Below are 67,207 nucleotides of genomic sequence, written 5' to 3'. Positions count from 1 at the left end.
ACGTCGGGTCCCAAACATCTGAACGAATATAGTCAAGAATATCTTTTTGTGGTATGTTCTGACGTGCGAAAGTGCACCTGACACTGCATACTATAAGCACAGTGCTCACAAAAGTCCAACTTTCACTTCTTTATACCATTGATCAATTTGTGTTTGCTAGGTTCCGCCAAACCGTTCTCACCCATGTGGCCTAATCGCTTATGCCACAACTGAGTCAAGTCAAAATCACCATTATCAGATAAACAAATTGTTGCTCTATCTGTGATAGTATTCCCAAGCAGCCATATAAATTCGATCTGATCTTCTTGCCTTTCATCACAACCAGAGCACCCATAAGAGTCTTCAGAACTCCACCTTCTCCAACAAATTTGCAGCCATTGGAGTCTAAGGTACCCAGAGAAATAAGATTTTTTTTGGTTGTTAGAAGTAAAGAGAATGAATAGAGAGCTGTTTAAAATGATTGTTCTCGATTTGGATATTTTGTCGAGGTTTGTTCCAAAATATTTGATGTAACTTTCATTGGTATAGTGGATTTCAGTTTGCTGTGTTCGTGGATGTAGCCCTTTTGGGGTGTGAACCATATAAGTCTTTACGTTCTTGTTGTATGTGTTTCATGTTTTATTTCTCATACTTTATTTGCCAAAAATATTAACTCATAGGGTTTAGAGCTCCCGCACACAAGTGGTATCGAGCACAACAAGAAGTTACGAGAGCTTCACCGTGATTACGAATATGTCCATCATCATCCAAGCAATGTTTCACTCTGGGGTTACATTTTGGCTAGGGCTTACAATGAGCCCGGACTGTCCCAAGCAGTCCCCACTTCATGCCGAGATTCTGGGCTGAGGCCCAGCCCACTGCCAGGATCAGGCCAAGCTGGTTCGTCGTTTTCCATTATATGTAGCTGAGCTAGAGACAGCAGGATTAGGCCTGGCCCAAATGGATTCTGGGTCGTAAAGCTCTGTCGCTTCCCAGTACAGTGGCGTGGGCCTGTTTAAACCAGGAAGAGCTAGAGCACCTGGACTGTTGCCAACCTTAATTTTGGCTTGTCACAAGTGAACACATTTAATTGGATCTAAAGTACACCTACGTGTTTTTTTGGTTTTGCCTCTTGGCTTATTGATAGAGGCTTTGGAGCAGGACATAAAATATTCGCTGACATCTTAAAGCCAAAAAGAGCAAGTGCATGTCTTCTGCCAAATGTAAAACTGAGTGTCCCTTATCTTTGTCCTGAAACTTGGCTAGAATATTTTTTTTAACTATGAGATGCAGTGGTGCCTTTATTAGTTACGGATTCTTGTACATAATTGTGCTCTTTTTTTAATTTTCATAATTATGTTTCCAGTTTCATGTAATATCCTGTACAATACATACCCTGTACTATCTAAACAAATAAATTATGACTGGGTTCTTGTAATGACTGTGAATAAGTTAGACCTCAGGATGTGCATGTCTTCTGTCGTCTTATGGTAAGTGCAGTGGTTCCACGCATATTTCCTAAAACTTTCGGGGGTTGGTCATTTTATTTTATCATGAATATTTTTAAATTTTTTGTAGATGTGAACTTAAGAGAATATTGGACACCCGAATCTTGGTCTCAATACTATTTTTAGAAAAAAACAAAGAAAAAGAAAAGAAGTATTTAGATGTGACATTGCGATTAAGCTATCTCAACCATCCATTCAGATTAGATGGCTTGGAGATGAGGGATGTAGGTAAAATATATAGAGGTGGGTCCATATAGTAAGCTTTTCCAAATCATTCGGGAACCGCCCCAAGTCTACGTCCAAGTTAAAAGAAAGGATAAAGTTTATATGAGATTGTAACCTTGTAGTGTAGAAAAAAAGGCACGGCTCAAATATCCATCGGAAATGGATTGTTTTGATCAGTGTTCGAAAAATTGAACCAGCTTTAGAAACCGGCCAAGGGCATTATAAACAAATCCCTTATTTTTATGGGATTTTATATAAATTTATTTGAATTTTCTTTAAAAAAATACTTGGCCAGATCACTAAAACCGGCCGAATCCGAAACTAGTCATTGACCGGTTTCGATCTAACCAGGCGGTTCCAGTTTGAACCGCCCAATTTTGCAAACACTAGTTATGATGCTTAAAAACCCTATAATTGATCATCTCGAGGTCGAGATGTATAGATATTGGAAAAAAAGATGATATTGAAATCCAAAAATAGTACATCTTGTAGTTCATTATCTAAACTGTCCATTCAAGGTTTTCATATGTTTGTAGATTTGCTCGATCTATACCATTTTTTGAATTTCAAATTTCATAATTATTCTTCAAGCTATCGGATTTTGGACATCAAAATTACATATTTGGATGAACTTTGAAGATGAACTTTACTTGGATTGTGTAAGGTTGATATTTTATACAAACCAGAAAAGGGTCAGGTTTGCATAAGGTTGCAACCTTAAAGAATCAAAGTAAGGTGCAACTCGCAACTTTGTCAGAAGATGAATTTGATGTTGAAAATTGTTAGGATTACCCAAAAATTAATTTTATATCTCATCATAGAATGTTAACTCCAAAAATAGTTCAAATCAAAATAATTTATAAACTAATGATGATCTAAATAATGTATCGTAGAATTCTCAAAAAGTTGATAGCTTGTGTCATTTATGTGCTGGGAGAGAGTAAGAGATAGAGATAGACCTAGAAGCCAAAAGAGTTTCTACTCCTGCTGGAGTACACTATCCATTTATTCCCTCAGCCAAAACACATGTTAGGGATACTTTTTAGATATTAAATTTTAGGGATGTAATCTCTACAACACATACATTACGTAAACAAAAATTTCTCAAATCTCTCCATGTACTAAACGAACTAATGCCTTAAGATTGAAAAAAGATCATCCAATTTTGAAGGGCTAGATCTAAGTGTAAAAAAAACTCAAAATTCGAGTTTTTTTTGTTGAAAAAAAATCATATAGTAATTATCTTATGATGCCCAAAATTTTAGACTAAAAGATTCCCATCTAATTAGTGTTTTAAGCTAGGGAGTAGATGCACATAACACTCCTATGGGAACATAGTATACATGCTTCACCTAGAATGGGACTTTCGTTTTAAGGGAAAGCACAACGTTAAAGAGTGGAGGAAGGATAATGGTGAGGTTTGGTCTTTCGCAGATCCAGAAGGAGGATAATGGAGGACACAGAGTCATGGTTGGAGGCATTGCAGAGGACATAGGGCTCATGAAAAGTATTGTTGTGGGCCAGCGGGTGATTGAATCATAAAAGAAAATTGTTAAGACCTCCCTATGCTCCTTTAGTCCTCTAAGACGATTTCAGAGGCTTTGGAGAGTGATGCACAAAGTGAGATGAGTTCTAGACTGGTTCAAGCCAATAGAGCCATTTTGATATTCAATTACGATCTTCAAGCGAAACAAGTGATTAAAGAAATATTTTGGAGATTTAAAGGCTCTCTTATGTCCTTAGATCGGTGGACTCAAAATCCTATTTATCTTACTCGGAGAATGTATTTCTTAATATTGAATGGAAGGTCAAGCTTCCAGACAAATCGATACCTCAATTCCTTATCCTGAATGTCGATGAAAGCTACAGATTATGGTTGAGGACGACTCGATAGCCGGCTCTATACATAACTCTTCCAAGCCTTTGAATCACAAAGTCGACCCTGGTCCTTCTAATAAAGAGGAAGAAGAAGGTTGGGGAAACAGTTACTACAAAAGAGAAAAACAAATTAAACAATCTAAGTATCTAACAATAAACTCTTAGAAGAGGAGATTGACGTTTAAAAAACCACTAATGATTTGAGAAACGGGTAGGGGTTCGTCATCCCCACTAAATTACCTAAAAAAAATAAAATAACACAACTGACGTGTAAGAAGGACTGATATTTTGTTATTATGTTGTTTCCAAAACCATCTCACCAACTCTATGAGGAACTTTGATTTACAGATTGCCCCTTTTCAGATTTCGGCTACCATACTACACAAATGATACGTCTTACTCTTTTACCAAACCCGATCCATCCCAACATTATATTGTGACGATGCTCATGATTCTATATTTTCGACAATTACATGGATTAAAGCATTCTTTTCCCTTTGGTGAGTGTGTATTGCATGCAAAAATGACAGTATATATTCACTCTTGCGGCCAAAAGAACTAGTTTGGAAGATTTTTTAGATATAAAATTTTGAAAGCCAGCAAAAATCACAATATAATTATTTCCAAAAATAAACTTTTGATTTTGATTTTATAGGATACTTAGATTTGCTGGTAAAAAAGGCAGTTGGTATTTATTCAATCTCAAAACATTATTTTTCCATACACATACAAATTACATTGTTTTTTTCTTTTCGAGTTTATATTCTCAATAAATAAATAAATAAATAAATAAATAAATATATATATATATAAATAAACATAACATTTGTTTTTAATTTTAGGAGGCCATAGTCACTTTTGTCCATTGGAATGCAAATTAAATGGTTGGGAGTTATTGACTACGATTAAAGTTCAATTTTTTTTTTTTTTTTAAAGTTAGCAAGATACCCCTAATTATCCAACTTGAAGTCGGATAGGTGTTTGTGACCTAAGAAAGGACAATGGTCTCAGCAACGGTATGATTCGAACTTTAAATCTGACCACTCAAGCAATATATAAAATTTTCCAGTGGGGCACGAAATCCTGTCGCAAATAGTCCATTTCTTGATACTCGTTACAACAAATTAGGTACACGGTTATGCCAAAAGATTTTATACTCCAATAGGAGTATACTGTATATTTATTCCCTTAGGTAAATTCCATTGAGGATTAATATTAGGACCTCATAGTCTCCTTATTTAGAATCTGTATGCATTTGAAAAGAATAGTGGGTCACCGTCCAATTTCAAGATGCCAAGATTTAAGTTTTAGAAAACTCAAAATTTAAAATTTTCTTTTTGGACAATTATCGACTAGTATTTTTTAAGTAGCTCCCAAGATTTTAAATTAAAAAGTTACTCCCAAGGAGGCCTTTTAACCAAGGAAGTAGATGTACACTATATGCCCTTGCAGGTGCAAAGTAATGTTTTGTGCTTGCAGAAGCAAGCTGACCATTTACTCCCTTACAAAACCAAGCTAATGGCGTTTTTAGGATCCCAATGTTTGGGAATCTATCATCTATTGCGTTTAGACTAACTATAGAAAAAACAAATTAAAAATTACATAAATTTTAGAATTAGAGTTGGGTAGATGAAGTGAAAATGTACATCTAAAATGTATGTGCCCGTTGCAAATCAATGAAATTGAAATGAAAGTTCTATAGGACCAACAATGCTCTTTAGGATGAAATTTTGGACGGTCAAAAAACAATGTATATCGAGAATGAGTGTAGCTGAGATGAAAGTGTTGAGATGGATGAATGACAATACAAGAAAGGATGGAATTCAAAATAAATACATACGAGAGGATTTAGGGGAAGCTTCAACATGTAATAAGATGTTAAAAAATAGACTTAGTTGGACTGGCTATATGCAATGTAGACCTAATATAGCATCGGTTAGGATGGATGATTTGGCTCACGTGGAACGTTGTAAAAGGATGAAGGGAACAACCAAAAAGATATGGATGGAAATAATGAGAAGAGATATAGTGACCTATGATTTGACTGAGATTACATACATCTATGTAGCCGATCCCAAATAGTTAAAATAAAGATCAAATAATGATAATGATGATTACATTGATGATTCTAGCAATATCCTATAATTAAATAAATACCATCCAATTTTTTGTTAGCAAGATCTAAGTGTTAAAGATATTTACTTCTTTTGGAAATAATCATTTCATGATATTTATCTTAAAATCTATTTTCATATCTAATTAGAAAATTTGTAATTTTAAAAATGGTCAAAATCAAGTAGATCTATAAATATATGAAAATCTTGAAAATGGACGGTTTAGATAATGTGTTGCAAGATGCACTCTTTTCGAGACTCAAAAACCTTTAGTTTTGATATTCATACATCTCAATGTCGAGATGATCGATTAGAGGGTTTTTTCAACATTAAAACAACATTTTCGATAGATTTTTGAGGTGCATATGTGATTCTACATTTGAAGATTGCAACCTTATATAAACTTTTCCCATATATAAATCCAAATTTTCGATCTTCAAAATTTTTTCTTGGTACATTTTTATAAAAAATATGGGAGAGCAAACAAACAATTTACTTGTGCAAGAGCGCAACATACGGTTAGTGACAATATATACATCAGGGCAAACCGGAGGACACGGTTTCTATAGTCCACGAGCTCACATGTAGAAATGCGGCCCCTTAGTAATTTATTTTTGAAATAGAATGTTTAGGGAATATATAATGTTTTAACATGGAGATTATTTATCTGCATAAATAAATGAATATTAAAAATTAGAAATGACATTTTTTGAAGAAAAATATTTGAATTGTTGATATTACTTCTCGACCCGATTTTGATGGACGGTGTAGATCTCCAGAAGTGGGGGGTTTGAACAATTTTCCTTAAAACGGGAATGGACCTTGATAAGAATTTTGGTAGGTTATAGATTCCATAGCTGAAAGTTGGAGGGAGAGATGCAGAGAGATATGGAGGTGCTGAGTACTCTGGGGGACTTCACGAGCAAGGAGAACTGGGACAAGTTCTTCACTCTTCGTGGCATTAACGACCCATTCGAGTGGTACGCCGAATGGTCCATTCTCCAAACCCCTCTCCTCAATCAACTCCAATCAAACTCCGCCAAACAAGAAGAGCCCATTCAAATTCTGGTTCCTGGATGTGGAAACTCCCGCCTTTCCGAGCAACTATATGATTCAGGTTTCCACTCCATCACCAACATTGATTTCTCAAAAGTTGTGGTCTCCGACATGCTTCGCAACCACATCCGCTCCCGCCCCAACATGCGATGGCGCGTCATGGACATGACCCAAATGCAGGTTCATCTCTCTCAATTTATAACTCGTCTTTCAGCTGGTAGTTTTTTTTTTTTTATATTCCAGTTAATGTATGATTGTGAATTTCACTCGGGCAGGTTTACAGGGTGTGTCTAATTATTAATAATCCTTTTGAATTTGGTACTAGATTGATGATAAACAGTCGCTTGGCTGTTGGTTTAAGCTTTCATATGAATTTGAGTTTGGCTGGGGCAGTTTCAGTTTGTTAGTACTGTATTCTACGGCATATGCTATGCTTGTGTAAACATTAGTTTTCCTTTTAAACTATTGAATGATAGTTCTCTTACTCACTTCAATTTGTCAGTTTGCGGATGGGTCCTTCGACGTGGTTCTTGATAAAGGTGGATTGGATGCTCTGATGGAGCCACAACTTGGCCCAAAACTAGGGAGCCAGTACCTTTCAGAGGTTCAATCAAATATGTAACCTTTGGATGTTTCAGTTTGATCTATTATTCGATTTCTTACACTCTCTAAACAAAAGAAATTGGTCATGCAGTACTTGATTCTAGTTATGTATTGTGCGAGTCTTATTGGATGAATTTCTCGCTAAACAGGTAAAGAGAGTCTTGAAAGTAGGTGGAAAATATATCTGTCTCACCCTGGCAGAGTCTCATGTTATAGGTAAGCTTAATTTGCTTTAGATGTTGGAAAGGATATTTCTTTTTTTTCCTTTCCTGAATTGTTTTACATGGATATAGTTCACACTGTGGCAACAATTGGTGCTTGCGTTTCGGTTCTGAATATGAAATTGGATTTTATCCTCACTTTATGCATTATTTTTCGATGTGAAATTGTTCTTTCTCCTTGCACTCTAATTCCTCCAGATTTTGTATTTTTCTGTATAACTCTAAAACCAAACATATCACTTGTTTCCCTAAGATATTTTTCTATCTTATAATTGCTTTGTTGGTGTGAATATGTGTGTGTAACCCAAAATGCTCGTGTTGTTGAATGCTTATTTTTGTTGTTATAGAGTTGCTTTTATCGAAGTTCAGGTTTGGATGGCACATCAGTCTTGAGGCCATATTGAACAAACCATCTAACAAATCCAACTTCCAAACATTTCTTGTGGTTGTTGCAAGAGAGAATTCGAGCATAGTTTCTCCCATTGTTCCATCTTTTGACAGTGATTCTCTTGATTGCGACGGAAATCAGGTGATAATTTCCTTCTAAGCTTTAAATCAGACTTCTCATCCACTAGCAAGAATAAGACCTTTTTTTTTTCATGAATAATATATGTGCTTACTTTGGACATCAACTTTGTCTTGGGAAACATTTTCTTTCATTACTTTGAATAATCTATATGAAGCTTGATAGAACCATTCCCTGGTTTTTCAATGCAGATTCATGGTTTATTGAAAACAATTAATAGTGAGAACAAAATTCGTGCCGAATTCTCCTCAGATATTGATGTATTATATTCTCTAGAAGATTTGCAACTAGGAGCTAAAGGGGATTTAAATCGACTTATCCCTGGCCGTAGATTTTCTCTTACTTTGGGGGATTTTGCGACATCTCATTTCAGCTACAAAGCCATACTAATGGACTCCAAGCAACCCTCTGAGGCTGAGCCATTCCTATATCAATGTGGGGTTTTCATTGTTCCCAAGGTGAGAGATATGTGCTCTTCAAGTTGTTTGTTCCTTGCCAGTGGTGACAGCACCATATAACTTAAAACTGAATTTGTTTCTGTTTCTGAGAACAAAATAACCAAATATCAGTAAATCCAGCCTGATTACGAATAAAATGACGACCAGTTGTGGAGCTGATGCGGAAACAAAATGAGGCTGCATGAAGATTTTTATTTTTATTTTTTTTTAAAATGATGTGGGCAATAATTCTCATATGTGCTGTCTTTCAAACAAGTAAGAAAAAGAATATGCATGATATCAAGTCCAATACACATCAAATATGATGACCCTCCACTAAACATCAATATATTGTGAGACCAGATTATATCTTGCCATTGGTCTACATATTATGCCATTAAGACCTATATTATCAACATATACAAGGGAAACAGCAAACATATCTATTACTCAAATACACATTACTGGACGAACAATTGTTTCATGCGGACTGGACCGCATTTCTACAATATGCGGTCCAGAGGTATAAAGCATTTATCTTAAAGATGGATGCAAATAGGTGGTCCATGTACAAACAATTGTAATTAACGAACCAAATGTTTTCTTAATATAATTATTATTTCTAGTTTTCAAATTTTTTTTTTCTTTTCATATTCATGATCTCCATGTTAAAGATTATATATTCTCTAAAAATTAGGATCAAATTATATATAAAAAATATATCTATTTCCAAGCCTGCATTTCTACAATATGCGCGCTGGCCGCATGCTAATCGCATCCTTGCTGGACCCCCTAGGTGGGAATTGTCCAAAATCCTCTAAATGCAGCTCTAGGCATTTTTTTTAAGCTCTAAGATGCCTTCTTTGCAAGTAACAACATGTCTACCTAAGTCCAAGGGGAGGCTGCATTAAGACCTCATGTAGATTTAAGTGATGGAATGCATCTTTGTTGTTCCTGTATAATAGGAGAACCGTGAGCATAAGTTTTTCCCTTTTGTATTCGTAAATTATATCGGAAGGAAGAAGAGCTGCTGAGAAACATTTTTTGTTGTCGAGAGAATTAACTCTTCTTGCTTTTTTCCATCTATCATTTCTGGCTTCTTTTTATGCGGAACGCTATTAGGTGATTCAACGAAATTACTAGTGAAGCAAGAAAATAGATTGACAAGTGAATGACATATCCGGAATGCGATGAGGTGACCCAATGAAATTACTAGTGAATCAAGAAAATAGACTGATAAGTGAATGACATATCATAAAAACAGTAGGGATGAAAGGATGGGATGGGAGTTGAAGTTAAATGATACAGGAGAACACAAAAAGGCATTGTGCTAATTAGACTCTCAGCTAAAGTTCCTGATGAAGAAGAAGCCATTTAAGCCGTTGACTCTTTAATGTTTCAAGTGTTGGATGATGTTCAATATCAGGACCCCTTTTAAGTGAATGGTATCACATGGAAAGACAGTGTTGAGCTGCATAAGAAAAGAGAGAGAGGCATAAGCTCTGAGAAAGGGAAAAGTGGAGCTTAGGGTTCAACGCATCTTTAATTATTATCTATTGTCTTATGAACATATTTACTTTCCTGGAGTAACGTGCTATAACCTTTAAGGATAAAAAATACATGATGCGTACACCTTCCATCCCTTCTCGATCTTCCAAGTTCCATACTTCCTTCAGATATTTTGGGGCTGGAAAAGGGATCTTGTAACTTGTCCTGTTGTTCCTATGGTAGAGTCACCTGCTTTTCCTCGTATATTCCCAACATCGTGCTCCTCTATTGCAGCCATGTTGTCTAGATGGCCAATGCAACCAGTTCAAATGAAACATGGACTGTGGATGTCAGGATAGAAACATTTGTATGTACAAATAGAACAAAGTTGTGTTGATTTCACCTGAAATTACTCACCCAAAAGACACACTATGTGACTATCTTTCATTCGTAAAAGACAATTATGTTCTGTAATATACAAATCTACATGGAGGGGCAACTATTCATGGTCTTCTTGTGTATGTGTGAGCTCTCCCTTGGAAAGGGATTGACTCCAACGAGTTGGTCACCAATCTTTGACCCTGCTGAACGAAATCGTAACTTCTTGGTTCCAACCAGTGGGGGTCAACCATGCATGCAAGCAAAGGAAGTGCGTTGTTACTGGTAGTGATACACTATGCTATTATTGGTAATGGCCTTTGCTTTACCTCGGTGGGGACCACTGGCCGCAATAATTTCAGGCCAGCTGTAACATTTTGGTTACCATATGCACGTGCTGGGCGAAGACCTGCATCACCATGTTGAACACAAGAGAGCCTCATGTGGGCATGTGACACTAGGTGAAACCCGTGCTATAGATTTAATCTCCCTTCAATTATTTGGCATCAATTATTTGGCTTGTGACTAGTTATAGATGATACTTGTTTGTTGAAATGCCCTTGTGATGGCATTGGACATGGTTTTTCCTTGTGAAGGCTACACGGTGTTGTGACTTCCTTTCTTGGGCATGGTTGGTTCAAACCTTCTATTTAGAGATATGTATATTCTTTTCTTTTGACTGTTGATATGATATGACATTGATACTGATACACTGTACTCCTAGAATATTTTAAGCGTAAATTATAAAATTTATAATATGGACAGAATATGATCATCCATAAAGACATGCAATAAAATATGTATCAATGTGCCGGATATAATGCCAGCACCTGTATCTGTATGCTAGTTTTCAGGAAATGCCAAGTCTTATCCCTGCTTTCACTATCCACGTCCATATCTATAACAGCACTTGGCCATCTTGGGCTCGAAATGGCCTGGAGTGGGAATAGTGAGATTTAAGCATCCTTGAGAGGGAGAAAAGAATGTAAGTGCCTATTTTGGAGGAATTGTGGGCATTCATGGATCTTTAAGTGTGTGTACTAAAAGCGGCCAAGCTTTGCAGTCCTTTGGGGATGTAAATAAAGCCCCTACTCAGCAATATCATGTCTATGGGTCGAATCCCGCCAGGCATAGTCACATTGTTTCATTGTCAAAAAAAATAAATAAGGCCCCTAGCCTGAGCATGGAGGATAGGAATGGACTCCATGGAGAAATTGTAAAGGACTTTGACTTGTGCTTCGCATGGTGTTTTGTCTAAGGTGCTCTAGCCTGTTAAAGAGACTTGTATGTGTTGTATGTCATGTTTTTGTTTTTCTACTTCCTTTGTAAGGCTAAAACTCTTTTTGGCTAGTGGGACCTAGTACATTGGCGTGTAACTCTATTTTTGGTTGTTGCAATGCAACCGATGACAAAAATCATTTGCATTTTCATTCTCCCATTTGTTGCTATTTCATGTCCAACCATTCTGATATTGGATTTTATAAGAGGTGGAGACACCCACTGTCCCATGTACTACGACAATGTAAGCCAGTAGGCAAACCAAATACAGAGCCAGGTTGTCCAAAATCTTGGGCCTATGAATCTTCAACACAGTTCATTCCATATTAGTCTTCCTCTTTTTCTATGTTATATAGTTGTAATGAACTCCTCTTTGGGACAAATTTCTTACTGGAAAATAAAATAAGCTTGTAAACTGTTCTCAAATTACTTTGATGAGACTTTTTATTTGCTTTTGATGAATATTTTTTCTTAATTGGTGTGGCGTTTCATTATTTAAAGGTCCTTCCAACCATATTGAATCTCTTCTTTTTTTCTCATGAGTGGCAATCTCAATCAATTAGGTTATTGCTTTTTCTTAGCTTGTTTAAGCTATACAGGAGTAGTACTGGTACATATGTTATTGAATATCCTTCTGCTATTTTAGATTCACTACTAGTAGTGAGGTTTGGCTTTCTCATCTGTTTGAGGTGTGTAACTCACTGCTTAGATTTCAGACACGAGCTCATGAGTGGCTCTTCTGTTCAGAAGAAGGACAATGGATGGTTGTTGAAAGTGCAAAAGTGGCTCGTCTAATCATGGTAATTCCTGTAATAACCAGGCTGCTTCTATAACTTTTTAGGATATGCTGTTATCTTCTAATTCACATATCGTAACATCTTAATTGTCTTGTTTTCGATTTATTATGCTAATCCAGGTATTCTTAGGCTCTGAGCACAACAATGTTGGCATGGACACTATCCAGGTAGTGACATCAGTTGTGTACATTACATTCCCTTTTTGAAGGTATTGTTTGGATGAAATTATATCCATAAGGTCCAAATGTGAAATCTTTTCTGACATCTTTTTGTTGGTTGCTTTTTCAGAAGGACCTCTCTCCACTAGTAAAAACGTTGGCACCTGAGCATCCTGATAATGGAGATCAAATCCCGTACGCTTTACATTTTAATGTTCAATTTTTGTTTCCTGCATTTTTCTCTTCTATTCCATTCAATCTATGTTTTTCTCTCTACTTTTAGATTCTGCTCTCGAGTTATTCGGAAAATGTGCATATCCCTGTTGATTTTACATGCTCTTGGAACACAACTCTTCTTTTGTACAAGCTGAACCTAATCTAATAAAAGATGTCCCTATCACACAGTGTTCACAAAATCAAACTGGAACGGTTAAATGGACATGGGCCTAGAAGCGGTTTAACCGGCCTAACCAGGAAACTGGTCGATTCAACCGCTCTAACTGGGCAAGTCCCGAGTGGTCAAAAAAGTGTTGAAAAAAATAAAAAAAATACAAAAAAAAATCTGCTAAAATATGAAAAGCATAGAAAGAATGATTAAAATAAAACACATTCACATGAAGTTGAAAAATACTGAAAAAAATGGATTTTAACCCATTTTATATTTTTCAAGGGCTATTTTTAAAATTTCTAAAAACGATGGGAAAATATAAAGTGAGTATTAATGACCAAAACAATTTTTAATCTTTACGATAATGTAAAGAATATTTAAAAATGCATTACAAATCAAATTCCTTCTTTTTGAGAATTTATATACATTTTTTTGAATTTCTTTTTTAAAATACAGGTTGATCACCCTAACTGCCCAAAACCGGAACAGGCCACTGGCCGGTTCTGATCTAACCGGGCGGTTAGCGGTTATATCAGGCGATTTTGCGAACAATGCTATCACATATATCCAAACATTGACATTCAAGCCTAGGAATCCATTTCTTGTGTGTCCCCATCCCTGCCCTGCCCCCCAAAACACACACAAAAAAAACCCCACCATAAGAAAAAAAGGAAAACAAAAAGAAAAAAAAACTCCACCCTCCCTTTCTCTACTATCTACAGTAGCCTTCAACAAACTTTGCTAATTAAGGGTTCTTTGTGAGTCGCTTTTTATTAACACAGATTCCGTGCTTTTTTTTTCTTGAGAGGAAGAGAAAGGTTAACACGCGGAATTTTTTTTTTTGACATTTCTTGTCCTTTGTTTCATGGTTTTTGAGTTTTAGTAATAAATGTATTTTTGTTGATGATAAGAAAAAGAAAGAAAAAAAAAAAAAGCACAGAAAAGAAAAACTTCAGCCATGCCACTTGCTGTTTTGTGCCCACTCCAATGTCTAGATGCACCATTTTTCACAACTGATTACTTTATCTTATCTGGGAATCAGTGGCTTGACTAATTCCACTGGCCTCTTTATGGGGATGGAGCACTGTTGCCTTTTCTAGTTATTTCCTCTGGAATAAACATTGTGGCTTTTGCTATTCAATAAAATAAGGCAAATCTGCCTATTCAGATTGACTAACATAGATTTTGGGTCATTTGCAAAGAAGTCGCTGTAGCCCAAGAATAGGAACCCCATTCACAGGCCATTTCAAAGTAGTTCTTCCTTTAATTTTTTTTTTAAAAAATGTGAAGCTGTTATAAGTAACATATGTTTCACTCTTTTTGTGTTGCCTTGCTTTTGGCTGCATAATTTTGTTCTGTTCAGTGATATCTTGCTGCTTTTAATTTTGTTTATGTAAGATAATTTTGTTCTGTTCAGCGACGTCTTGCTGTTTTGGTTATGTATGCTTGGTTTATGGCTGGAGTTTTTGGTATAATTCTTGGCTTGTTTGTGTTGAGAGACTCAAACAGAGACTTGAACCTAGAACACAAATGTGTGTATCACATTACACTATGAGATATGAGGTGCATCTTGTTGTGATTTGCCTTTGGACGAATATGAAAGGGGTTTTCTACCACCATGTGGTCTGTTATTTGGATTGATGTTTGATTTTCTATTTATGGGTGGAAGAGCCATGCAATGGTTTGGTCTCTGATTGTGCAATAATTGGCTTATGATCTCTCTCCATTCTAAGTGGCTGAATTCTAATGGCAGGTTCATGATGGCTAATGATGGTGTGAAGCAGCGAAATATTGTTCAGCAGGTGATTCTAACCCTGGCTAGCTATATCTGCTATTTTCTTTTCTTTTCCATGGATAGTATCTGCTTCTATCTTGCTACTTTTTCTCATCTGGCTTGTTTTTTGTAGTTACTGTTGCATTTAACTTCTCAACTGCTGCTTTATTTGAATATATCCTTGAGAGTCATTCCATTCCATTCCTGTTGATGTTCACCTTTTTATAGGTAATGTGTGGGAGTTTTTTGTTACAGCTGTTCCTTTGATCATATGGTCACTAAGGCACAACTTATTATAGTAGTTTTGATAATTACAGTTTATCATAAAACTTTGAGTTCCTGCTATAAGACATGACTCTGTAGCTTTAATATTGGATATTTTTTCCTCTTATGGTGAAAATAAATGCAGACAGAAGCCTACATCTAGTGGTTGAGGATATGTCCCTATCTTGGCTTATGTTTTCAGTGATACACAATAATAGTGTTAAAAGAACCAGAATTTCATATCACAACTGCAGTGGGCATTTTGAGGCTAAGTTTTGGGAAGTTGTAGCATATTACATGCCCCTAACACTATTCTTGGGTTTTTGACATTCTCCTAATTTAATTACTTATAACATTTGAAATTGTCATAGGCTTCAATGGTATTGCAACTTCCATTCAGAAGCAAGGAATCAAGGATATTATTTGCTAATTGTAGTGGACCCATGATTGTTATTAGTTGCAAACCTGTGATATGTGGTGAATTCTGGCATATTCAGGCAAAATGGAGATTAGACATTATGGAAGTTTGGTTTAAAAAGATCTTTTTATGGATGTTGCGCTGTTTGTTTTTGAATGGAGCGAAAGCTATGTATTTCACTATAAAATGGTTACAAGATTTGGGATTTCACATCCAAGAGTAGAGTCCTGGTTTTCTGGTCTCTCGAGCTTCTCTGGAATGGGACCATTGACTACAATAGCTGCATAGAGAGATATTATGTTTGGAAGGATTTGACACTTAGGAGGGGCTGGAAGTAGATGTTTGATGCCACAAGTGTCAGCTGATTCAATATGGTTAGAAGATCAAACTTTGTTGGTTAGTATTTGAATAGTTTCTGGTGGTTTCATCAATTTGAGATTGAGGATGACTCTCTTAACGATGTGACATTGTTTAAGGGAGACCATTTTTCACCTGGAACACCTGAGGGGGCTTTCGTGGAGATGTCATACCTGTGGGTAACAATCAATGTTTAATATGTCATTCATATTCCTTTGGGGAGTCCAGCATAATTTTGGACCACCTTCTAGTTCTGAACATGTCTAGGAAAAAACTTGGTTATATTACTCCACAGCAATTTATTTAACTGATGTTGAAACACTTTGGCCCTGTCTTGAATTTTCTTTATTATTAGTTTGGGGAAAATTTTTTAGCACTCCGCTGAGCCATAAACTTTGAGCTGTAGATTTTTTTCTGTTTCCAAACAAATAATTCATAGGAAGGACCTAGTATCCGGATTTCTCTCCTTTCCACTAAATGGAAAATAAACGCGCATACTAATGAATAATAGGATGATTGTGATTCAGTAAGATTGACATACCGAACTTGTTAATTATGTCACGTTCAGCTAGTCTCCTGAATTACAGATACTTGCAAGAGTTTCTTGAATGATGGTTTGGCTTAATCTAGATGCCTAAATGTTATTAAAAAAACTATATGTTACCAATTCATAAGGAGGTTTTTCAGGTTCTCTGAGTTGAAGCATGTATCTCATTAATCAGGTATCTTTGTGGACTATGTTGGACTATGTTGGTGAAGACTTGAGCTCAGCTCCATGGCCTTGCACATTTATGTGCATGTGGGGGTGAATCTGACCCTTGATACCAGTTTCCTTAACATAAATGGGTGACTTATATGCGCTAGTATGTCTCCCTTGGATGATGAATACTGTCTTTGAGATTAACAATTGTTTGCAGTCAATCATGATTGTTGTCTTGTAGATGTTTGTGTCATTTTTATGAAGGCTAATGCAGCGATGATATGCTTCCTGGCTGAGTTGGTTGGACTTGTTCTGTCGGAGCAGAGTGAGCTCCTTCTTGGTGTTTAATTGGAGCTGCCGGCTCATCGTGCTTGTTTCGCTTTGTTTCCTCTTTGTTTTTTTACCAGCTCATTTTCTCCTTATTGTTGAAACAAAAAATCCTCTCCTATTCCTTGCACAAGACACAAACCTCGTGAATTTGAAACTTCCGTAAAGGTGTAACTTGTCTGAATCAAATTATGGTTCTAGTTGATTGTTTAAAGACCCTTGTTTAGAGCTATGATACCCTCACAAACTACATGTGCACATATTGTCCTAATATGAAATGTTAGTTGCATGGGGGCTGCAGCATACAACTTTTAGTTCAGTTTCTTTGATGGTATAGTTATTTGATGGTATTTCTTTGGTGACCATTTCTTTCAGATGTGTCTATGTTAAGGTTCAGCTATAAAACTCATAGTAGTTTGAATGCATGACTTGATTGGCCTTGTTGGTTTGGAGGAGATGGTCTCTTACTACAACGTAGTTCAGTCTTACTAACTGTTGGCCATGTTCTATCATAATTTGTTGCCTGTAATCTGGTTTAATGATTCTAGTGTGTGAACCTTGTATTTTGTTGATTTATGTTTATTTTCAGTGCTCCAGTCGTGGTTTTTTCTTATGGTATGTATGCTTCAAAAGATTTGGGTGGTGCACATCCCCTAGTCTCTGGTTTTTCATTTCATTACCTACTTTTATTTTTTTTCTGTAGGTTACATCTCCTACAACTGGACTAATAATTGTTGAAGATGTGATATATGAAGAGAGTCCTAATGGTACTAATTCCATTCCATTAAAAGCTTTGGTCTTCCGCCGTCTCACTTTTGAGAGAAGCTTGGGTTTGGTGCAATCTGAATGCTTGCTTAAGGAAATGGAGCCTTGCCAGAAAGATGTTGCCAAGATTGCGAAAAAGAAAAAGAAGTCACGTCATAAATCAGACGAAAATATACGTAAAAAAAGAGCTGACTCAAGCTTTTCAAAAGGTACTTGGATGGTTTTCTTTTTCTTTATGAACTTTTCTACAGTTTATCGTGCAGAAGGGGGCACAATGTGCTTTGCCTAGTATTCTACTTTGTGGCACATCTGAATGATCTACTTCTCTATTTCACATCCCTGTGTCTCGGAACCATGTTATATAGTAAAAACTTGGAATCTGTTCATCGTTGATGAATTTGTTTCCAAATATGTGATACAGATTAGGACCTATTGTCGTGATTTCAATGACGGTGTATGAGACATAGAAATCTAATGTCTATTTCATCACAGGGAATTTATGGGGGAAATCAGCGTCTATAAATAGTTAAGAAAACTGCTTTTTATAATAGAATAGCCCATATTATTCTAATTTAGTGTAAGTGATATATTAGCATGACAATAATTTGATGGGGCTTCTTTATTCAAGCTTATCCTTAAGTAGTTTATATGTTCGCTCTTTACACTTTGTTAATGGATGGAACTAGAATCCCTCTATTTGGAAATTGATTCTGCACAAGTCACCAGCTGGCACCTTCCATGATTGACAGAATTGGTATTTTGCCTTGCCAGGTTTATTGTGGATTGAACTGGTATCAGAGGAGGTGTTATATATATATAAAACGTGACTACAAAGGGAACGTTAAGAGGGGGACAGGATACCCACACACGGGTTCCACCCCCAAAAATGGGCTACCCACAGATGGGTGCCCGATACAAAAACACAGATAGGCCAAAAAATGCTTTACATAGTTGAAAAAACCATAATGGAGATCAAAACCATGCTGAGATAGGGGAACCAAGCAAAAAGCAGTTCCCTATGAGTGAATCAGGTTGGCATGAGATAAGGTTGCAGCTGCCTTTGCTAAGGAATCAGCCTCACCATTTGCTTCTCTCCAAATGTGATTCCACAAGATTTGTAGAGTCCTAGAGAGTTGGCGAATCTCCTCGAAAAAGCTCCCTTGAGAGTTGCTTCTACTATTATCTTAGTAGTGCTACTCTAGATCCGTCATTATATAAAAACTCAACCAGATTAACCATGCTTGTGGTTCAGAATAGATCTTAATTTCATCCATTTTAAAATATTTAAAATATTTGACCTACTTTGCACCTCGCAGTTATATGGTCTTCAAGCTAATCGATTCCACTAAAATATCCATTGCATATTATCATTACAATTTGAGGTTGTTTTAAGTTCATGCAATATTAAATATCATAATGCTGGAGATGATTTGATTATGTGGGGGAATCCTTTCTAGTTCCATTTTCTGAGAGAAGTTCAGAGAGATTCACCATGTAGAAGCTCGCAATTATTCTTCAGCTAGGCAAGGAGATTACTAATATATCCATCATCATCAAAGCAGTATTTCACTCTGGAGTTACATTTTGGCTAGGGCTGGCAATGAGTGGGGCCTGGCCCAGGCAGGCCCAGCCCCATGTCGCGTCCCGGAGCCTTGGCCCCAGGCAGGCCCTGAGGCCCAGCCAACTGCCAGGATCGTTGGCCCCAGGCAGGGCCTGAGGCACAGCCCACTGCCAGGATCGGGCCAGGTTGGTTCCTGTTTTTCCATTATATGTAGCTGGGCTACGGACTGCAGGATTGGGCCTGGACCAAATGAATTCTGGGTCCTAAAGTTCTGTCTTGGGCTTTCTTCCTGGGTCAAATATAGTGGCCTGGGCCCTGTTTAAACCAGGAAGGGCTGGAGTGCTTGGCCTGTTGCCTACCTTAATTTTGGCTTGCCATAAGTAAACACATTTAATTGGATTCAAAGTATACCTACGTGTTTTTTGGTTTGGTGTCTTGGCTTATTTATGGGGGCTTGGGGCCTGAGTGCTGCAGCAGGTGCATCAAATATTCGCTGCCTTCTTAAAGCAAAAAAGAGAAAGTCATACCTAGCTGATGTATTCACAAGGTTTGTCTGACAAAAGTAAAATTGAGTATCCCTGATCTTTGTCGTGAAACTTGGCTAGAATATCTTTTTGCTATGAGATGCAATGGTGCTTTTATTAGTTAGGGATTCTGGTCTATAACTGTGCTCCTTTTTTAATATTTATAATGATGTTTCCAGTTTCATGTAACGTCTTATACAATATATACCCTGTACTATCTATACAAATAAATTATAACTGGGTTCTTGTAATGTCTGTGAATAAGGTCTACCTCAGGATGTGCATGTCTTCTGTCTTGATGATAAGTGCATTGGTGTCAATGCATATCTCCTAGCCATTTTTGTATGGGTTAGAAAGCGTAATTGCATTTGGGATGGTCCTACACCATCCATCAATGACTGTCACTACTTAAAAACCTCTATACTGTTTTTCTTGACCTGGACTATTGAAAGTTCCTTATTGTTTGGTGCCGTTTAGCTTTCCATATTTTGTGATTCACTTTCTTGTGAAAATGGAAAGACGTTCAATGTTCTTTGGTGAGAATCTGTATGAGTTCAGCTCACAGGGAATGAAGTAGTACATGGTTTTAACTTCTCTATCTTGAAGAGGATTGTTACAAGTTGTATGATGAGCTTGTGATTGTTTTTGCTTGTTGGCAGAAAAACTGGGATATTGATTATGTTTTAAACTTCTGTGAAATAGTAATCTCATGGTTATTGTTGCATCTATTCTGGATCCCTCAAAATTCATTAGTTCACTTGGCTTCCCAAACACCATCCTTTCTTTGACCAAGAATTACTTTTCCATTTCATGCTTAATCAATTCACAGTCTTTTTCTGTTGTTATTTATTTTTATTTTTTAATGCAGTCTGTTCTAGCTTATGTACTTTTTTAAGTATGTCATTTATATATTTGTACTTTTCTTTGTCTAGAATCCAGAAACAATCTGAAAGTTGATCATTCCTATTTGGCTAGTTCGTATCACAGTGGAATCATTGCTGGGTTTGCATTGATATCTTCTGCACTAGAAAATATGGCTTTGGCCAGGACAATGGTAAGGGTGATTATTTGAGACCTTTTATATTATTATTCTAATGGAAAATGGGCAAAGAAGCTTTTCCCTGCTGATTCAACCCCCAAAAGAAATTTATTTAAGAGTTTCTGAATTAAGGATTTGATATAATTTTCAACTTTTTACGACTTTAATGAAGGGTTTATTTTTCAGGTTAATACCTTTATAATTGGTCTTGGAGCTGGTCTCCTTCCCATGTTTTTGCATAAACATTTTCCATTGATGGATATTGAGGTACATTTCACATTCTGGATTTTCTGTAAGTTTGCTGTATAATGGTAATCTATTCTGGAGGTTGATTAAGCTAGATGGATTGGGGAACTGTATGATGATCACACAGGTGGTAGAGTTGGACCCAATTGTTCTAGATCTGGCGCGAAATCACTTTGACTTCATAGAGGATATACATTTGAAGGTAATTTATATTTCATCTGTGTTAGTGATGATGAATTATTCAATAATTGTATTCACTGTTTTTTTTTAAAGTCATTATTACCAGTAGATCGGTTGGATAGAGCACTCAAGTGTATAATGGACTGATTATGGGTTAATTCGCTGCATCCATCTATTTGCAATTTTGGTATTGTACGGTTGATAGCATAGACTAACTATTTAAAATAATAAGGAAAAGGGAATATTTGCAACATTCTCCAGGGAATATTGATTTTTCTTGTGTGGTGAATGTGGCCTTTCCTAGAGATTCTCTGGTCTCTGTTCTACAAGATGTTCTGCATATTTTTCTCAATCAAATGGGAGAAACTTCAAATTCATTGTAATTCCTGTAGTTCCTTTTAACAAAAACTCTTTTTCATTTCAAGGGCCAAAGGGTTGCAAGTATCAGCAATGAATTTGGCTTATTGCTATATGAGAATTTTTCTGGCATGAAGAGTTGAGATCATTGTTAGAAAAACTGGGCGATCTAACCGCTAACCGCCCGGTTAGATCAGAGGCCGGTTCCGGTTTTGGGCGGTTTTGGTGATCGACCGGTATTTAAAATAAAATAAAATAAAAAATGTATATAAATTCCCAAAATAAGGAATTTGGTTTGTAATGCATTTTTTAATATTCTTTACATTATGGTAAAGATTAAAAATTGTTTTTGTTATTAATACTCACGTTAATTCAAAAATCGATTCGTTAAAATCTATTGTTTTCATTAATTTTCAACTTCATTTGAATATGGTTTGTTTTAATCATATTTTATGTGCTTTCATACTTTAGTAGAATTTTTTTTTTGTATCTCTTTTATTTTTTCAATACTTTTTTGACTGCCTGGGACTTGCCAGGTTAGAACGGTTGAATCGGCCGGTTTACCGGCTAGGCCGGTTAAACCGCTTCTGGGCCCATGTTTAGTTAACCATTCCGGTGCGATTTTGCGAACACTGGTTGAGATTGACATTGGGAAACGAGATAGCATTATGCTGATTGCTATCAACATTCACAAGAAGCATTATAGGCATTGGGGATCCCATACTATTTAAGTGTGGTGGAGCAGAGCAAAATCCTACTGTTCGTAATCATGTGATGCAGGATTGGAATAAAGGGAATGAGTTGCATGTTTCTGTTATCCCCGTATGCGGATGTTAGCGGTATGCTGTGTTATAGGAGTGCATCCAAAATAATGTTGATTGAAGTGCCAGGGCATGGATCTTAGATCTGTGGATCAGTTTGTATCGTACACTCTTTAAGTATAATGGCATGGTTGATCCTTAAAAAGAAAAGTGGAAGAAAGGAGAAGAAGAGAAGACTATAATGGCATGATGAAGGATCTAATCAATAAAAAGAAGCTATCGACACCACAAGTTTGATCTGCCTTGACTGATTCAAATTTTCCCCCCTCCTAGTAGGTATCAGACAAAATTCGGGGTTGTGTTTCATTTGGTATGGAGGGAAGATAGTTTGGTCTATTCTCGTATTATTGTACTCTAGGTTTTTGGTCAAAATGATAACCTATATGGTTCATAATATTTGGATTACAATGATCTTTACATGTTTCTCTTTGTTTTATTGTTAACATTTTATGTATGTTCAATAGTGGTTTATATCATTGCAAAACTTGTGCTGCTGCTGGTAGAGTTACCAAACTTATCCCTCACACAGCAAAGAAACTGGAAAGCATCAAGTAAAGCTGCACAAAAATACCACAAATAAAAGAGGCTGCAGAAAACTTCTATTGACATATGACAAAATTTCTATGAGCATATAGGTATGAGTTGTTTCAGATTTTCTTGGTTGAAGTGAGTGCTTTGGTTGTGATTTCCTTAACTGGATGAAATTTGGTGATTGTTGCACCATAAACAAAGTATTACCACAACAATTTTAATTTCATAATTTTTAAAGTGAGGTGAGAATTGTTGCAGTGATATGAAAACCTTTCCCATGTAATTTTAGAGAGAATTTCATTAACCACCGGAAAATTCATGGACAAACTCTGTGCACACTTCATCATGATTAGAAATTCAACAGACTTTTTTTTTTTTTTTTTTACGGTACTTGTTTTTTTTTTTAATAGAGCAATTAGGGACATTCCGGCTTAGCATTGTCATCTTGATAATTTGAACATTACTAGTTCCCAATGCCCATCTTTGGCAAATGTTGGCGTATGCAAGCCTTTTCATGAAGAAGTCTTTGTGTTTGTCTAACTCTGTGGCACTTACTGTTGAAAAGAAACTTGGTAGCATTATCTGAACTGTCCTTGCAGTTGGGTTTGGGAGGAAACCCCATAAACGCAGATGTGGGTTCTTAACTAACACTTTCAGTTATTTATATTTTTATTCTCAGGTACAAATTGCTGATGGAATAAAGTTTGTCAGAGAGATGACAACTGCTTCCACTTTGTCAAATAGGGATGACACATCTGGAAATGATATTTACTGTGAAGCGAACTTACCTTCACTTCAAGGAAGTAAAGGACCTCACATACTTATCATTGATGCCGATTCAGCTGATTTAAGGTTAGATAAACTTCATATTTTGCTACTAAATCTTCTCTTTGATCTTTACAATATCACATCTCTAATGATATGTCCCTTGTATTCTTGCAGCACCGGGTTGACATGTCCTCCTGCAGATTTTACTGAGAAGTCTTTTCTTCTCTCTGTGAAAGAAGCACTTTCTTCTGAGGGCCTCTTCATCATTAACTTGGTTTCAAGATCCTCTTCCATTCATGAGATGGTTGTTTCAAGATTGAAAACTGTATGTCCTATGCGCATGGACATTGTTGCTCTGATGATCGTGACATTTTCATAGTACAAAATTGAATATGAGCTATAAAAAATCTACTATTCATCTACTTTCTTTATGAAATAAAGAAGCTGTCCATTTCTTGAAACTTGGTCGTATTTGTTGTCATTTGCAGGTTTTCAGTCACATTTTCTTTTTGGAGATTGAGGAAGATGTGAATAAGGTTTTATTTGTGCTCCCCAAAGAGCCATGTATTGAGGGTGATCACTTGATGGAAGCAGCTGGTCGACTTGAGAAGCTCTTGAAAACCAGCCCATCTGAGAAAGGCCCAAATATCAGAGACACGGCAAGGAGGATCAAGCGCCTATAAGTGGGGCACTGGTATGTGAAACATGCACACTGTTTAGATGTTTTCATCATTTGATTGTCTTGTTGGTAGATAGTCATATGTGGTATTTCAAGGAAATTGCTTTTTATCTAGGTAATTTCCTTACGCGTACCAATTTTTTCACTACACATTATTATAATTTTGTGAGTCTGAAGGAATAATACTGAGCAAAGGTGAGTGCTAATCTGGAAAGAATGTCCCTCAGATATCTGGCCCTCTCTTTGAGCTAGCCAATCCTCCTGGAGCTGTGGAAAGTAAATCGTGAAAAATGACAGCACTAAATTTGAAATCTCCCCGTGATACTGCATAATCTCCTAAGAGCCTAACATTCCCATCTTAGCCTCCTTAATGCGTTAGTGCATTAAGAGAGCCGGCCTCATCTTTAAGGACTTGAAAAGCTATGTTTGCCTGAAGAGGAAACTGGCAAAGGGGGACAAGAAAAGATCAAGTTTGGAAAGCAACAGAAACGTTGCAGAAACCAACCAAATCACGAGGAAGAGACACTAGGGTATGTTTTTTGGTGGAAGCCATGGCTTCGACAAATTTTAGCACTCCCTTATTTGTTACACAGGAGTGGAAACTGCAATTTGGAAGCTGCTGCTTCTAGTGCCCTAAAAATGATGTCAATTGACAATGTTTTTAGGAGGCTGCCACTTCCATGGCAATACACGGAAGTGGCAGTGGCAGCTTCCAAACTTCGTGGCAGCCCCCTCTTCCACAAATCAAACGTGCCCTAAGAAAAAGATGGGTGGATGCGTGAAGTGTGAGAGAATTGTTGGTGTATGTAGGGGAATATTGGCGATGTGAAAGGACCACCTTAGAAGCCTTAAAAAAATGAAAGGAAACATGTTAACATCAGAATTTTCCTCACACAAAAACTAAATACACACTGCATATTATCTTTGTGGCATCAGTATTCAGGGTTTTTAAGCTTTGACATGCGTACATGTTTGCCACAATGGTTTTATATATACATTTTCCAACTGTTATGAAATAATGCAGCGTAAATCGTTGCTGTAGAACTGTTTTGTATCCTTTTAGTATGTAAGGGTATTGTTTCTTTTCTTTCAGCGTCATAGCCTTGAGGCACTTGGTGGCTACCCTGCCGTCAAGCTTCAAGCTTAGTTTGAGATACGACCCAATCTGTCCTCATCATGCAGGGAATGTCAACCATTTTACAGTCCCATATTGGTTGATGTCTAGTGATGAATTTTGATGACACAAGATTGATTTACAGATTGATCTCTATTGAATATTGACTGGTATTTCCCAAATTCTCTCTTGTTTGGTACAAACTATTAGACCATGTGTAATTATTTGCCCATCATATTGTGAGTGTTTGCTTATACATGACCAAATTTATGGTGTGCCTTTCGTGTGTTCATCGAAATGCATGTGTGCATATGTGCACTTGGTAATTTTAAGAAGAAAATTCCAAGTCTTATTTCTCCTCCATCGATGTTTTAAAAGTGGGCCCACGGGGACCTTAAGGTGCACCAAGGCCCTAGGTGGGGCCGCTTAAGGGCCCCCCCAAAAAAAAAAAGAAAAGAAAAGAAGAAAAAGAAGTCGTGCCCTAGGTAGGCCAAGGAGGGCACCCTCAGGCGGTCCTCTACCCCAAGGGTGGAAATATGTCCTTGAGTCTGGCCAAAAATGGAAACCTACCGACCTCCGCTATACCTTCCATGGGGAAAGAGGTGTTGTAACCCCCAAGGCTGAACTTTTAAATAGACAGAACCCCTTTGAAAGAACGATTTCATATTCTGTTGAAGATCGAAATGGCTAGAGCTTGACTTAGACTTAAAGGCCGGCAATAGGCCAGGCCCGCCATGGCCCCGATAGTGCAGACCCAAGCGCAGGCCTATCCGGATTGGGCTGAAGAGGCCTTGGCTCTGCCCAGCCCTAGTTGGATTACTCATAGTTTGTTTGTGCTCACGCGTCTTCTGAGAAGTTCTTTTCCAAAATGAAAAGAATGCTTCCATAGTAAAGGTAAAATTGGAAAGATAGCAACAAGCCTTTTTGAAATAATTGAATAAGGCCAAAATACCAATAATTTCTATAAAGTGCTGGAATGTACAAAAGATTTATATCACATGATCACATTGCCTTGCTTCTCTATGATTGAGTCAAAATAGCCTTGTTATAAGGTCTAAGGTCCTGCTTGTCTGCAAAGGTATGGTGGGACACAATTACATTGCAGCTCTGTGCCGTCATTTTTCCTCTTTTTTTTGGTTAAATAATGCAATATATGGTTTTCTATGGTAAGGTGCACCTGTGCAGCTGTATATTGTGGTAATACCGCAATATGGCACGACCTTAACTCATCCACGAACTAGACTGCATATGTGTTATTCAAAATTTGTAAAAAGAGTAAATGTGTAAGATTTTTGAAGTTATTTAATGAGTTTGTGCACAATATGGTAGCTGCATAAAGAATTGAGAAGCCGTGAGCCTACTGTTTGGAAACCAATTGGTCGCATGGTATGCTCTTCCTCTTTTGACATGTGATTTTAAACGATTTTTTCCTATAACTCTTACGAAAAGGGCTCTCTTTTTACTCTACTCTGTGTGTATATTTTTTTTACTGTTAAACTTGAGACTTTGGTACTATAGCTGACTCTTATCTCCTTCTTCTCCTTCTCTCTCTCTCTCCTTCTTTCTCTCTCTCTCTCTCTCTTTTAATTTCTGTTTTAATTTTGTATGTAACAGGTTTAAGGGTATATAGACGATACAAGGAAATCCAATTTGCGAACCCTAGCTAACCCATTGCAAAATGTAAATAAAAGGAAAAAAATTCATTGAGTAAATTGTGCACAGTCTAGAAGGTATGAACTTAAGCATGCCACTATTTGGGACACTAAGGGGTCACATATGTTTATATATACCAAAAGAAGTCTACGAGTCAAGGGATGCATTTCTATATATATATATATATATATATATATATATATATATATATATATATATATATATATATATATATATATACTATGCTCCAAGAAGCATAATATACATTTACTCTGTCATAACCATTGTTAGAAAAACCGGGCGATCTAATCGCTAACCCCCCAGTTAGATCGGAATTGGTATTTTATTTTTTTTTAAAAAAATGTATATAAATTTTCAAAAATAAGGAATTTAGTTTGTAATGCATTTTTTAATATTCTTTACATCATGGTAAAGATTAAATTTTTTTTTTGTTATTAATACTCATTTTAATTAAAAAATTGGTTTTAATTTTTTTCATTAATTTTCAACTTCGTATGAATATGCTTTGTTTTAATCATTTTTTATGTGTTTTAAATACTTTAGTAGATTTTTTTTTTTTTTTTGTATCTTTTTAATTTTTTCAACACTTTTTTTACTGCCTAGGACTTGCCCGGCTAGAACGGTTGAATCGACCAGTTTATCGGTTAGGCTGGTTAAACCGCTTTTGGGCCCATGTCCGGTTAACCATTCCGGTGCGATTTTACGAACACTGGTCAGAACACTAACCTGGGATTTTTTTTAAGTTTCGCGAAGTTAGATGATTATTTTCAAAGAAAAAAGTTTATATCTTGAATTCATTAACCTTTAGATCACTCCCTCCAAGTATTGGACGGTTTCGATGCAATCCGGGGATGATATATTTGGTAGGAACATACAGAGTGAGTTAATTTTTTTTTTCTTTGAGGTATTTTCCCAGATTTTAGAGATCACTTCCCCAAATTTTGAGATCAAAATGATATCCCTAGAGTAATTTTTGCCCTAGGGAGTTAGCGGATAGTATACTCCTGTGGGAGTAAAAAATCTTTTGGCACATACATATAAATATATGTGTGCTCTAATATATATATATATATATACTATGGATATGGTTTTGGTTAGTCGGTCGAATCACCTGTGCGATCCCTTGTTGATCTAACGCCCAGATGGATGTCAAAAAAATGTTACATCCACTAAAAGTTAAAATGGATGGTGAAGAAAGGAATTTAATAAATAACATTTATTATTATTATTTTTAATCCAAATTTAGATCATCGTCATGGTTGAGACTTTTGAACTCTAAAATTTGGATAGAAAATACACCTCTGAGATATATTTTGTAGGGAGACCGTACAAGTACAGTGTATCGTCCAACTCACCAAACACTCATCCTATATATATATATATATATATAGAGTTTCAAAACAAAACTTATTGTATTACTTGCCTTTTTGTTCATGTACTCGTTTTCTTTTTTTTTAAACTTTACAAATTTCCTATTTTTGTTAGGTTTTCTTTATTTTTTGAATGTGATACCTGGGCATTTCATATTAATTGTTAGCACAAATACATAGAAGCGTTCAATGACCAAACCACTATGTATCCAGTATATAATGAAAATGTTGGTTCGATAAATTGGCAATCACCTCACCCTTAGGTGTTAATAAAATTTTGAGTATAAGTTTTTGTGGTACACCCAGGCATCCAATTTTACAGTTGACCTTACCTGCGGTGGTTGTGACCAGTGTTCGAAGGCCTCAGAAACCAGCCAAGGGCTGGTTCCGATCAACCAGTAAACCGGCTTATTAGACCGGTCTAACCTGGCAAATCCCGACCGGTCGAAAAAGTGTTAAAAAATAAAAAATATGAACAAATCTGAAAAAAGTATGAAAAGTATAGTTAAAGCATGATTAAACAAAGTAAATCCAAATGAAGTTGAAAATTAATTAAAAAAATAGATTAAAAAAAATCGATTTGTGTTTAAAAGTATTTTTGAAATTTTTTTTTTTAAAAAAAGGAAAAAAATTAGAAATAAATATTCATTGCCAAAATACTTTCCAATCTTTGTCAAAATGATAAAAAACATTTAAAAAACACATTACAAACAAATCCCTTATTTTTTGGGATTTTATATAATTATTTTTTTATTTTTTTTAAAATACCGAGCCGGATCACTCAACCCGGCCAAAGCCAAAACGGGTTACTGGACGGTTCGGATTTGAATTGGCTAGTTCCAAATTGAACCAACCGATATTGCATTCACTGGTTGTGACGATATTATAATTTATACTAAAGACTTGTTCAGCATATTTCAGTTAAAAGTAAGCATGACCATTTTATGGGCCGACAGTAAACTTTCTTGGGCCGAAAACTACAAACGAAAGCAAACGACATGGGAAGCAACAAATGAGAAAATAAAACAAGGAATGTTCTAAGTGGGGTGCCACCCCACTATTGTTAGAATGCCCACCATTGGATGGATGGGCAGGGTGATCTAAGGCGTCGAGTGAATAGAGGGGTTGAGCCAATCGAACCGGTCGATTCAACGAGTCAAAACATAGGTACAAGCTTTGGTTGAAAGAGAAAACAACATTTTGGCTCTTTGTGAAAAAAGAGGGCCACCGTGTTGGCTAAGTGGGCAATGGCAAATGAGGTCGAAGATGCTGGTGTGCCTGTCCACATCCTCCATATACTTTTTGCCATCAAAATGCAAAGGGAAAACGACCCCTCTTCCTAGGGACACACAACCCAGCCCATGGCAAGCTGGATTCCATGAACCTTCCACCTCCTCTTCTCTCACTTTAGAGAGAGAAATCCTTTTCTGTATCTATCGAGAGAGTTAGATATTTCTTCTTCATTGTCATGGTTGGACAAGACCCTTGGTGCATCGCCTATTTCTTCTTCATTGTTGGACAAGACCCTTAGTGCAAAACAATATATACAAGTCTAGTGAATACAAAGAACACCTTAATTGTTTGGAAATAATGGTACATGACCAGACCAAATGCACAAAGACTCCGTGCTCTTCAAGATCATCTCATAAAATTCACCTTCCTTATGGTGTGTCAAGATCTCAGCATGAAAATGCTGAGCTCTTGACCGGAGCACCCCACAGGATCAATCATATGGAATGACTCTGAATCCTGGGACCCCACCACCCTTTCGAAGCTCGCCCTAAGGTACATGAGCTCACCCTCCTCGGGTTTCAGGTCCACAGATGGCAACACCCCTGCTCCTACAGACACCGACCTCATGAATCTCAGTATCGCAAAGTCTGCTTCTGTAGCCTGGCGTCTGACGGCAAAGCCGGTCCTTCGGCCGTTGCAGTACATGGACCATACCGGCACCCCGAACAGCGAACCATCTACACACGACCGATTCTTGTTGCACTCCAAGGTTATTCTGAGGAGCCCTTGGCGCATTTCACGAGCCAGGTAGCTCGTTGGCAATGCAAACTCTAACAGTAGCAGGGGCTGGCCTCGAGAGCTGTCCTGCAGGCAGAAGCTCACCCGACCTCGTCTGTAGCCAAAGAATGTGCCCGTGATGGTCGAACCTGTGGTCGAGCCCAAGTTGGACTCGGTGTCATCGGATGTGTAGGCCATGGACTGGCACCCACAACAAGGGACTATGAACGCGACTATGGTCCTCAGGGACCTCCAGCACCTCACATCCTTTCCACACTCCACCGTGGTGGACCTGTCTATTATGTGAATGGCCCCTCTTTCACCACCCAAATCAATCATCCTCATCCCTTCAAAAACGAAGGATGCAAGCCTCCTTAAGGGAATATGTTAGGCTCGCTTTTAGTGAACTATATAGGTTAATTCAGGTTTTCTACTCTAATTTTCAAGACCCAAGACCAAAAATCTTGGCAAAAAAAGGGGATTTAAACTGGAAATAACTAATTTTTTCACAATTCAAGAACCATGAATAGGAGTGAACTTTACCTAATCCAACTTGGGGAACCTTTTGATTGTCCTAGTCTTCTAAGCACCAAAGAAGTACCAAAAAAAAAAAAAAAAAAAAAAGGGAAAAAAAAAAACGAAGGTGAAAAAAAGTATGAGAAAAGAGATCTAAAGGTACCAATTGTAGGTTTGGGGTGTAGCAGGACTAAGAAGCAACTATGAACCAAACCATACCCATAAAAAAGGACCTAGTATATTATTATAAGGGAAGAGAGGGGAGGGTGGTAGAGAGAGAGTATAGGTAGGTGTGGAATGAGAGTTTGAGGGGTAGAGGTTTAAATAGGAAATGAAAAGGAGGTGGGAGGCATGTATTTTTGTGATGTGGGCCGAGGTATCAAGGCAATAATTCTCAGCACGAGGGGGTGGGGCTCTCAAGGGCAATGGCAGGGGCTTGGCCTTATGCATATGATGTGGGCTAGACTGTTACAGGTGGGCTAATGAGCCCGGGCTCCTGTAGGTGCCCATGCGTGTGCAATGATGGGTCCTCTCCCAAGCCTGCCCACCTAAGCGACAACGGAAGAGTCAAAGTTGAAAATCCTCCTCATACCAACGACTTGAAGTGGTCCTGAATCAAATAAGAGAGAGGGAGACTAATCTCTCTCTCTCTACCAAGTATAATATCTGAGAGAGATTTATTTCCATGGGCACATTGCTTTTGCTCTATCAGCACGGCCCCCTCTCTCTTAGACTATGGTCGTCTATCTATTTATGTGAATTTCTCAGTATGTGGACATGGTTTGTGGATGAATGTAGGCAGGGTGGGTGGGTTCATTGCGGATACAGACGACGGGGTAGCCAGCACCAAGCCTCTGAGCAGCCACAAGGTGGGGCTACCCCCTTCCTTGTGAAGCTGCTATCATGGGGATCGTCAATGGATAAAAAAGCGTTGCCCTCCCTCTCCTGATTCATCACATCCTATAGAGAGAGAGAGAGAGGTATAACTCACTGTAAAGTGGATTGGGTTTTAGGTATTGAGGGGTGTGTCTTTCGGACCTATTATGTTGGTTCCCTTTCTCACGAACTAATGCAACAAAATCTTCAGCTTCTGGCCTTCCAATTTCGAACGAGAAAAAACAGATTATGAAAATGTACACAGTAAAAGAAAAAAAAAAACGCATTGCAATTTGGACATTTCTCAATTGTTTTATGTTGAAATTAGCACCTCGTATGCTTGGTATCCAAAATCACCCCAATTTTCTCCACGCCCAAAAATCACTTCGGGTTAGAAAATGTAGCATAAAATGAAATTTTAAATCTAAGCGATTCGGTGCTACTGTGGGAGGGCAAAGACCTAAGCTAGGGGTATTTTTAGGACTCGAAATTTTTGTCATGTAACCTCTAGAATATGGAAACCAACTCCAAAGGAAAAAAAACTGTTCAATTGTTGGATGGACAATAAAATCTTAAGTGTTAAAGAGCTCGAATTGTTCTTCTTATTTTTTTTGTTTTTGAAAATAATTATCTTATGCAGTAGTGTTGCCAATTTACTTGGCTTCGACCGAAGTGGCCAACGTCTTCGGATTTTAGGTGTAGAATTATCGCTCAAGTTAGATTTAGGATGCTTGTGGATGATTTGGCCGAAGCTTTGGCCACTTCGGCCTAAGAAAAAAGATTTCTATATAAAAGTATTTTTTTTATTTTTTTCGAAATTTTTATTTTAAAATTTTTTATTATTTATATATATTTTTATGTACAAAATTATCTTATTCATTTTATGTAAATTGTTTTAAAAAAAGTCCAAAGTCTTCGCACCAAATTACTTTATTTTTCTCTCGAAACGAAGAAATAGAGAATGGAAGATAAGAGAGAGGTACTCTGGGAGTCACCATAGGGATGGTTTTCCCAAGTAGTCCGTCCCCATTTCCTAGGGTTTTGGTCCCCCCCACCCCACCCCACCCCACAAAAGTAGTCATAAGAAGTGTGTTGTTGCACGCCCTTTGCTTTCTCGCACTTTAATAATTTGTAGTGACCACTTTGCCTCTTCTCTCATGCTTTTGATCAATAAATTATTTGTCTTTCCAAAGCCAATTTTGACGGAAACTTATGCTTAGGGCATTTTCTATAATGCGGCAATCATGTCACGCTCCAAAATAGAACCATGAATAGATGCTCATTTGTAATTTATTCCCATTTCTTATGCCAAACTCTTCATCCCAATCCCCAAAAGCCGTATTAGCCGCACAAGGGAATAATAACGACAACAATACCACTATCACACCCACATATCATGATTTCACATAGTGAGTAAAAGTAAATTGTCTTATTGTATGCTATAAAATTTAACAATTTTATTTCAAAACAATTTCCTCCAAATGTCTTACCAAAACGGTGTTTAGGGTTTAGGGTTTAGGGAGACAATTTAACAATTTTATTTCAAAACAATTTCCTCCAAATGTCTTACCAAAACGGTGTTTAGGGTTTAGGGTTTAGGGAGACAGAGGCCTGAACACAACATCCTACCTACCTACCTAACTGTTAACATATAAAAAGAAAATACAAACTTTAAAATACCCCAAATATGTTTGAAATTTCGATATAAATACAACATAAATGTTAAAAAAATTCGAAACATTCATCAGTATTACACAAAATTCCTCATAACGGTCATTATTTTGATACATAACCCGATAGATAAATTTTTTAAAAAAGTTCCTTATTACATATTTTTCATGATTTTTATTTTTATTTTTTTTAAAAAAATACATGTGAAGATGACTCTCCAATCTGCCGAAATTACCTTTTGCAACTTAGAAGTGTCCTCCAAAGGATGAATGAGGTGGTAGGATACTGTTTAATACTAGATCATGGTGATGATCACGATGATGATGATAATAATAAATATAGTATAATATTAATGATGATGATAATATTCATATATAAGTGGCAGTATTATAAACTTCCCCGCGCCGATACTAATAATAGTACCTATAATGATGATGAAACTTTCAAGAAACTATAAATGATGAGAAATGCGAGGTGTAATGTGTAGGTATGTGCAATGAGTGGTTCTTTCATTACCTTTTATTCTCTTAGTGTGGAGGGCAGGGCATCCTCTAGGTGAGAGTATCAGGTATTATTCTATTTTTGTTCTTTATTATTATTTCTCTTGTTCTCTATGAATTGGGAAAGCATTTCTGAAAGATCAAAGTATATTACAAGACCTGTTACATTTGGTTCAAAAAAGCCTCAATTTGACCTGTTACATTTGGTTAAAAAAGCCTCAATTTTTTTTAAGTAGTTGGCATAATAAGGTTCTCATGATGTAAAATTAGATGATCACATAAAATTAGATGATTGGGGCACAATAAAGTTATTATTATTTTTTAATGCTGAGATGAAGCCCCAGCCGTCTATTTCTTTGTCTAACCATTAACAGTTAAAAGTGATCATGCTCTTACTAGACCAGAAATAAATGATCTAACAGCATATAAGTAGACCATAAATGATCTAACAAAATATAAGTAGAATATGGTCTGTGCAGCTTCGAATTTTTATTTCTTGTAATTTGTTATTACTGGGCATATTGTAAATTTTATGAAAAATTGGAAGGAACTCTCAATTCAAATTTCCTGATAGTGGACATGGAAAGTGACTAACATGAATATCATTGGTATAGCATACAACGGCATAGATCATCTCAAATTTAGAAATTTGGACAAAACAAATTGCCAAAGACTTGGAAATCTATTTGTTGCTAATACTACTTCCTTTTTTAATATATATATATATATATATATATATATATAAAAACGCCTATAGGCGAAGTGCTATAGTGTTTTGCTCCCGCCACAGACATGCTATGTCGTTTTACTTAAAAACCGTCACGGACCTACGGGGCTTGTAGCGGTTCCCGTATATTTTTTGCGTCAAATTTGCATGAAAATTTTTTTTTTAGAAAAAATCAAAATTAAAATACGAATGCAATCGTGATCATTTGATCAGTCTAGATTCAATCTGGGTCATTGGATGTTTACTGTAGCTGTCAGCTAGATGGCTATATATATATATATATATATATATATATATATATATATATATATATATATGGAAAAAGTTTATATAAGGTTGCAACCTTAAAAAAATATAGAATTACATATGCGCCTAAAACATCCATCGGAAAATGTTGTTTTAATGTTGGAAAAACCTCTAATTGATTATCTTGATATCGAGATTATGAATATGAAAAAAAAAAAAGATTTAAAGTCTAAAAAATAGTGTATCTTGCAACATATTATCTAGACCGTCCATTTTCAAGGTTTTCATATGTTTCTAAATCTACTCGATTTTAACCATTTTTGGAGTTTAAAATTTTATAATTAGATATGAAATAGATTTTAAGATAATCCTAATACTTTTTTACACCAACATTATATATTATGATAAAAGTTGGAGTTGCGCCTTAATTGGATTGTTGAAGGTTTCAACCTTATAGAAACCACACCCTATATGTATTCTAGTCTTTTCAATAGTCTCTTTTTTTTAAGGGAAAATATACCATAAGACCATTCATGTTTGGCACAAAAAAGATCACTAGTACCTCTAGTTGTTATTTGTAGAATTGAGTGGTTGAGGATGTGTCATTGGTTAAGATCAAAGTTCAAAAGAAAATTTCTTGAGCTTTGTAATATATCCCAAGTCATTGGATTTCTTCTCTGATGCTTATGAGTGATTGTGACTTTCTTGTATTATAGATAAATGATCTCATCGTATATTCTCTATTTTTAATATGTATACTTTTTAATGTAATTTATTGGCTCTCCCTCTCATCATTTTGAAAAACTTGAACATTACAATATTTCTTGCTGAGATTGGTAAAAACTTCAAAATCTTGGGCAAAATTTACTTTATGATCCAAAATGTTCAATCCTTGGTTATGCACAACAATGCTTTTCATACGGCCTACACATTATTAACTAAGAAACCGAGTAGGAATAAGGATCGATTTGCAGTGGGTTAGAAATAAAACCGTATAAGAAAAAAAAGAAAAGAAAAAAAACGGCAATAATGTTGCACCTCTACAATAGAGAGAAAGATCTTGACCCCTTATGAAAAAATAAATGTATATAATTGGATTACTTACTTTGATACAAGGAGATCATTTAAAATAGGGTGATTTAGAATGTGTTATTGTATAGGCATAAAGTCTAAAATAAAACTTTTCGAATGTTGTGTATATTTTCATCCATCAAATTTTACACTCAATGACTAATTGATTGTGATGTCCTTGTGGCAAAAAATAAACGGTCTCATAGTATACAATCCACTTTAAAAAAGGGTTTGTATTGCATCAAGATGATGTGGACGCTCAAAAGGTGCACAAACATCTTTCAGTGATTCGGATCACTGTTAGCAAAATTGGGGAGTTCCAAGCAGTATTTGCAAAAGCAAGGAGTTCAAATCAGAATTGCCAGGTTAGATCGGAACCGGTCACTAGCTGGTTTCAGTTTTGGTCGATTTTGATGATCATGCGGGGTATTTAAAAAAAAAAAAAAAAGAATTATATAAAATCCTAAAAAATAATAAATTCATTTGTAATGCATTTTTCAAGGTTTTTCATTATTTTTGCAAAATTTGGAAAGTGTTTCGGCCATTAATACTTATTTTTACATTTTTTTCATCTTTATTTGAAAATTTAAAAAATACCCCTATCACAAATCAAAATTTTAAAATCCATCTATTTCACTAATTTTCAATTTCATTTGGTATGCTTTATTTAATTATACATTAAATATATTTTTCATATTTTATCAGATGTTTTTTATTCTTATTTTTTAAACACTTTTATGACCGGCCGGAACTTGCTCGGTTAAATCCGTTGAACTAGTTGGACTACCGATTACTTGGTACTTGCCCTTGGACGGCTTCTGAGGCCCGTTTGATTTTCGAACACTGGTTCTGAGTACACCTCAGAAATCTGGTAAGGGCTGGTACCGAGTAATCAATAAACCGGTGGGTTAAAAAAAGTGTTAAATTTTTTTAAAAAAATACAAAAAATCTTAAAAAAATATATGAATAGTTTATTTAAAGTATGATTAAACAAAGAACATCTAAATGAAGTTCAAAATTAGTAAAAAAATGGATTTTAAAGAGTTGTTTATTCAGGGGTATTTTTGAAATTTCCAAAAAGATGAAAAATATAAAAGTAAGTATGGAAAAGGTTTATGTAAAATGTAGAATTACAGGCACATCAAAAAAATCCATCGGAAAATATTATTTTAATATTGAAAAAACCTTCTAATTGATTATCTTGACAACAAGATGTATGAATATGAAAAATAAATGATTTTGAATCCAAAAAATAGTGCATCTTGCAACACATTATCTAGACCCTCCATTTTCAATATTTTCATACGGTTATAGATCTACCCGATTTGAACCATTTTCGGAGTTCAAAATTCTATAATGAGATATAAAATTAGATTTTGAGATAATCCTAAGAATTTTTTATACCAAAATTACTTGTTATGATACAATTTGGAGGTGCGCCTTAATTGGATTGTTTATGGTTGCAACCTTATAGAAGCCACACCCAATAAGTATCCATGGCCAAAACACTTTCCAATCTTTGCCACAATGTTAAAAAAACCATTAAAAAACGCATTATAAACAAATCCCTTATTGTTTGAGATTTTATATACATTTTTTGAATTTTATTAAAATACCTAGCCAAAACGGATCACCAAAACCGGAACCGACTAGTGCCCGGTTCTAACTAGCTGGTTCCGATCTAACTAGCTGGTTTTGAGTTGAACGGGTCAATAATGTGAACGCTGGTTCAGATTGAACAATCCTCATCCAGAGGCTAAAAAATAATTTTTGTTTTTTATTTTTAATTTTTATGTATAAATGATATTCATCCGAAGTTTGGGTTTTAACCTCATTTTCATAAGTACAATTAAGTAAAAATAATAAAATAATTTTGAATATCAAAATGAATTTAGGGAAATTTGGGTTATTTTTATTTAACATATTTTTAATCATTTTTATTTAGTTGTATTTATAAAAATAAACCTACACCCTAAAGTTCAGATAAATATTTTATTTAAATAGAATAAAAATAATAAATTATGAAATCAGTTATTGGCCTTTAGATCTGGCGTTCTGATATCTCAACCATTGAAAGGGTGGCTGTGAAATATCTCAAAATATCTCGAACCATTGAAAGAGTGGCTGTGCACCCTTCCACCCGTCCACATCATGTAGACGATATAGTTTTCCTTTAAAAAATAATGTAAAATGTCACTTTCAACCATTGTTTAGATCATAATGCGATTTGTTAGGGGTTTCTAAAACCCCGATATTCGTTTCTTACCAACTATTTAGTATTTTACCTAAATTGATCGATTCCAACTCAGATTCCTATGTATTTAGATGGATATTTTTGAAATTAAATAAAAAATACATGTACATGTTAAAAGGTTCATCTACCAATTTCATTGAAAAGACAAACATCCAAATATGTAAAAGGACCTGGTCCCTATGCAGCTGGACCCGTATAGGTAGAAATATGGGCCTCTTGATAAATTTATTTTTGAGATGGATTTTAAGACTTAATTTTTAAAGACATGTAATATCTAACATGGAGATAATGAATATGAAAAAATAAATAAAATTTAAAAGCAAAAAATAATAATTCTAATAAGAAAACATTTGGACAGTTAGTTTCCATTGTTTTCAAATGGAACACCTACTTGCATCTATCTTTAAGATGGATGCTTTACACTTTAGCGACCGCAACAATTTTCCTATGTAAAATTGCGGTTCATTCAAACTGTTACGTTATATATACCAATGAAATAAAAAATAAAAATAAAAATATGAAATTAATCAAACTTCTTTATGCATAAAGAAAGCAACATACAAATTTCACATTGAATTCTTAGTTACCTAAATTTTTAGTATCATTGAATCACTCTTACTCTTTTTAAGGACGTTCCAGGTTTTAAGAAAAAACAAAAGATTTTTCATTGAGTTACCCTTCTTCTATCTCTACTTATTAGTATGAGATAAATGATCATTTTGGTATATTGGGGAATCTATTGCTTGTATTTTTGGTACCCTTTTTTTTAGGGAACTTGTTAGTAAAATCTATGATGGAATTTTTATTAGATCAAGATTCTTAATTTACTCCCATTAATAATGTGCTTATCTTTAAATCACATTTCAATAATTTAATAAAACATAAATTTATAGGGAAGAAGTTTTTTTGAAAAAATAAAATATAGATTTAAATCGGTTTTATTAAAAAATGCCATTTTTTGAAGATCTTTTGAAAAACTCGGAGTTCTTAACGGATTTGGAAAGATTAGAGAATTTTTTTAAAAAATCATGTTTTAAAAGGAGATTTGCTAACTATGGCCATGAATTCTACTAGGGGCGAAGTTTGTTATGCACGGAAGCTTTAAACTCGATGGGTTGATTTTTGGCAAATAAAGTATGAGAAATAAAGCACAAAACATATATCACTAGGATACAAAGATTTATGTGGTTCACCCCAAAAGGGCTAACATCCACGGGCACTGCAAACTGAAATCTACTATACCAATGAAAGTTAGATAATAGATTTTGGGACGTAGAGTTCATTCTCTGACCCTCAACAAAACACAGTCGAGCAAATCCTTTTAAATTACTCCAGATCGGCACCACATGTCGTTCTTCGTTATCTTTACTTCTGTAATCATTACTGATAACACGAAATAGAGACACGAGACCAACGAGAAACTGATTTTCTCTCTAACTAAAAGGGGAAACTACCCAAAATCTCCATGAAAATTGTTTCTCTAAAAGAAACTAGCATCTCAATCTTTCAAGAGTTATTGGAGGCACCATTTGCCTCTGACTTTTTCTCTAACTAAAAGGGAAAACCACCCAAAATCTTCATGAACATCATTTCTCTACAAGAAACTAGCTTCTTAATTTTCAGGATTCTACTGGAGGCACCATTAGCCTCTCAATCTTCAAGAGTCTATTGAAGGCGCCATCACAATGTTTCTCTCCATAGGAGACACCATTAGCCTCTCAATCTTCAAGAGTCTATTGGAGGCACCATCATAATGCTTTTTGCCATAGGCCTGTCCCCCTCTCTCTCTCTGTAGAGGAAGCCGTTTTTCCCATATGCTGACCCAAATATTCCCGTATGCTGACCCAAATAGGGCACACGAATCTTTCAAGTTTCATCATATATATATCAGGTTAGAAATCCACACTATATAAGTGCTACATATATTTAAAAAACCAAGAGATATACCCAAGAGTCTTAAATCTTTTTGGATTTAGATTTCCTTTAGGATACTGACCAATATGAATTTCAATCCTACGAAATATGGGGTGTCATTGGTGATTTTGGATAACACTATATCCAAAAAAGTTAAGGTAAAAGAAGAAAGAAAAGAGTTATAGGTTATATATTACGTAGTGTAGATTATGATGAGTGTTTAATTCAATAAGGATAGGAATTTGGGAAGCTCTCTATGGGGACAACGTGGTTCTAACAAGAGGGGATAAAAATTATAATTTCTAGCGACTTCTTTATCTACCACATTCTTTCCTTCTTCCGCTTGCTTCGTGGAGTGTGTTAAAGAGCAATTTTTGTTTGAAAATCAAAAGGAAAAAGTTAAGGTAAGTTTTCAAGCTTATGATGTTGAAGTAAGGGATATCTCAAAAATCTATAAAATAAGAAAAAGGAGTGTTGGAAAACCCTCAAACCAATCATCTTGTCCTTGATATGTATAGATAAGAAAAGGGAGAAAAAAAAAATGAAAGAAAGAAGATTTTATGTTATGAAAATAATATATCTGTTACATATTATCTGGACAGTCCATTTTTAAAATTTTCAATTATTTAAGATATTATGGATCGATACTATTTTAGAGCTATAAGTTCCACCATTTCAAAGCTTTCTGGCACTGGAATATACCTTTCAAGATAGTTTAAAAGTGCACCTTACTTAGACGGTTTAAGATGGATAGTTTCTGCAAGCCTCCCCCAATAAAAATGCCTTATTCTTATTGAGTTTTGCAATTGTGCTTAATCGAACTGACCAGCACTGCTCTCTATCTCTGTTAGATGCCAAAAATACACTCACTATCGGGCTCGGTATTTTCAGCAAGTTCACGTTACAGCCAACGCGTATTCTGTATGAGTTCCTTCATTCCAAGGCGGTGGTCCTGCGATCCTCACGTGGCTTGTGGTCCAGTGGTGAGAAGCTATAGTCAAGCCTAAGTAGCCGTCTCAAACAAGTGAAAGGAAACAAATGAATATTACACTTTGCACACACTCTCTCTCTCTCTCTGTACCCCACATGCTAGTGGTTGGTGCTCTCTTTCTCTCTAAACCCATGGCCGGGCTGGGCCTAGGTCAGGCTCTACTCATGACCGAATCAGGCCGGTCCTGTAGTAGTCCAGGCCCAGGCCTACCCGATTTGGCCTTCAGAAGCGTTAACCCAGTTTTGCCCCGGCCCTCGGACCACATTTTGTGGCCTACACCACAGTGTTTTTGGGCCGGGGCATAGCAGCCAGCCCGTCTCCTGCTCTCTCTCTCTCTCCATCCAATCATGTTAGTGGTCATCTCTGTGTTCTTAGTCTTACTAGTGCTTAGCTCACTCTGTATCTAAAAATGGCATTGTGTGGTTCTCAGTCTCGGTATATCGAAACATGACAGTGATAACCTCTCTCTCTCTCTCGCTATAAACAAACGCGTTCACGTGCAGGTGCACGTCCGCCCACAGTCAAGCATACCAATGGTCGGGTCTCTAACGACACGAATGATATGACTTCTCAAACGCATTTTTACGGAATAACCATTTTCATTGGAAATGGACTCCAATGGACATTTGATATGTTGGGAAACTTATAAAAAATGTATCCCTTTCCATATAAAGTACTTTAATTTACTTTTTCCAGTTTAAAAAATTTATCCCTTTCTTAGGCTCCCATTAAACTCTCTTTTTTATTGGTCGAAAATATACAAATATACAGCCAATAACAATTAAAGATAAATATTAACGGTTATTAATTTTATCATAATCAAGAGACACCTAAGAGACCTGTACCATACATATACATATCTAATTATGTATTGATAATGATGTATATCAATAAAGATAAACATACTCTAATACTCCCCTTCAAACTCAAGATGGTTTTATACAAAGCAACTAGAGTTGAACAATAAGTTGTATAAACGAACGAGTTGGATCTTTAAGTTTTCACGTGTATGGCGTGACCAATAAAAGCAATGGAAGCAGTTGTCTATTGCTTGAAGAACAAACACATAATGACACTTGGAAGAGCCAAGTGAACTTGGTAAGGAACCGATACAGATTCATCAACTTGCAGTTCAGAACACAGGCCAAAACAAAGATAAAGGTTGTTTTGCAGAGAGTCAAAGATGGACTCGGCAGAGAGTCAAACAAGGATTCGACGGATAGTCGAAGAACGACTCGGCGGATAGTTGAAGAACAACTCGGGAGATAGTGCAGATCGGCTATTTTCAAAGGTCATTTTTAGAGGTGGATGAAGACTGTAGGCAGCAAACACCTCTGCAGCTACCCAAGAATTCACGTAGCCACTTTGCTACTACCTGCTCCAATACATGCTCCAAAGAACTCTTGTAGCCAACTAAAGACCACACGCTTTTAAAGGAAAGCTTTTAAAGCAAAGTCAACTACCTTTGGAAGAAGTTTTATGATGTACATAGCCTTATCATGCATGCCTAATAAGTAGAACATCCAACATGGATGTTTGGACAGAACAATTTGCCTTTCACAAGGCCTTGTGTGTTCTTATGGGTTGGAACTACTCCAAAGTACCAGAGAATTCAAAAGCATACTAGACTTGCAGCTGCAAATTAGAATGACCATATAATCTACCCCCGATTGATATATGTAAACGGAGATTTGCAAAAGCTTTTGTTATGCAAGTATACAAAGAAGTACGAGTGCTTGCAAGGAGAACAATTTATTGAGCAAACTTTGACCAAATTTGAGACGTAGGGGAGCTTGTAAGGAGAACAATTTATTGAGCAAACTTTGACCAAATTTGAGACGTAGGGGAGCTTGTAAGGAGAACAATTTATTGAGCAAACTTTGACCAAATTTGAGACTTAAGGGTGCTTGCAAAGAGAATAGTTTGTTGAGCAAACTTTGACGAAAATTTGAAAAGGTTTTAATCAGAATAGGATAGAATAAGCCGTGGATGATCTTATGCTCTGATACCATGTTAAGAAACTGCATCTCTGTATATTTGGGCCTCAAGCCCCTATGGAACTCTCTTTATTTGATTGACCAAGAATATACAAGACCTATATAAATATACACCTTTAACAATTAAAGATAAATACCAATGGTTATGGATAACTACTAACTAATCTTATTATAATCAAGATACATTTAAGAGATATATACTATACATATACATATCTCATTATGTATTCATAGTGATGTATATCAATAAAGATAAACATACTTTAATAATATAAGTACTTTACTTTTTCCACTTTATGCTAAATTCTTATTTTGTTGCATTCTTTTACTTCTAATTTACCCGACATTAATGTCCAAATTGGAGATTTTTTCTTAGAGAAATTTACATATGGGGGTCAATTATAAAATGGGAACACATTTGTCCCGAATAACAGGCGGCTACCCCCCTTCCCGGAGTTTTTTTTTTCCAAGTTACCCCATGTCCAGTAAACCAAACACCGGTAAACCATACACCGGACAAGTAGATTTTTTTGATTTTAAACAAAAAAACAGTTGTTCGGTGTACGAAATACTAGACACCCATATCTATCTTCTCCAATTTTTTTCTCTCTTTAACTCTACGGTTTTTTTCTCTCTACCTCTCTCCATTGTCCTCTCTCTTTCTCTCTCTACCTTCCCTCACCAATTTGCTTTTTCCCCTCCAATTTGCTCTTTCCTTTTCAGGTTGCAGTTTATTAATGGTTTTCCCATTGCTGCTGGTAATAGATTTAAGAAGGCTTCCAAAGATATGGAAGCGAACATAGTAGTCTCTTTATCTCTTGATTTTTCTTTTTCGGACAGATTGGCTTCCATCTCTCTCTCCCACCCTTATCTCTGTGTCTCATGCCATCATTCCTCTCTTTCTCTCTCTGCCCCCAACTCTCTCATACCTTAATATCTCTCTCTACCCCCAAACTCTCTCTCTTGGAAGTCAATGGGTCCTACCCAGCTAAGAAAGAAAGGCAGAGGCTTCTAGACATACATGGAGGAGGGCAAGGAAGAGAGACCCCGGGATAGACTCCATTCTCGTAGGCTCACAACCTTCTCAATAGAAAACCCCAAAAATCCAATCTCTTAGGACTCTCTCAGCCTAACCTTCTCAATAGAAAACCCCAAAAATCCAATCTCTTAAGACTCTCTCAGCCTATATGTTAGGGATATGATGATGATAGAAAACCAAATTCCCTTATTTTTGTTAATAAAGCTTTTTGAATTAAAAAATAATTGGGGTTCTAATCAAGCTGAAGAGGCCTCGGCATCAATGGCATCTAGTTTTTGTGCAGAGATCTAACCATTGAAAGTCAAGGCTTTCTCGGCCAAAAAAGTTTAAGAGAGTAGAGAGTGGCGAGAGAAACGGTGAGGGATGGTAGAGAAACAAACAATGAGGGAGAGAGAAACGTCTCGGCCAAAGAAGTTTGGGAAAAAAAGTGGAGAGAGAAATGGTGAGGGAGGATAGAGAAAGACGGAGAGAGAAATGGTTAGAGAGAGAGGACAGGTGAAGAGAGAAAGAGATAAAAAAACCAAAGAGGTAGAGAGAGAAAGTTAGAGAAGATAAAATGGCGGTCCGGTATTTCATATACCGGACAACTGTTTTTTCGTTTAAACTAGAAAACTTACCAGTCCGGTGTTTGGTTTACCGGACAAGGGGTAGCTTGGAAAAAAAAAAAAAACCCGGGACAACCGAACAACAGACAGGCGTAACTTGGAACAAAAAAAAAAACCCTCGGGGAGGGGGATGCCGCCTGTAATTGAGACAAACGTGTTACCGTTTTGTAATTGACCTCTCAATATGGTCCGTACGTAAATTTATCTTTTTTTAAGTAAAAGATTGGAACAAAAATTAGATGTTTAAAGTTGTATTTTCTTTTGTAACTTGACATATTCAAAGGCATTTGTGACTTGGGTAATTCGGGCATCCCATATCGGAAGCGGTCTTGACTCGGAAAAAAAAAGAGTTCTTGAATTCAAACATCGAATGTTCTCTCTCAAAATAAAAGCCTAAATCAAATAAAAGACTAAATCAAATGAAGAGGGGGAGCTATATTCAACAAGGGTCCATTTTTTTTTTTGGTCAATAAAAGACCAGTACCTTTAATGGATGTTAGAATCGGTACAGTAAAAAACGACATCCAATGTCTAAATTAGTCTTTGTTTGAGAAAAAGAATCCGGTTTGGATATTGTATGTAAAAATGGAACTTATACATAAAATAGAAAATGCAACAAACAAAAAATAGAGTTTACGCGTAAAGCAGAAAATACACCAAGTCTATTTCTAAATATAAAAAAATTAAATGATATTTTTTTGGGAAATTTCCTCCATATTTTGAAAGCTGAGAAAGTCTTTATATTACACAATAATCGGCCAAAAAAAAAAGGAAAAAGTTTATATAGAACCAAGGTTCTAAACAATCAAATTCAAGCCCACCTCAAAAATTTCGCTAGAAGAGGTTGTTTTCATGCCTAAATTTCTTCAAATCGATCATCTTGATATCAAGATTCATGTCCATGAGAAAAAAATAGATTTCCAATTTTAAAAATAGTGCATATTGTAATGTATTTTTGGACCGTAAAGTTTCAAGATTTTCAAGTTTTTATAGATATGCTTGATTTATATTATTTTTGAAGCTTTAAATTTTGTAATTAGAGATGAAAATATATTTTAAAACTATCATTAAGATTTCCAATATTAAAACCACTTATGTCGACACTATTTGAAAGTGTTTAGAGCCTCAGCTCTATACAAACTGCACCCAAAAAACTATATTTGTTTCCCTCTTTATGTACGGTTGCTATCATTGTTCTCCAGTGCAAAACACATTGGTTCTATCCACTATGGTTACTATCCTTGTTCTTGTTGAAAATGATGTAAATGCATAACACATTGGTTCTATCCACTATGGTTACTATCCTTGTTCTTGTTGAAAATGCTGTAAAATAATAAGAGTTGTGGGGTTTGTGTTTTCCTTCTCTCTCACAGTAGACGTGAGGGTGATTATCAATTTTGGGTAGTTATCTCTCTCTTTATAAGTAATGGGCAATTGGAGTTATTTAATTATGTAGAGGAGTTATCTAATCACTTAGGCTGTGTAGGTAGTTATTTAATCAGGTTTGAGAGTCGTGGGTAGTTACATAACTACTGTAGACGTTTATATATGGGCATCATGTAATGAGATTTATGCAACATTTGGATGCAACTAGTGTATGTAACTTGTGTGCAACCAGTGGATATAAATTATGCCTAACTTGTGAAATGAGATATATGTGAAAAAAACCTTGAGTTTATGATTATCTCCAAGAGTGAGTGCGTGCTTTTGAAATCACCCAAAGTGGTACTAACTATGCGTATTTTAAAAAAATAACAATTGTAAGTGGTATCAGAGCTTTATCAAAAAAATTTAACATGGTATCAGAGCAGAGGCTGCCAAAGATAGGCATTGGAGAGTTCAGGTTGTGGAAAAAAGAAGAAGATCGGCATTAGCGTAGAGAGCCCAAGTTGAGGATAGGCATTGGAGAGCCAAGGTTACTAAAACAAAAACAAAAAAAAGATAAGGTGATCACATGTTGCTAAAAAGATAGCCGTTGGTTTGAAAATTTAGGACCAACAAGTCAGAGACAAAACTCAAAGAAAAGGTGATAGATATTTAAATATTTTTATTTAATTTCTTGCTTTATACCATATGACACACCCTAGTAGTCCAAATATGTTTTAACTATTGATTACATTTTTCAAAGGAGAATTTTATGAGTATTGAAAAATTAAAATGAAAAAAATATTTGGGTTTTGATAAGAAAAAAAAGGAGGCGATTTTGAAAAAAAATAAATAAATATTTTGATTAAAATGTTAGGTGATTTGCAATGGAAAAAAAAAACAAGAAAAAAAAGAAAAAAAAAAAAATTTAAATGTGATGTTCTTGGAAAAAGAAGATGGATATTTTTTTTTAAAAAATAGGAAAACAAAATTGGAGAGTTCTTGATGTCATATTTTTGCAAAAGTTTTCAGAAAATGAGATTTAAAAAAAAAAAAAAAAAAAAAATCTAAAAGGGGGATATGAGTAGTCTCTTTATGAGAAATCCATGCCTATGCAGGCATAGAAAACATGAAAAATGATTTTTGGAAAATAAAAAAAAAACAGGGCACCGTAGTCCTGGTATGTCGTGCCATAGAAAGGAATGATGAGAAATCCTAGACTAGTGTAGGCATAGGAAAAATGATTTTTGAAAAAGAAAAATAAGACATTGCTGTCCTAGTTTGTCATGTCATGGAAAGACATAATGATATCATGAAAAGGCACGAGGGTGCCTAATGAGAAGGTATTAAAAAAATTGTGTTTAAAAAAAGAACAGGACGTCGAAATCCTAATTTGTCGTGTCATGAAAATGCATGATGATGCTATGAGAGGGCATAAAAAAAGAAATGTGTTTTTGAAAAAAAAAAAAGAAAAAGAAAAAAAGAGGCCCACAGTCCTAGAGTGTTATGTCATGAGAAGGCATAAAAAAAATGGGAGAAAAATGTTTCAAAAAATAAAAATAAAAAGAAAACTATTTGGTGCAATTTTTGTTTGTAGAAAAGACATCAAGAAATATGGCAATTGTTACTCAAAAAAGCAAGTTGAATGAATTTTGTCAAAAACAAAAAAAATTAAAAAACCAATTTACAAAATTTTCAAGGAGGGACCCGACTATAGCCCTATTTTTATCTGTGAAGTTGAAGTCGCAAAAAAAGAATTTTCAAGATCCTATATGGATACGAAAAAAGAAGCGAAGAAATAATTGAAATTAAAAATGAGGAAGAAGAGAATATGGCTTATCCTACTGATTATTTGTCCAAAAAAAATCTTATTCTAAAGGTCGCTTAAGTTGCCATTGCCTGAAATATTTACCTCACTGTCCTGAATGCATTTCTGCAAAACTTTCCATATAATACAAATGACCGATTTTTTTGTAAATTGTTAGGCATTCACAGTTTCTCATGTCATTTCTTGGTCACATCATAAAAAACCTAAAATATTTGATTAAGGTTTTGTATTTCCTAGATTTTAGGAAAACAAGTCTATCCATAGATATGTTGACCCGACACTTGTCTCATAATCTTTGTGCTTATTTGTTTGGGAAAGGTTAGTCACTGTATTGCTTTTGCGTTTGAGGCGTGGAAGTGATAGTGCAAATAAGTTCCCTCTTCCCGTTCGGGCCTAAAATAGGAAAGGTTTTGCTTTGGTGGGAAACCACTGAAGCAAAACATTTAAAATGTTTTTATCGGGGTATAAAGCCCCAAATTAAGTTTCAAGTCTGCTTAAAATTAAAAAGTGTTAAAATGTTAGCAAATTGAGCTAAAAAATTTAATTAAGATTTGTGTTTTAAAATGGATTATCTGCTAGTTAAATCAATGTTCATATGTTAGGGTAATGTCAAGGTATTTTGCAGGAAACTGTTGACTTGGCATTCTAACCAATTGGCCCACTGACTTTCAGGATAATTAACACTCATTAGTGCAGTCTTGTGCATATTAACTCTTGTCCTTGACACCACCTCGTAGCACTTAAGGTATAACTAAAGAGATTGAATTTGCGACATACCTCCCTCAGCTATAATAAATGTATCATCTGCATATTGCAGATGGGCAGACCGGTAAGACTCTAATCATATAGCCCTCCACAGCCCCAACAATCATAAGGCTAAAGGATTCCGCCACAAGAGTATAAAAAAAGGGCAAAAGAGGATCCCATTGGTGTAAACTCCTCGATGCCTTAAAGTAACCCCACCCTTTAGCATTAATAAGAACAGAAAGGTGAGCCGATGATAGACATCCATTAATTCAACTCCACTTTGAAAAAAACCACCATAAGCGCTCCATGACCTTATCCAAATAATCCCATTTCACTATATCATAAACCATTTCAAAATCAATCTTAAGAAAAAATTCTTTTCCTTCCTTGGCTACGGATGGAATGAATAATGTCTTATGCCACCAAAATTCAATCCACAATTTGTTTGCCTTTGATGAACGTAGATTGAGGGCCCTAAATAATCTTCGGCATTATCCTCTTGAGTTTATTAGCTAAAACCAATTTTGTCAGATTCATTTCAGAGCCTTCTTCAATTTGGTGAGAAAAACTTCAGCAGATTCAGTTGAAAACTTAGGACTTTTTTTTTTTTTTAATTTAATATAAATAAATTAGATATTTATATATATTTCAAATAATGGAAAAAAAAAATTAAATAGCTATTTTTTTGTTGGCCGAAGCAGGCATGCAGAAAGACCCGAATCATATCTAAAGCAAACCCGAAGTGGCCCGAATTTGACCAAAACACCCCGAATTTGACTGAAGCGGTAGCATTCGGCTTTGCTTCTCTTTTATTTATGCCCAAAATCTGAAGACTTCTTTCTCTTCGGTTGAAGCAAAGCGAATTTGATGACATTGACTAAAACCTTTGCGAGGATGTTGCATGAAGAGGACAGCAACGTTATGGGTCAACTATCCTAAAGGGTTTCCATGTGCTGCTTTTTGGGGACAGGTGTAATGAAAGTGGTATTTAAAGCTTTGGGAACTCTCCGTTCCTCATAAAACTGCTGGAAAAAGCGACTCAAATTCCTTTTCAATATATCTCAAAACTCTAGAAAAAAGCTAAGAAAAAACCATACGAGCCTGACACCTTAGACTAAAACCAACTTCTTCAATTTCAGCAAATGAGAAAGGTTACTCTACATCCTGTGCACCAAGAGACGAAAGCTTATTAAAAGGAAAATGATTGATAGAGCAGACAAGTCTTGGCTATGTAAAAACGAGACATTTGCATTTTGGGGTATCTCCTTGGATTGAGGAGATATGGTTAGACCTTGGGTAAGAATTAGCGATGGCATGAAAATGTTCGGTATTCTTTAATCTACTTAGATCTAGATGGTTGAAACCAATAAACTTCCTCCCCTTCCCCTTTAAGAAGATCCCCTAAAACAAGTTTCAAATGTTCCCTTTGATTCATATTAAGGCCCCTCCCCTCCCCTCCCCTCCGAATTTGTTCCAAGCACCTCCAAAAAATTCTACTCCTTAGGTACCCAATTCTTTCTCTAGCTTTTGTATTGTTCCCTCAATTACTTTTGTAATGTTTTATTATTAACAAATTCAATCATCTTTTTTACAAGAACAAATTCAATCGTCTTTGTCCCTTAGCCAAGCCAAGCTGTACGTGTGAATATAGATAAGATTCTAACTCAGCACGTACTTACACAATCTTAATATTACGGAGAAAATCAGACGAAATGAAATTTCGCCCGCCCCGCCCCGCCCCGCCCCACATGCAGATGGCTGGCTGGTCCCGTCCCCCAAGGTTTAGTGGTCCACCAGGAGATTTGGAAACATAAACGAAATTTCGGCGGAGATATTCGCAATTCACACCTGGCTGACTGACTCCCTCCATTTTGAGGTTTGGAAGGACGAGGCGACGGGTCAAATTGTTCATCAGGGTAGAAGAAGCTCTCATTCTTCCACCACGAAATTCATATTTTCAGACTTTTAGCTGCTGCTCCTCATTGATGTGAGGAAAAACAGCACCATGTTTGTACGGAGAGGGTAGTTTGTGTTTTGCTTGTTCACTTGGGTAAATGATAAAAGTTTTCGAAATTCTTGTTGTGGATTTTGCAGGTGTGCTAGGCAGATGGAATGTTCATGGGGATTGGATTTTTCATTACTGTGAGAGAGATTAGTTATAGCTTGACTGATGAACAGAGGTTTAGAGAGAGATTAGTTATTGCTTCACTAATGAATCACTATTTAAGCAGATGACAAAGGGAAAGAGAGGATAGCCCTGGGTTGACATGGTTTTAGCACGGCCATTGGCACTCATGCTTCTTCTTGCGTATGTTTGGAGTCTTCGGACCGATTGCTTGTGAAAAAACAGCTTTGCAAACTCGGCCTGTCCAACTCGAAACTGGCTGCCTGCCTGCTTAAATCCGAATTGGGAGTAGCTCATCCAGTTTTGATAGTCCGGTTAGCTATTTTTTGTTTGTAATATATTTTTTTAATCTTTTGAATGATTAAATAAGAGAATTGTTTGTAATGTAGTTCTTGAATTTTTTTTATAATTTCAGCAAAGATTACATGGGGTTTTGGCCATTAATGCTCATTTGGATTTGATTTGTTTAATCATGCTTCAAATAATTTTTTCATACTTTTAGGACAGATTATTGGTTAGGTCGGCTGGTTTCCGAGGCCAATTCAATTTTGAATACCAGTAAAAAATGTTTTTTCCAGAAGAAATCCATAAGAATGGGTACAATGTTCGACATAACTATATAAATGGTGCGATCAAAAGGGTCATCATAAAAAATGATGGGAGTAATCAAGGTGGTGGGACCTCTTCTATTTCCTATCACAAATAGAGCCATCATACAATCCAATCTATGCACTGGAGTGGATAGCAACGTGAGAAGCTAGAAGCACGAGTGTCGTCACATTTTTCACTCTCCCAACTCCAATTGGATTAGGATTATATGAGAAGGAAGTAAACGGTGGTGAATTGATAACGATCTTCATACTAGTAATCCACCGGTTATGGAAACATAGATATCCTAATGAAACTAAAAAGAACATTAATAAAAGAACGACTGGAAATATAAATTCTCCAACCTTCAGCAAAAGAGATGAGAGCAGAGCAAAAAGGTCAGATTGAGTGATAGAGAGAGTTGCAGATAGAGCGAGGGAGAGAGAGTTGTGTTATTGAGGTCATTATGAGACAATTGTAGTGATGGCCATTGCACATATTGCATCACATAAAAACTACTGTACTTGGTAAATGTTCACAAAAAGTAGGGCTAACCGTGCAAACCCAACCCATTAAATTAAAGAATTGAGATTGTTTGCCAAAAGACTATTTATCGTTGTTTGTTGTTATATGAGGTCATAATTATTTTTCGTTATTAAATGTCAAATTGGATGATTGTTGAGAATTTTTTTTTTTGTTTTTTTAATTCTTTATACCAAAAGTACAATGGTAGCGATTTGAGCTAATCATGTATTTAGTAAACAAAATGATTCGCGGCCTCGACTAAAGGGGCTCATATTTGTATAATGTGCATCAAGATAATAGGGAGAAAATGTAAAATTATTCACTGTAAAATACGCCCACAAAGAAGTTGTACTTCATATTTATACATGATGAAATTTAATACAAAAAATATGCCGGTCTGAAAAATTTACACAAGCCTAATAATCTGTCATCCTAATATGTTTCACGCGATGTACACATACGAGCCGCCGATTCAACGGTTGTGATCTCTCCTAGGCCACAAACAAGCTCGCTCAATATAGGCCTCCGACAAGCAATCCCAGATCAGCCGTCGATATGCCCCGTCAAGCCCGCCATCTCAATCTGGAGGGTCAGATATCCTCCGCAACAATACCCTCATGAATAGTGCTTAACCGTAACCTGAATTTTCGATATGCCAATTTGGCCCTCTTCGAAGCATTTCTCTGCAATTTTCTGACAGAACCGGACCTTGAAAGACCCGGTTTTACGGTCTTAGCCTCACCGGAGAATCCCAATTTCCGGTCACCAGAAAATCCAGAATTACCATGGAAATCGACCTCTGCAAAAAATGGGGCCACTTTTTTCCGGCGACCCCTCTTTCTCGAGCCCTCGCTCAAGGCAGTACTCGCCTTCACAGCCAAAGCCGCCATTTCTGAAGGTTCTAAAGGGTAATGAAGCTTGGTTAACGGCAATAGGAAATAGATCTGACCCAACTGTAATTCTTCGCTTGCTTTTAAAGGAGGGATGCAATCGTTGATGTACATTTGATCAGCGTGGCAAATGAAGCTCGATGGAAACGACTGCAAAACTTGATCTACAGTGACTGGAACGTTGAATTCATGGAGGCCTCCACTTGTCAAGACGAGCTTGGCGGTATGAAGGGGTACCTGAGTGGTCGATAAGCAGGAGCCCATAGGGTTTCAAAGTCTCTGCAAAATTGTGATGGATCGCTCTCTGTCTAAGTAGAAGCGCTAAAGATAATGATGAAATCTCTCTCTCCTCTCCTCTCCTCTCCTCTCCCTTGTGCCGATGCTTTCTCCGTTTGCTCCTTGGGTGAGTGAATGGGGAGTGCACCCCAATCTTCCTCTCTTCCTTGGAGAAAACAAGAATCTCTATCTCACTCTCTGCAAATGCCGCCCAGAAATCTCTCTCTCTCTCTTGATCTCTATGATTTGAGATGGTTAAGCGTGCTTATAAAGGGCGTTGGGGTTTTGGGGCGTCACATGGGGCGTCATAATAATAGTGTCCAAAGTTGAGGTTTTCGTGGTGATTTCAGTGGTGACGCGGATTACGATCTTTATTATCCCTTTGACTATATTGCACTTGAGAGGGACAATGCGAGTGAAGAGAGAGAAAGTATCAGAACGAAAGGAGAGAGAGTGACTAAATAGGAGAAATATTGTGCCACAATAAGAGAGAGAGTGACAAAAAAGAAAGAGACAGAGGAGAGAGAAAGTAACAGAAGAGGTAGTTGTGCTTGCGGGCGAAGCAACGTGTAGGCGCCGCGCGTTGCTTATCAATTCAATGGGTTTGAGCCGAGCCGAGACGAGACGTGGACTTCGTACGGTGTACGACAAGTCTAGAAGGCGACCTCGCAGCGCGTGCGTGGTTTCGTGTTTTGGCGAGTATCGTGGTTTCCTACTTTCCGAAATTCGTAAACAGTGCATTATAGTTGCATAGCTTTGCAGCAATTTGTAAAAGGTCAAGAATGTTTTCAAGTTGAAAAACGTCTCCATTCATACTGTTCACTTTGAGATGCTCCGTTATATAGGGCAAAAAAAAAAAAAAAAAAAAAAATTCCCAAGTCTTATAAATAGTGCAGCTTGTAATTATGGAGACTTATTTTTTAAAAAAATTTATCTAGACCATTTATTTTTAACATGTTCAAGTATTTTATAGATTTGCCGTTCTATTGAACATGAATTTTCAATTCATCATGAGATTTCACACACTGGAACTGCATCTTTCGGCAAAATTTAGAGATATGTGTTATTTGAATAGTATAAATTGGGCACCTTATATAAATTTCATCCTTTTTAATTTCGGCATTTATAGCCGGGGTTTTTAGGAGTCTGCCGGCTCATTTAATCCTAACTCTATAATCCATGTTAGAGATGGGTTTGATATTAAAATTTGCATTGATCCATAATCTAAACTATGGTGATTATGAATATTCAAAAATAAATTTTATAACTTAAAAATAAGCTTTTTTTTAATTTTATTACACCATTTGTTTCAAATTCTGGTTATCTCCCCTTTCTTTAATGTCCATATTTAAGATGGACGTTTAGTGCTTAGGGAAGGCATGCATCTACTGACTCATGCAATGGTTTAAAAAACGGATCGATGATCCGGATCGATGACCCGGATCGGGCACCCAAGAAACCGATCCGGATCTACGAATCGGTGATCCGGATCGGGAATCGGGTGAATCGGTCAGAATAAAGCTTCAAAAAAATCCAAAAAAATTATTAAAATTCATTATAAATATTGTTTTTTAAGAATTCAATAAGAAATGAGGGTACTCCATTAAGAATTTTCATGTTTTTGAATGAATATGCGAATATTGATATGTTCTTTCCCTGCATGAACCGCCATTCAACATTTAATTTACATCACACAAAAGGATAAACATAGAATTATCATGGAATAAGTATATCAACATACATGGACTACAATAAAGCATAAAATTAGTAACATACGATCTAAAAATAAAATGATAGACGACGTTGTTGTTCTTCTTGGTCACGCTGGTGCCATTGATTGAATTCGTTTGACAATTCATTGATTCGATCTAAAAACGAATCATCGATATTAGCAGGCGTCTGACTATTCCCAAATCCCTGAGTGTTAGTGTTTTGTTATGTTCTCAATCCAAAATCCCCGAAGCTTGTCCATCCTTCATGCTCACCTGCACTGTCGTGCTCATCCCTACACTGTTGCTGTTGGGACTCGATATGTGAATAATATGGTTGGGATAGGGTGGCCTCAGAATCATCATCTCTCTCATTTTCTCTTAGACCCCCTTCCCACTGTCCCTCATTAGGTGCAATATCACCGACATCTTCGACGAATTGTGGATACGTTGGCTGGCTGCTTCCTCTTTCATACTGCTCATCACTTTCTTCAATATCTTCATCACCGATAGCCTCAAGGAACTCTCTCTTGTGCAACACTGGCTCCTCCTCTTCTACTACCCAATGGTCTGCTGTGTCTGTGACAAATATTGTGTCTAAGTCTATCGGCCCATAATCTTCAAGCTTCCTTCTTATTTGTCGCTCTCTGAGGTTTAAATTATAATGAACGTAGACTAGTTTATGAAGCTTCTCAGAAGCGAGTTGATTCTTCCAAGTAGTGTGCAACCATTGGAACGTACTCCCATTTCGCTCACAGCCAGTAGCAGAACATGTCTGGGAGAGCACCTTGATTGCTATCCTCTTTAGGTGAGGTGCATCAGTACCATATATCTCCCACCATTCAGCTGGATTAAAATGCAAAAAGCATTGTAAGGGCAAGAACAATTCATAAGATTAAATATATGAATGAACGAAATATTAGTGAGGGGATAACCTGGATCCATCATAGTTCGAGAATTTCTGGCAAGTCTAGTTCCGAAGGATCCTATAACATCCCTATACATAGCAAGCTAAAACAAATATATTACGTTTTAGTGCATTATTCCTCACAAATATAACAACTCAATGAAGTTCTTACCCAAACATTAAATAATACCTCTTGTATTGTTGCTATTTGGTTTCGATGGCTTATCTCCAACCTTGCAATAATGTATCTGACCCCTTCCATAATCTTGTGGGGTTGTTCAGGTGTCAAATAGAAAAATTTTGGGTTGAAGTAGTAACTTGAAAAATATATAGGTAGAAAAATGTCATTTACAATTTCATAAAAAAATGATTTAAACTGAAACATTGTAATGATATAAATATATATTTACCAGCATAATGAATTGGACGTCCAAATTTGGTGTTCCACCTCCTTTCTATAATCTCGATCACTTTGCTAGTAAACTTACACTTCTCCCCAATAGCTGATTTCGCCCTCTCAATACCTTCATAAAGGATACCCATGGTAGCTTTCTTGTCAGCATCCACCATTCTTAACACCATGACCAAAGGGGCAGTGGCCTCTACAACACTGAAATATCGAGACCAGAACTGCCTATTTGAGATTATGTTGTCCACTTTTATACCGGTACTGAACTTCGAGAGGCGGTCATTTAACCACTCTTCACAAGTAAACAATCTCTTTAATGCACCTTCAGATTCTCAAATGGCGTCCACAGCTAAGTAATTGGTCGCAAAGCGGGTTATGGCAGGCCTGATTATCTCTTTTTTCTTAGAGTGTTCTCTAAACAGAAATAAAATTTTAGAGTAGTTGTATATAAATCTCGACACCAACCTTGCTTCCTCTAGAGTCTCCTTCACAATTTTGATCTCACCGATCTCCTCTAACATAAGATCGATGCTGTGTGCAGCACACGGGGTCCATACTAGATGCTTCCTCTTATCCATCAACTTGCTGCCCGCAGAAACACATGCACGCGCATTGTCCGTAATAAACTGGACTACATGCTTATCTCCTACCTCCTCCACTATCTGATCATATAGTCGTATGTAAAAGTTTGCATCCTTCTTCGTCCCTGATACGTCTTTGCTAGACAAAAAAGCTGTACCTTTTAGGGAATAGGCTAAGAAGTTTACAAACTCCTTTTTGCTAACTTTATTCAACCAACCATCACTCATGAGAGTAATGCCTGTCCTTGGCCAACTCTGTTTATATTCTTCAATCCACTTTTTAACTTCCTCCACCTATTCATCTAATATTGGCCCACTGAGCACATATGCCGTCGGGGGTTTTACCCCGGGCCAGACTCTCTGGATTGCACTGACCATAGGTGGAAAATATGGGCTATTGGCTGCATCAAAGGGAATCCCTTTATCGTAGAACCATTTACCAACATATCTCCCTAACATGTTTCTTGTACCTTTAACCATGCCTTTTAGGGTCATCTGTTGTGACTTAGGCTTCGAGAGAAATGGGTCTTTACGACCATGACATGTAATACTCGCACTATTAGGTAACCTAGAAACAATTTCTTCAACAACTGATTCTCCTTGATACATATTGCCACCAACCCCTCCATACATATTTGAGCTGGGCCCGCCATACATGCTCGAGCTGGGCCCGCCATGCATATCTGAACTAGGCCCACCATGTATATCTGAGCTAGGCCCACTATGCATGTCTGAGCTAGACCCACCGGGCATTCTAAACCTACGTTCCCTCTGATATTGTTCATGTAAACTCAATCTTGTGGCCATGTCCAGCTCATTATTATATTGCTCTTCTAGGTCATTATTATATTGCTCTTCTGTATCATTCATGCTTGATGGTGTATATAAACTAGCTATCTCCTCATTCATCCTATGTTTGGTAATTTTTTTACCTTTGTTAGCATTAAGAATTGTCGCCATCTGTTTTTTTACATTACTAAGGACACTAGTGCATGCAGAAACTTCTCCCTTAACCCCTGCCAAGTGTTGCTTGAACCTATGTACCCCACTACTTATCACTCTTTGATAGTAATTACAAGTAATTTTGTCTTTCTTGTTGGGATCAAGTCTGACCCCATGTTGCCATGCAGGGTCTTCTACAGATCTTGACATGATTCAATTGTTTTAAGATGTAAAAAGTATAAAATTAACCTGACAGTTAAAAAAGAAAAATAATCACCATGTGTAGTGATAACATGTTGCGGTAGTTCATGTAGTCATATTTGTTGTTATTTGTTATTGCAAAATACCTTTATTGACAATAATATTTTCGTACATATCAATTACAAACATTCAGGATAATATAATACAAAATACAAGCTCCAAACATGGCTACAACTCAATTATCAAGAACATACATTTTTTGCATTAAAAAATTAATAATAAAAACAATTCTTCACAGAGCTAGCTAACATCAGTCATTCCAACTAAAAAATCCATGAACAACAGATAAAAAAAATACAGTTTTGCATTAAAAATATAATAACATGCATTTTTTTGCATAAATAATCCATCAACTTACAATTTTTTCAACAAAAACTTTAACAATAAAAATTTAAAATATGGTTTAATACCTCATGATAATTAAAACCTTGTCATGATTTTCACATCTTTTAGGAAAATCATCATTTTTCAAAAAATTCGATAACGGAAAAAAAAAAAAAAAAATGTACAGCAAACTCAAACAATAAAAATTAAAAATTGGGTTTAATACATCATGATAATCAAAACCTTATCACGACTTTCACATCTTTTCAGAAAATCATCATTTTTCAAAAAATTCGATCATGGATGAAAAGAAATAAAAAAAAAAAGTACAACAATTTTTCAAAAAATTCAATCATGGATTACAAAAAAAAATTCGATCATGGATTAAAAAAAAAAAAACAAATTTTCAAAAAGTTCGATCATGGATTAAAAACAAAAAATCACAAATTTTCAAAAAATTCGATCATGGATTACAAAAAAAAATTCGATCATGGATTAAAAAAAAAAATCATAAATTTTCAAAAAATTCAATCGTGGATTACAAAAAATTCGATCATGGATTACAAAAAATTCGATCATGGATTACAAAAAATTCGATCATGGATTACATAAAATTCGATCATGGATTACAAAAAAAAAAAAAACATAAAAAAACAAAAAGTTCGATCGTGGATTACAAAAACAGAAAAAAACAATTCGATCATGGATTACAAAAAATTCAATCATGGGTTACAAAAAAAAAAAAAAAACAAAAATTCGATCATGGATTACAAGAAAAAAAAACAAACATTTCGATCATGGATTATAGAAAATTCGATCATGGATTACAGAAAATTCTATCATGGATTACAAAAAATTTGATCATGGATTACATAAAATTCTATCATGGATTAAAAAAAAAAAAAACAAAAAAAAACAAAAAATTTGATCGTGGATTACAAAAAAAGAAAAAAACAATTAGATCATGGATTACAAAAAGTTCAATCATGGATTACAAAAAACTCTATCATGGGTTACATAAAAAACAAAAAACAAAAAACAAAAAATTGGATCATGGATTACAAAAAAAAAAACAAACATTTCGATCATGGATTACAAAAAAAAAATACAAACATTTCGATCATGGATTACAAAACATTCGATCATGGATTAAAAAAAATTCTATCATGGGTTACAAAAATAAGAAATAAAAAAAAAACATTCGATCATGGATTACAAGAAAAAAAAACAAACATTTCGATCATGGATTACAAAAAATTCGATCATGGATTACAAAAAATTCTATCATGGGTTACAAAAAATTCGATCGTGGATTACAAAAAAAAAAAAAAAACAATTCGATCATGGATTACAAAAAAATCGATCAAGTATTACAAAACATTCGATCATGGATTACAAAAAAAAAAAAAAAAAAAAGAAAAAATTTTTGTTATTCACAGAGCCACCTCTAAGTGAATAAATTACATCCAATTGAGTACATTTTATGATAAACAACAATATAAGGAATCAAAACCCTAAATTTTTAACACATTATTTCTAATATATCATGAAAAAAAAATTAAAAGGCGGAAAAAAAAAAAAAAACAGCGGAATTTTGGTTCCGCAGACATCTCTGTGTTCATCTCAAATTTCATGCTGTAATTGACCAAATTACATAAAATTAAAAATTTTTAATCATAATAGACACAATAAAGATTAAAAACCCTAATTATTGAACTCATTATGTTCAAAATATGTCGTGAAATAAATCATATGGGGGAAAAAAAAAAAAACCCAAACTTCTTACCTGATTTTTTGAACCGAAGCCTTCAATCTCCAAAAAACTCTGTTTTTCTCAACGATTATCACAAATTAGTAACAAAAGGTTTTGATTCACAGCTTTACGATCAAAATGCCTACAAATTTTGAAAGATTCATGCCCTATTTGACATGAAACTTTCAGAAAAGGCGGAAACCCTAAAAATGCAAGTTTCGTGATCTAAAAACACCAAGTTTTCAACCATTTAATCCTTGTAAAAGCGGAATAAAGCTGTTTACAGCCTGCAAATTTAATCCTTGTAAGAGCGAATAAAGCTGTTTACAGCCTGCAAATTAGATCACATGCCAAAAAAAACAAAAAAAATGATAAAAAAATGACAAATTTCGAAGACTCTTGTGAAGAATACTGTGCAACCTGTGTTCTTCACGGACTCGCCGATTCCGCACAGTGCCTGGACGAGTCACTGTGTAGAATCGTCCGGTTCTCTCTAGAACTGGACGATTCCCGTTTTTTTAGCCGATACGATCCCCCCATGGCGATTTTCGAGTAGAACCGGGCGAGTCCGGTTCAACTCGACGTTTTTTTAAACACTGGACTCATGCAATACGTTTTCATGTTTAAGTATTTGGCATGTTGAATTGAAATTATTCCAACTGGCCCAGATTGCTCGAATTCCAAGTCCTTTAGCAGTGCTGAAACTTTTGTTATTAAAAATTTGCCTTGTCCAACTCAGGTTTGCCTGAGACAAACCAAGGGCTGGACCCTTGGCAAATGGGAGCATGAGTCCAATTCGTTAATTACTACTTTTTAAAAGATAATTCAGGTTTGATAATAACAAAGCCAACGTGCATATTTTTCTTTCCTTGCCATTTTATTGTAAATTTAGGTTTCATGATGTTAGCTTTTCCGTTATTAATTAGCAATCGTTATCTTTATTCATAAATTGTGTATTATAAAATTATTTACTTTTGATATAAAAATGTCACAATTATTTATAACAATCCAATATAAAATTTGACAGCTTAGTTGTATTATCCAAGTTTTTTATAAACAATAGAACAAATGCAATCGCCCAATTTTACATTCACTAGTCAAGAGCAATTTCAAACTCTATATACTAAATGCAAAATAGCCTTGCACTATATTTTTCCTTTATCGAAACACCCATTTTCTAACTAACGTAATGGATAGGAAAATGCCACGCGTGTTTACACATGACTAATCTCCACCGCCCACGGCGTCCAACGCCGTTGCTGAGTATGCGTCCCACATCAAGTTGAGATAGGACAGGATGTTGTTGACGTGTGATCTGAGTCACTTCTTCACTAACTTCATTTTTCTCAAACTAATGAGGAGAGATGAAGCATTTGTGGATGAGGTTTATTTACTGCAAAAATATTTATTTTTATTATAAAAAGGTCACAATTATTTACATTATACCGATGAAAGTTACATCATAGATTTTGAAACATAAAGCTACCTCTATAATGCTCGACAAAACCAATCGGCACCATCGTCGACCTCTCATCTCTATTTCACAGCTAAACCACTATCTCGGAAGAGACTATATCCATTCAACAGCTAAACCACTGCAGGAGGAAAACGTCAGAGCAAGAGAGATTTTCCGCCACTAAAAAGGAAAATCACCCAAAATCTTCATGGGAACCAATTCTCTACAAGAAACCAGCCTGCTTGTCAATCTACAGGAGGCACATTTGTGGTGTTTCTCTCCATAAGAAGCTCACTTCTCTTTAAGGGGTATTTTGATCAATTTATATTTTACGAATTATTTTTTTCATATTTTTATTCGGTGCGCCTTATTAAATTGTACACACGCTCCAAATTTCAAATAATTTTGATTTGTACAAATAAAATAAGAATTAAAACACTACTAGATAACTGTGATCGTGCGATGAAGTTTGGATGGTGATAAGGATACGCGAAATCACTTTTCATTTATGCCTATAGATGTTGGGAAGAGTTTTTCTATATATATAATAAGGCTAGGAGTTGACACTAAATAAAAAACTTCCTATAGGTGTCACATATATCTCAAGAACCTAGAAATATATCCCAGAGTCCTAATATTTTTGAATTTCTATTTCTTCTAAGAAACTTATCAATATTAATCCCAATTTCACATAAACGATTTTTTTACGTGGGTGATTGTGGATATGCAACATCCAACAATATCTAGGTCTAGACTATTGGTTGTGATGACCCGACCCAATAGCCACCCCTATATTCGAGTATGACCGACCATTTAGAATAAGTTGGCCCAAAACTATGAGAACAAACTTGTCGAAGAAATGCACATATGTAGCTCTATTTCCTTATGAGAAAATTCTATTAAGGCTAAAGTTAGAGACCCCCAACGAATGATTGGATTTAAACTGCAGTTCACAGAAATAGGGGGTGAAATTTGACAAAAACCCCGGTTTACAAATATTTCAAATTGAAAAAAGGCTTTGATTATGAAAGAATAGTTCGCTTTTTTCTTTGCCAACCGAAAAAAAAATGGCTTTAACTTTTTATTTGAAAAGACTAGCTTTAGATCCGTAGATCACATAAGTAGAGGGAGGGAATTTGGGATTGAAGTGGCCCTTAATGAACCATAAAAAGATGCCTGTTGTCGCTTTTAGCTACAGAGAAAAAAAAAATAAAATAAAAAAAGGCCCAAATAGCTTACTTGACCAATATTAAAAAATCAATGAGTCCAGAATTGCCCGAGTCTGGTCGAAAATCGCATGCTTGAGGATTTTGGGCTAAACTCGATTGAGTCCATTGCTAAAAAAAACTGGCCGTGTTCCCCATGGCCGGTTTTAACTAGTTAAGGTGGTAAATTGAGGAACTTAAAAAAAGAAAATTCAAAATTTTTTTAAAAAAATTAATTTGTTCATAATAAGTTTTTGAGGTATTTTGGCTATAATTGCTTATTTTAACATTTCCCTTTTGAATCTCAATTAGATGTATTTTGTTTAAGTATACTTAGAATATATTTTTCCTATTTTTTGAAAATTTTGAGATTGATTTTTTTTAAAAAAAAATCAACATTTTTTAGCCCAACTATGACTTCTCCCGTTAGGGCCGGTTACCTGGACTAGTTCTGGGTTACCTAGACCTAGCCCATGGCTAGGGGCTATTGCCAGATCGTGTTTTTTAACACTAATTAGAGCATTCTATTGGTGAGCCCGAAAAACAAAAATTCAATATGAATTTAAAACGATTTTGAGTCGGATCGTCAATTTACACGTGACGAGAGGCCATATGAGGCTCAAAATTTCGTACAAACCGTTGCTAAAGTTGAAAAGCCCTAATCCTTTTAACCGAGCCGAGCTCAACCGAGCCGAGCCGAGCCGAATAAAATGAGAGAGAGTATAAGAAACTTGGCTGCCAAGTTGGAAAAGAAATAGTCAATGAAGGAAGGGAGGTCCATCCATATGATTAAACTCCACAATATATATATATTCAAATCTCATTGGCAGTGGGGGTAATTTATAAATACATGCCTTTTTTTTATTCAACTTGGTGCACGTGCTGGGCACGTAGGCAAATATTAAGAAAATTGAAAATGGAAAGTGGTTCGGTGATGAAGGGAGTGCGACGTTGCATGGGTAGAGTGAAAAAAGATGCGTGACTCACGGGGAGAATTAATAGTTGTGATGCAATTCTATTAATTAATGGAAAGGCATAGGTGAGAGTGAGAGAATGCGCGATTTATAATTTTCTGTCCCATCCAATACAATTCTATTAATTAATGCTATTATATTTGTGGAGGAAGCCCTGCCTTTTGTTTGAAATAAAAAGGGACAGGCAAATATATTATATTGAAGGCGATCAACAGGTGTCGGTTTTGGCATGGAACTAACAATCGCAATTTGTCCATTTAAGTCTTCACATATTTTGTTGATCATTATATTCACAAACAGATACATCATTGCAATTATGTTTTAAGGATTTTCCTCTATATATAAATAATGGAGAAAAAGAAAACTAGTGTTCATTAGCCATAATTAACCAAAGGAAAAAGTTTATAGAGACCCGAGGATCTAAACAATCAAGTTAGAGCCCACCTCAAATTTTTCACTATAAGAGGCTTTTTTTATGCTCAAATATCCTCAAATTGATCATCTCGACATTAAGATGCATGGACAAGAGACAAAAATGGATTTCAAGTTTTCGATATAGTACATCTTGTGATGCATTTTCAGAACGTCAATTTTCAAGATTTTCAAGTTTTTATATAGCTGCTCCATCTACACTATTTTTTGAGCTTTAAATTTTGTAACTGAAGATGAAAATATATTTTAAAGCTATCACAAAGATTTTCAGTATTGAAATCATATTTCTCGACACTATTTGACTGTAGGCTTTACTTTTATTGTTCAGAGCCTCAGCTCTATACAAACCGCACCCTTAACCAAATAATATTAAGTTTTTTCCCACAATAAATATTCTTATATTATTTCTATCGGCAAAATGCTCGAGTGACAATCTTATAAAACTATAGAATATCCATGACATAGTTAGCAAGTAAGGGAATAATAATCCAGTTTTATCGCAAAAATTTGGAAGGAAAAATTGGATAAAAAATACGGATCGCCAAAAAATAAGACTAAGTTATAAAATCATGAATTTGGTTTAAAAAAAACATAGTGAAATAATTAGATACGTAAAAATGATACAATATATGATTATCATTTGCAAATATTGTATAGATATATTAAAGGCATTAAACAATAATTTTATAGCCTTGTCAGTGTTATTAGAGTAATACTTGACAATTTTTTGTTGAAAATTTTAACAAATCTAACATCAATGTTTATTCGATTGTCAAAATATATTGTAGATTTATCGGGAGCATAAAATGAAACAACCACAATAATACTAAACACAAGAAGTAGTTAGTAAATAACATTAACTATAAACTGAGGTATATGATTATTTTTTAAAGATGCGCTCAATATCAGGATTGCAATTAATTAAAAGATAACGCAAAGACCCAAAAACGCAAAATAATGGTCCATCCAAAATATTGTCTTATACATTATTGAAAAAAAAGGGAAAATAATCAAACTTCTTTATGCATAAAAGAAGCAATAAAATGCCTTAAGCCAATTTGAATCTGGCATTGAATTCCTAGCTACCTAAATATTTAGTATCATTGAATCTCTCTTTTACTTTTTATAAGGATGCTATGGGTTTAAAAAAAAAAATTTTTTTTTTATTGGGTTACTCTTCTTCTAATTCTATTATACCTATCATTTTGAGATATATGATAGTTGTGGTTAGTTTTTTTTGGGGAGTATATTGTTTGTATTTTTCCTTACACTTTTTTAAGGGAACTCAATAGTGAAATTTATGGTTAAATCGAGATTCTTAATTTACTCTCACCGTTAATATACTTATCTTTTAATTGAAATTCAATAATTTTAAGCGAATGAAAAAACAAAATTATAGCGAAGAAGTTTTTGAAAAAAGATAAAATACGGATCTATATCGGTTTCTTTAAGAAACGTTTCAAAATTTTTATGTGCTTCCCCTACAACATAGAAGTTCTATTCTCCCCCTACCATTCAGCGGTCCAATTTTTATCAAGGGAGCCACTCACCGTTTGATCTTAGATCCGACGTCTCAAAGTATTTTATTTTTAGTTTTTTTTTAAAAAAATAGTGTAGAGACGTGACATTGTGATTGGAGCAATCTTAACCCTCAATTCAGAATGGACGGTTGGATAAAGAGGATGATAAAACTTCTATGCTGTAGGAGAAACATAAAAAGCTTGCCCTTAAAAAAAAAAAAAGAATGGTAAAGAAAAGATGGTGTTTCTAAAGAGATCATAAACGGTACCACACCACCCACTGAAGCACACAATCGTAGTAAAAAAAAAACAAAGAAAGTAGGCACATCACCGTATTCAGGAGCGTGCAATTTGTCCGCTTTCAAATAAGGTGAGGTAGGGTGTACGGTTGGGTACGTAACACCGAAGGTCCAACTTTGAATTTTCACCGTCAAATCCCAGCTCTTCGTGGAGAAGGGATCTTATAATAATATGGATCTGCATTTCCTTTTGCTAATAAGAAAGTAAGACTATTAACAATTATTCAATATTTTAAATATTATGCCCAATATTCATCAGCCAAAGCTTGCAAAACTGCTCAATAACGAAAAAGTGAGACGAAACACATGAAAATGAATAATGTGGTTCTACATTATTTTTTTAATTATTTGTGAATCCTATGAAAATGGCTCTTCATTCACCACCGCCAAATTGGTCCAAGGAAAATGATTTTTTTTTTGGAAAGGGTGTAGACCATCTTCGATTGGGATTGAAAGATGTTTTATTATTGAAAATCTTGGTGATGGTCTTAAAATTTATTTTCACATCTAACTATAAAATTTAAAGCTTAAAAAATCAGCGTAAATCGGCAGATCTATGAACACTTGAAAATCAATGGTTCAAAAAATATAATACAAGATGCACTGCTTCTAAGACTTGAAATCTATTTTTCCTCATGTGCATAAATCTTGAGGTTGATATGATCGATTTGAGGATTTTTGAGCTTCGAAACAACTTTTTCTAGTAAATTTTTCCGGCGCACGTTGATTTGACTTGTTAGGGCCTCACCCTTGTATAAAAATTTTTCTTTAGGTAATAGGAGTATCTTTTATGATGCCCAGGTTAGGAAAATCTGCTGCCAAAGTTTTGACAAATAACTACCTTTTACTTATTTTTTTTTGGAAATTTTAACCAAAAACTACCTCAGCATGACTTTCATTTTTTATGAAAGGGTTTAAGTGGCAATTAAAAAGATAATCTAAAGTTCGTTGTAGATAATAAGATGAGGTCATGAGAGATAATCTCGTTTAAATTTCTAAGAGTGCGTACGTGTACTTCTAACACCTTTTCCTTGTGTGTTAAAACTTACTGGAAAAGTTGTTGGAGTTTGGTGCTCACATATTAATATCTATCAAAATGATGTATCTGGGCATTTGTAGTCAAAAGAGTAAGGTGTTGTAATATCAGCATTAGATTGATTTATATACAAAA

The 67,207-nt window shown here is 35.6% G+C and overlaps 3 protein-coding genes across 11 annotated transcripts; 1 reads left to right on the top strand and 2 right to left on the bottom strand.

Annotated features, from left to right (window-relative positions):
- The first annotated feature begins 6,548 nt into the window (after nucleotides 1-6,548).
- Nucleotides 6,549-25,725, top strand: LOC18439620 (S-adenosyl-L-methionine-dependent methyltransferases superfamily protein). 9 transcript variants are annotated; one of them, XR_016052636.1, is made up of 18 exons: nucleotides 6,549-6,940; nucleotides 7,263-7,364; nucleotides 7,513-7,579; nucleotides 7,954-8,113; nucleotides 8,302-8,568; nucleotides 12,439-12,491; nucleotides 12,608-12,655; nucleotides 12,777-12,841; nucleotides 14,788-14,836; nucleotides 17,578-17,848; nucleotides 20,657-20,778; nucleotides 20,950-21,030; nucleotides 21,137-21,211; nucleotides 23,578-23,750; nucleotides 23,841-23,991; nucleotides 24,155-24,360; nucleotides 24,573-24,875; nucleotides 25,439-25,725. XR_016052636.1 is itself a non-coding variant. In XM_088862656.1 (17 exons), exons 5-16 carry the CDS (start codon nucleotides 8,544-8,546, stop codon nucleotides 24,347-24,349), a joined length of 1,308 nt encoding a protein of 435 aa, XP_088718782.1. In that variant the 5' UTR covers nucleotides 6,549-6,940; nucleotides 7,263-7,364; nucleotides 7,513-7,579; nucleotides 7,954-8,113; nucleotides 8,302-8,543; the 3' UTR covers nucleotides 24,350-24,360; nucleotides 25,439-25,725. The 9 variants fall into 9 exon arrangements, 7 of the variants coding, with proteins under 7 accessions (XP_088718782.1, XP_088718780.1, XP_088718784.1 ...); XR_002281911.2 differs by having other exon boundaries at nucleotides 7,932-8,113; nucleotides 12,408-12,491; XM_088862656.1 differs by lacking the exon at nucleotides 24,573-24,875.
- A 3,903-nt stretch (nucleotides 25,726-29,628) lies between these two features.
- On the bottom strand, nucleotides 29,629-32,492 carry LOC18439619 (protein MIZU-KUSSEI 1). The gene has a single exon (XM_011627099.2). The coding sequence runs from the start codon at nucleotides 30,856-30,858 to the stop codon at nucleotides 30,175-30,177; it is 684 nt and encodes a 227-aa protein (XP_011625401.1). The 5' UTR covers nucleotides 30,859-32,492; the 3' UTR covers nucleotides 29,629-30,174.
- A 20,196-nt stretch (nucleotides 32,493-52,688) lies between these two features.
- LOC18439617 (uncharacterized) lies at nucleotides 52,689-52,988 on the bottom strand. Its single transcript, XM_088862447.1, has one exon. The coding sequence runs from the start codon at nucleotides 52,986-52,988 to the stop codon at nucleotides 52,689-52,691; it is 300 nt and encodes a 99-aa protein (XP_088718573.1).
- Between the last annotated feature and the right edge of the window lie 14,219 nt (nucleotides 52,989-67,207).

Source organism: Amborella trichopoda, chromosome 3 (assembly GCF_054954075.1).
Source record: "Amborella trichopoda isolate Santa Cruz 75 chromosome 3, AtrichopodaSantaCruz75HAP2 v2.0, whole genome shotgun sequence".
Classification (NCBI taxonomy): Eukaryota; Viridiplantae; Streptophyta; class Magnoliopsida; order Amborellales; family Amborellaceae; genus Amborella; species Amborella trichopoda.
This window is presented reverse-complemented; position numbering and strand designations above follow the sequence as displayed.

Coding starts and splice junctions, on each gene's coding strand:
- LOC18439617 (XM_088862447.1), bottom strand. CDS start 52,988: ATGGCGGCTTTGGCTGTGAAGGCGAGTACTGCCTTGAGCGAGGGCTCG.
- LOC18439620 (XM_006849782.4), top strand. CDS start 6,581: ATGCAGAGAGATATGGAGGTGCTGAGTACTCTGGGGGACTTCACGAGC. Junction 12,492..12,607: donor AAGTGGCTCGTCTAATCATG/GTAATTCCTGTA, acceptor ATGCTAATCCAG/GTATTCTTAGGCTCTGAGCA. Junction 23,992..24,154: donor TTGTTTCAAGATTGAAAACT/GTATGTCCTATG, acceptor TGTCATTTGCAG/GTTTTCAGTCACATTTTCTT.
- LOC18439619 (XM_011627099.2), bottom strand. CDS start 30,858: ATGAGGATGATTGATTTGGGTGGTGAAAGAGGGGCCATTCACATAATA.